This window comes from Pavona decussata, unplaced genomic scaffold, assembly GCF_977016875.1.
Source record: "Pavona decussata unplaced genomic scaffold, jaPavDecu1.1 SCAFFOLD_59, whole genome shotgun sequence".
In the NCBI taxonomy this organism is placed as follows: domain Eukaryota; kingdom Metazoa; phylum Cnidaria; class Anthozoa; order Scleractinia; family Agariciidae; genus Pavona; species Pavona decussata.
The window spans coordinates 1,589,708-1,661,796 of record NW_028145481.1 but is presented as its reverse complement, the minus strand read 5'-3'; the positions used below and the strand labels follow the sequence as shown (position 1 = coordinate 1,661,796).

General features: G+C 38.8%; 2 protein-coding genes across 8 annotated transcripts in view; one reads left to right on the top strand and one right to left on the bottom strand.

Moving 5' to 3' along the window:
- LOC146479358 (uncharacterized) overlaps positions 1-7,186 on the top strand; it is a 12,904-nt gene extending 5,718 nt beyond the window's left edge. For 4 of the 7 annotated variants that reach the window (XM_085110991.1, XM_085110989.1, XM_085110990.1 and 1 more), the window contains 6 exons: positions 80-127; positions 517-564; positions 1,198-1,581; positions 2,033-2,211; positions 3,884-4,080; positions 4,649-7,186. In XM_085110991.1, coding sequence (XP_084967117.1) covers positions 80-127; positions 517-564; positions 1,198-1,581; positions 2,033-2,211; positions 3,884-4,060 — 836 coding nt within the window. In that variant the 3' untranslated portion in view covers positions 4,061-4,080; positions 4,649-7,186. Of the gene's footprint in view, positions 1-79; positions 128-516; positions 565-1,197; positions 1,582-2,032; positions 2,212-3,883; positions 4,085-4,648 lie in introns of all 7 variants that reach the window. The other 3 variants (XM_085110997.1, XM_085110992.1, XM_085110993.1) reach the window with 3 other exon arrangements.
- Positions 7,187-16,851: 9,665 nt separating this feature from the next.
- LOC146479357 (uncharacterized) lies at positions 16,852-61,633 on the bottom strand. Its single transcript, XM_085110873.1, has 20 exons — positions 61,577-61,633; positions 49,397-49,552; positions 45,877-46,047; positions 45,305-45,352; positions 43,821-44,195; positions 43,042-43,416; positions 42,262-42,636; positions 41,483-41,857; positions 40,703-41,077; positions 39,923-40,297; positions 39,143-39,517; positions 38,364-38,738; positions 31,975-33,738; positions 31,731-31,841; positions 26,655-26,768; positions 25,661-26,029; positions 22,243-22,331; positions 21,149-21,280; positions 19,275-19,759; positions 16,852-19,103 (listed from the first exon to the last, which is right to left on the bottom strand). Exons 2-19 carry the CDS (start codon positions 49,461-49,463, stop codon positions 19,694-19,696), a joined length of 5,931 nt encoding a protein of 1,976 aa, XP_084966999.1. The 5' UTR covers positions 49,464-49,552; positions 61,577-61,633; the 3' UTR covers positions 16,852-19,103; positions 19,275-19,693.
- Between the last annotated feature and the right edge of the window lie 10,456 nt (positions 61,634-72,089).

The window sequence follows — 72,089 nt, the reverse complement described above, 5'->3', positions numbered from 1 at the left end:
AACAACAACAACCTTTATTTCCTCATTAGCCGTGTAACTGCGTATAAATAAATTTGTTTTCCTTTACTTTCCTTTTTAGATTCACCTTACACTAGCTACAATACAACTGCAAGTCACTTTGTAACCGGTAAGTTTGTGCTTTTACTTTGTGTTTGTTTTACTCACCTTATCTGCATGCAAAATGTGATGACAATCTCAATAATGACGATGAAGATGAGTGCAATGATGAAAAAAAAATGATCGATCATTGTTCGTTGAGAGTGCGTTCAGATTGTTCCTTACATCCATGTGTCTTGACACGTACGTGAGAGGGGTGGGAAGGGGGGAAGCTAAAGGTGTCAATAGCTCTTCCCATGCATTAGAGGTGTATGCTATGTTTCATGTACTCTGGGGTTTACCTTTCAAAGTGCACAAAATAGAGAAGTTCTTGCCGAATTTTGATGTCTTACTACTCTTAACTTGTTTCATTTTCATCAAACAAAAGACGTCAGGTCGTTATTCGATTTTTTTTCTTAGCTCCAACCACAAGCATTAATGTCACGCCTGCAAGCCCATCACCGACTGGTAAGTTTGAAATTTTTGCTATAACTTCTTTCGCACTTGGTCTCTGTTATAGCTGTGTGTGGTGCAGTAAAAACGCGCGAGTAAGAACCTGTATTTTTCCAAGTTAGCCTCAACAGGTTCTTATATAAATGGTGTTGAACAGGAATATAGGCTATATAGGTTCTTAAACAGGTTCTTATTTTCTTGATAACAAAATATATGTACTCTCCCGACCAATACAATGTGAAAACAACGTACAAGGCGCTTTTACCAGTCCAGACTCAACTGACACAGTATATTGTTATACAGTAGTATTTGTTTCACCTAAATAAGTCAAGTATTTTTGGATTTATTATAAGTAATAAGAAGATATGAAATGTTGGCCTTGTCCTATCCCTGAGAGTCTGAGACCTTACTTTATTTTACTTATAAATTCTAAGTCTTAAAAATAAATGTTATAGGATAAGAACCTGATCTAGATTTAAGGCTTTAAACAGGTTCGTATTTAAAAAAAAGGTGTCTAAATTAGAAATTTTAGCTTAACATTGAAATGTTATCAGACATTATTTTGCTGATTACACCAATAGTAAGCTATCTTTAGTTGTTAATGACTTAAAAAAAACCTTAGATACAATCTATTTTCGTATTATTTAGAAACGCCGGCTGAAAAGAAGTTTGAAGCAACAATCAAAGTGAATGGCACATATTTACCTGATTACAACAACCTTAATTCGAGTGATTCCCTTACCTTTATCGAAGATTTCAAATCGAAATTGAATTCCTTCCTCGGTCCGAGGCTGTCCAACTTTAAAGGTGTCAACGTTCGGGAGCTCTCAGATGGAAGCGTAGTGGTACGTTTTGACATTGTGGTTTACATACCGTCGAATGCGACAGAGGGTACCATAATTCAGGCATTGACAGAAGCAAACGTGACAGGTGCCCTGGGATACATACTGATAGGAGATATCAATGTAACGGTAGTGCAACCTGAGTCATCCTCTGCAGTTGTTCCCACACCTTCTACAGGAACAGGAACAGGTACAAATGTTGTTTAACTCTTTCTCTTTGGGGGAGCAGGAATGAGAGCACTCGCCTCCCACCAATGTGGCCCGGGTTTGATTCCCAGACTCGGCGTCATATGTGGGTTGAGTTTGTTGCTGGTTCTCGTTTGCGCTGAGAGGGTAACAATAAATAACACACATTGTTATTTATTGTTGCTTAATTGTGAAAAAAAAATGCATCGTTACCGCCAATTTTCTTTTTGTATTTCAATAGCCCTCGCTAAGATAATCTTTTCCCGCATGGTTATAAACGACACAACTCCTATATTAGGAGTCAACGTCCTTAATTTGGGCAATCACGTACTAAAACACTTGTTCTACGAGTGGATGAGCAAGTGTCTTAACGCGTGTTAAAGTAACTGACTTTAAACGCATGGCGCAGCTCAACGACATTCTCAGCATTCACTATATACTATGCTTCTTTTCAGTAACTTCAACGTTAACGCCAACAGCTCCCGTAACCACAGCAGCTCCTACCAGCTCAACTAAAGGGACTGAAATCTGGCATAAAGTCATCGCCTATGTGACGCCTCTGGGTACATTTATCATTGTCATAGTGGCCGTGGCCTTGCTCCTTATTCTTCTTGCCGTCCTAATCTGCATTTGTGTAAGTTCCTAAATTGTGTTACTTTTACAGAAAAGACATTGTGTCCGTTAGCCAATAGAGTGTGTGTACGACGGCCATGTTGGAGGACCGAAACAATACAATGATTTTCCTTTGGGAAATACTGTATATTTTATTTTTATGCAAATATCTTCTATTGTTTTAGTCCTCCAACATGGCCGCCGTGCACACACTCTATAGGGTTATAGTATTCGTGATAGAACACTATTAAGCCCGGTTTACACGCTACGATATATGTCAGCCCGACATAATCGGAACGCAAAGCGTATTTACACGCCCCAGATTAGATTTCGAAATTTCACTGAAGTGTCGGTGAGAATAAGAGTGTTGGAGAGTGTCAGCTCGACTTGAAAAAAAATCTCCACGGCAAACAGATTTTCTGAATCGGCCCGATTTTCATCTCACGAATCGATCCTAAACTACGGGGTCAAAATACACGTACGATTCGCCCTCCGATATTGATGGGCCGACGTGCAGAAAGGGCCCACATTTCGCAGCGTGTGAACCGTCTTTTAGATTTATACTAATTTTGCATGTACCTGGAGTTTGCCTTTTTGTTTGTTTTGGTGCAAATTTACTCACATACAAAACATAGCGTACTTGATACGCCATCAAAACCTTCGGATGCTTTAAAAAAAATCCTGACAAATCTTTGAGAGCTTCTTTGCAATTGCTTTGCGTAAACAACTACAGTTCGTACAGGATTTTATTGGTATGTCCATTGACAACATAGTAAGAGGGCCTCTATGTTTGCTATGGTTTTGAGCTTGCTTCTGAAGGTATGTTATGACCGAGGACTTTTACAATCAGTGGCGCCGAGGAAGAAGCTATAGTCAGCGCTTACTCAAACTTGTTAGAGTTCATTCTAAACAGTTTAAACAAGGAGTTCCGCTATAACAGGCAAACCCCTCCTCCACACCTTTGTGGGTTTGAAATGCAAATTTAGACGCCGTCCAGTCGTACCAAGTTGGTGACTCAAGCGTCCTCAGCCTCAAAATTCCATAATACACCACAGTAAAAGAAGACTTCGGATTGCAATGCGGTTAACAGGGTTTATTCCGAGAACTATATCAATTTTCTCGGGAAGGGTCGTGGAAAAAACCACATGTTGTTTGTCAGATGGTTGCGTTCTGATGGTTGATTGACAACTGAAGGTGAGAATGGCCAGACCAGGGGCCCGTTTCTCGAAAGTCCCAGTAACTTACGGGGCCCGGTTAGTGTCTTTGGTGATAAATGTTTCTTCACAGAAGTCAATTTTTGTGAGCTTTGAATACTATATTTTAAAATCCTATAATTCTATGAAAACATTGGCCAAGTAACATGTCCTTATTCACCGTGTAATCGGCAAAAAAAACATTTAAAAATATACTTATCGGGCCCGGTAAGTTACCGGGGCTTTCGAGAAACGGGCCAGGGGCCCCTTTTATACGGGAATTTCCCTCTTAAGAACATTTGACTTATAATACCAGTCACAAACAAAGCAAGAACCCATCGGCACCTACGGTCGTTCTTCCGCTCGTGCCTGAGTCACGTGGTTTACTCTTGCTCTAAGGAGTTTGTCTCGTTATCTTCCTTTGTGGTGATTATTTTCATTTTCCAGCAGAAGATGCTCTTAAAACTTTTATTGTTTTATTGTCTTTTATTGTCATTTTAGTGCAAATACAGGAAGCTGAAGAAAAGAACTCGTTTCCCCAATCGCATGACCATCAACGATGCTGATTGGATTCGAAGCAATGATGATCTTCTTATGTGGGAGCAAAACCTACGCGCTTCAGAGGTCAAAACTAACAATGGCATCACAAACAGACCTTACAACGAGAAACGAACGTGAAGCTTTCGTTAAAGTTCCAGGTCAGTTTTTTATGCTGAATACAAAACTATTCATGCAAGGAGCTCAATCTTGCTTAGGGGAACGGCTAAAAAATCTAAGCGGCGTAGGATGCGGAATAAAATGCCCGTGAGGCCCCTTATTAACCCTTTATGGCTTATATTTCGAGTCCCGAGCCAACCAAACACAATGCAAACAATGTGTTATACATTGACAGTGCTATGACATTTCCTCCCATGGTTTCTTTGTAATAGACAGTGCTATGACATTTCCTCCCATGGTTTCTTCGTAAAAGACAGTGCTATGACATTTCCTCCCATGGTTTCTTTGTAAAAGACAGTGCTATGACATTTCCTCCCATGGTTTCTTCGTAAAAGACAGTGCTATGACATTTCCTCCCATGGTTTCTTCGTAAAAGACAGTGCTATGACATTAGTTAGTTGTTAGTATTATTAGATTAGTTTATTTATTTCATTATCTCTTGTAAATTTAGCTCGTTAATTCAGTTCTTTTCCACTGCCAGAGAGTTTCAATAATTTAAACTTAACTTAAACTTATTGATACGGATATTTTGTTTTTGTTGTTGGTCAGTGCAAATCAAAGACAAGAGAAGCAATCTTTTGGAGGAATTCAAGGAAGCAACTACAACAATGGCTGATTTAGAAGTGTAGCAGACTTGAAATAGCAGTTATGTCTGTTACGACTATTTTCCAACGACTCGATATATTCATTATATTTTAGCTTATAACTTAGTACTGAAATATACTAAAATAGATTTTGATGGGAACGTAAGTTTAAAAGTGACATATTTAAAGAAGCCTTTTTACTTAGCTTTAGGAAGCTTAAGTTTAATAGAAGTGAAGTTCAGAGTAAGCACAGGCTGGTAAACTGTTTTCCACGCCCTATGTAGACACTAACGGGTTAATAATTTAATAATAATAATAATAATAATAATAATAGTAATAATCATAGCAATAATATTAATAATCATGTAGTTATAATGATAGTGATAATGTTAGTTAACAGTAGAAGTAAGAACTTTATTCCGTACGCGTGTCGTGTGCGTTTAGCATGCATTGATAAATCAAGATGAATGCCACATACCGTCTGTATACCAACAAGGTTCTGAACGTACAACCAGCAAAAAAGAAAATTCTAATCTAAATCTAATCTTGGTTTATCCTATTTCTCAAATTTGGGCTTGGGGTTTGTCAACCTAAATGAACGCGTGAAATACACCGTCAAAAGGCCAAAAGCAATGGTTACCGGTAATAATCAGTTGCCTCTCTTGCTATTTGTCAGCGGTGGAAGGAAATTCAAGTACGTTCGGTATTCAGATTAAAAATAAATCGTCTCATCATTTTTGTGTCGACTTTTGCAAACACCTACCAAAGGTAAAAGCCTTTATACTGGCCTGAAGACCAAACTATTAAGTGGTTGTTCGAAAGCCGGTTAACGCTAATCCCCGATTAAAAATTAACCGAGGTTTTCAACTCGCTCATTAAACGTATTTTAAGCTAGTGGTGAAGAAAAATCCAAGTCAAAACTGAGGAGCACAAATCCTTTTAAAGAGTCTTTATTGATAAGTACTTAAACTCAAAAGCCAAGTTCACGTTAACCCAGGATTAGCTAAATCGGGCTTTGAACAACTGGGCCCTGATTGATATTTGGTCTCAGCTTTTAAAAAGAAAAATTGTAGTTCAGTTACAGGTAACGTTGTAGTTTTAATCTCTGTCATTTATTTCCTTTAATATTTAGCCAGTCTTTTACAGAGCTTCACTGTGGACCTTCTTCTTTGCTTGTAGCGATTTTTGTGTAACTAAGAGAAGACGTCAAGCCGATTTAGATATATCCACAAAAAGAAGTTGTAGTGTGAATACTTGAGTAATTTCTTTGCTAGTTTATATATGCAAAAGAGAGATTAATTCCAGCGGCGTGGTCATGCACCACTCAGTAGCGACCTTAAAATCACAACGATGACGTCAAGAAGAACGTCAAAAAACAATAGGATTTAATGAGCATCATAATGATTTGGTATATTTCTTTCCCGTCCTCTACAAAACAGCAACGTGAAGTCACCAAATCTCAAGTTTTATGGAGAGCATGGGCGCACAAAGGTCATAGCTTGAACGCCGTTCCTACTAATTCAGTTTCTAGATGGTTTGGCTACTCCGTACAAGATGCACTAGGTGAAGTAAACGCGAGAAAGTTTAAATAACTTAAATTTTACAATAACTGTCCAAATTCCCCCGCGCTGATTGGCTCGTACCTATTGTCTATGAGAGTACAGACAATAAAAATGACGTCAGATGTAACGCGCGCGCTTTCTCAACGAAAAAAATAGCCAATTCCGCTCGTACTTTTTCCATGTTATTGTAAACAACACATCGATGGCAGTTTTCTATGGTGTATACTCTTATACACCATAACATGACGCCATAAAATGTCCAAAACTTGGCAGTGAAACCACTCGCCTGCGGCTCGTGGTTCCACTTGAGTTTTGAACATTTTTTGACGTCATTTTATGGTCTATAAGAGTATAGACCATAGAAAACTGCCGTCGATTTGTTAACTCGCATTTTCAGTTGACGTTTTTGTTGGCTTTGCCGACGTGGTTCATACGGTCTCTTAATGTTAAATGGCGACGTGGACTGTAGAACAGTCGTGTTTTTTTTTTTTTTTGCGTTGGTCAGTCATTCAAATGCGTGTGATCCTCGAACGGAATGTCTGCAGACAGGTAATGGAGCGAAAGACTAGGGAGCACCTCACACGCCGTCCGGAAAGGTGAGGCTCGCGCGCGTGAATCCACGCTTTCAACGGCTCGCCCTTTCGGCGGTTAGGATCTTCCACCCTGAATTTGAAGAGAAAAAAAAATGACTATTTTACAGTTACCAACAACGCACCCTACATATATCTTACATTATTATATGATAAACGGGCTAAGCGTCATCACACTGCTGGTCTGCGTGTGCAACATTTGTTGTATGGCAGGCAAACATTCGGGGCAGATATGTGTCTAAATGTTTTTGTCAAGTAAAAAGGTTAAAATTTGTAATTAAAGTTTGTATATCTTGTTATCGCAAATACGTGCATAATTAGAAGTAAAGCAGCATGTTGACAAGCGGGTAATGTGTACTACAATTTTATTATTTGAAGCAACAAAAACAACAAGATCCTTTATTTAAACACAATAGTAGTTAAAGCAAAATAATTGCTTTTGGGGTCGTGTTTCTAACAAAAGTTTAAAGACGTGCATTAAAATTAACAACAATTATATACATAATCTTACACATTAAGGCCCGTTTAAACGGTTTCAACATTTAACCAACATTCGTTCAACAAAAGTTGAACGGATGTTGGGCAACTGTTGGACAAATGTTAAACGGGTGTTCAAACGGCTTCAACACCATTCAACATTTTCGAGAACAAAGCAAATGTTGTATGGATGTTGAATGAAATTTTTAAACAATGTTGGACGGCCTGTTCAAATGCCCCCAACTTTTGGTTTAACAAAGTGTTGAATATCTTATATATATATATATTTTTTTTACTAATTACATTATAAAAGAGCTTTATCAGGGTCAATTTGTAGTCGACAAGCAAAAGCAAACCTAATCTTTGGCCTTGGGTTTTGGGCTGTAAATAGTAACTTTTACTTGTAGAAGTTTGTCTTGCGGTTTAACTTTGACAAAAGATTCTTCAGTTGAACTGTTTTAAACACTGTTCAAACTAATGTGCTCCTTTCTTTGTCTTTGTTGGAGTGATTTATGCAATGCCACAGACAAATCCTTTCAATTACATTTTTTAAAGGGTTTCACACTTGCCATTGTACAACAATATGCATGTCCCATGAGGGTGAAAGGGTTCATGTGCCTCTGAATGCCTTGCACTGTAACTGTTGTTTCTTAAAAGTAACCCAGCACCTACCAGATGGGTGTATCAGGAACGTTGAGGGAAAGGAGGTTCTCCATTCATTCTGTTTATTCTGGAAAATGCTGCGGGTTATAGCTGTTACGTAAGGCCCCGGCCAAACATTCTAACATTGTTGCACAACATTTTGTTGGCTCACCACTGAGGACACTTGCCATTTCAGTATCTTTATTTGAGCCCTTAGGAGCTAAGGAATGGAAGGCCAGTGCCTCTCCGTTTTCCGTGTTTATGGTTGCTTCAATGGAGGAATGGACACCAGAATCAAAGGCAAATCAGATAATGCTTAAAATTTATGGCCGGGTTGTTCGAAAGCCGATTAACACTAATCCCTGTTTAAAAGTTAACCGAGGTTTTCATCATGCTCGTTAAAAATGTTTATAGCAGCTGCTTTTAAGCTAAAGGTAAAGAAAAGTCTAAATCAAAACTGAAGGGGAAAAATCTCTTGGAAAAATGCTTATTGATTAGTAACTAAACTCGAATCAAACTTCACGTTAACCCAGAATTTGCTTAATCGGGCTTTGAACAACTGGGCCCATATGGATATCAGTGTATCCCCTGAGTTGCATGAGCTGATGTTGTTTTTTCTTTTTCATGCGTTTCGTTTTCTACGATTAAAATGTTCTGATGTCATTTTTTTTTCTGGTTTAAATGTCATTCCACCTGGAACTCTTGATAATTCTTTAAGTGATTTGCGTGCCATATGTTGGTAGGTGGTTTTCACAGTCGTATTTCATCCTCATAACCTTCATTTTGCTGAGCTGGGTGTTCGTCTTCTGAAACGTTATGCTGGGGGATGAAAAAGAAGCCTTAGACACTGTTCTCATTTGTTACCGCCTTAACCTTATCAAAGTAGTTCAACTTTTATTTGATCTAATTTCATTACCTCCTCAGATGCAACTGATCCTTTCCCTGGTTTGAATGTACTCATTTGAAACTCCGTCCCATCTGCGTTGTAAGCGAGATTTTTCCCACCTTTACTGTGAGCAATGTTGTATCTACTAGGATTCTCATATAGATGTTCGTTCTCAAATTGTCCTCTAGATCCCATACTTCGATTTCTGTATTGAGAATCAATTCTAAAGCTGCTTGGCTGTAACTGCGTTCCTTCTGTTTTGTGTACAAGTTTCTCCTCGCTTTTGCTGTCTGTAATGTCGTATGGCCTGAGATCTTCATATGAATCTTCATTGACGCAGTACCTTCTTTCTTCCATGCTTAATATCACCGGCAGGTGTGACTTCGATCTCGATATGGTGTCAGTGTACTCATTATATAAGTAGTTACTATGTCGACTTGAAAGGTCGTATTTTTGGCTTCTCTTAAAACCACCACTCCGTTTGACTAACTTCACCTAAGTAAAATAATAGAACGTTTATTAGTTAACTCCGGATAAAGTACACTAGCCCCTTTATTAACACCAACCTGCCAGTCAGTCTTGTAGTCTCCCAATCAAACCGTTTTTTCGTATTTTTTTCTCTTTTCCGTTTTGCTTGTTACTGTTTATGAGCGTTTTTTAGCCAATAGTTATGTGCAAAAGTTGTTTTATGAAATAAATTACGAGCCTTTCAGAAAAAGATACGAGGTTGTTGCTTTGGACCCTTTTAAACAAAGGAAGTAAGAAATGAATCTGATAATGACTTACCGCCAAAATGCAGATTATCAGCAACAACAGGAAAACCAGGATACCGGCGACAACGAGAATAATCTGCCAACGTTCAAGGGATTTGCTTTTTGATGTGGGAACCGAAAGAGACGTAGTTGCAACTCTTCTTTCTTTGACTTTAAGGCTTGTCATAGGCAAGTCAAGTACTCCCGTGCTATTGGCTTCAATAAGCGTCTTTTCCACTGTACTCTCGTTGAGTTGCACACTTTGTCTCATAAACACAACAAAGTCAACACCAACACTACCTTTCCAGAGGCGTAGAACTTGCACAGATAGAAAGTTTTCAAGTATTCTTAACACTTTAGTAAGTTCCCTTGTGACTTGAGACGCGAGAGCTTGAAATTCTGGGGTGTATTTGATTTGGTATTGTGGATTCCAAGGTATCTGCAAAACCATGCTCCCCTCAATTTGCCTTGGGTTCTCAGCTGGTGGTCTTGTTTGAACCGTAACAAGGGCTGATGAGGTGGGATTTGGCGAGAAAGAAATAAAGATAGTGGTGCTTGAACTCTTGCCAGTTGATGGCGGTGAATTAGATTCCGTGGAGGTTAGTGATTGTTTGGTGGTTAGTGTGTCCTCGAGATTGGACGAAAACGTCAACTGTTTTGAAGCAGCTGAACTGATGAGTTCAGCATACGCAGTTGTTGCAGTTATATACGAGTTGCTTGAAGATATTGAAACCCCCACAGTACTCTCTTTTTGCATTTGACTACTATGGTAAAAGAAATCGAAATATTATAGCTTGATGACATAATAGACGGCAATGGGGTCGAAGTAACAATAGTTAATGAAGAACGTTTAGGAAAAGCGGACGAAGATGCAACAACATTCTGTTTCTCGGAAACATTTGTGATGCTAGACTTTCCAGAAATATCAGTTGACAAGCTTTTACCGGTTACAGTCGACTGGCCGGTTAATACATCAGTGTTTGATAACAAGTGTTTTGACGACATTAAAGAACTTATGGTTTGATAAGTTGTAAAAGCTCCTCCAGTTAATGTTGGCATTAATGTTTTCCTAGATTCTGAAACTGATGCCTGAAGCGTACTTACAGATGTAGGTAACCTGGAGGTCTTTTGTAAAACAGTTTGAGATATTGGTCTATCTCTCAATGCACTTGTTGCAACTGTTGCCAATGGCGTAGTTGTAATGAGACTTGGGTCTGTTGATGATGGCTGAACTGTAAATGACATGCCAATAGTCTGGATTATTATAATACTAGAGGTCATCCTCGTTGTACCATGTAAAATACCAGTTGTCTTATCTAAAGAATGTCTAGATGCAACTTCAGTTAACAGGTGAGCTGTGAAGGTTGATCCCACGACTGCAGTTTTCTTGGTGTCAGCTTTCACGATGGTGGCTTGAACCAATGGGTAAGACACAGGTGTCATATTTACAGTTCTAGTTAGTTTCGTTGATGTGGTTTCATTGATAAGGCGGTCTCTTGATGGTACAAAGGAAACGTTATCTGGCGCTTTGCTAGACAAAAACAACATCTTTGAAGTTTCGACTTTGAAAATCTCAGAAGAGTCAGTTACTTGTGTTGTGGCTATCTTATTTTGTTCCATAGCTAACGTCGTTCTCGTAATTGTGCTGTAATAGAACGTTACAACACTTGCTCTTGAAGCACTGAGCTCCGAGAAAACTCCCGTAGTTTTCGTAGACTTGGAAGAAGAGAACTTCTGTCTAGAGAATGTCACGCTTTGGATCACCGATAAAGATGGACCCAAAATCGTTCTCTTGTAGGGCACTTCCAGGCTCGTTCTTGGGGTATGGACACTGGAGAATACCTCTGAGTTCTTCGAGGAAGATAACATTCGCAACTGTGATGTCTCGTCTTGTACCATCGGTGATGAAGACCAAGAAATTGTTCCATTGTTGAAAACAGGATCACTCCTAGTTGAGTTGTTGACTCCTAAGGAACTGTCTGTAATTTTGAAAATGTCCGAGGACGAGATGGCGTGTGTGGAGAATGTATTGTTTTGGGCCAGGGGTGAAAATGACGTAATTGTGCTACTTAGGGGCACTACACTACTTTTTCTGTGAACAGTTGGTTCTGAAGAAACGACTGTACGTTTGTAAATCTTAGAGGATGAGATATCGTGCATCAGGGACTGCTCACTTTGAACAAAAGGTGACAAAGATGCAATGACTGCGCTATTGTCGAGGGCTGCAACGCGTGTTACCGTGACATTAGTTGTCTCTGAAAAAATCATCGTCTGGGAAGAGGACGTTTTGTTTTGGACCATAGATAATGTCGGAGTCTTCATCACTGTGCTATTATGGCTGGAAAATGCAACACTCTTTGTTACGGCATCAAGCTCTGAAGAAAAGGCCGAAATTTTGGGAATGACTCGTTGTATCATAGAGGTCTTGTTTTGGATCATTGGTGACGAACATCTCGTAATTGTGCTATTATAGGAGACTGCAATACTTGTTTGTAAAACATCAACTGCTGAGATAGCGCCTGTGGTTTTGGAAATGCTAGAAAAGGCGATTCCTTGTACCACAGATGACTTTGATTGTACACTAGGTGGCGACATTCCCATAACTGTGGTCCTCGAGGGAAAAGAAACACTCGTCCTCATTGTATTGTCAGCTGTGAAAAGGTCTGTAGTTGAGGTGATGTTTGGAAATGGTATCGCACGTGTCGATAATGTCTTTGTTTGCACCTTAAGTATGGACGCACTTATAAATGCGGTAGGCCTTGTAGAGGAACTAATCTTCGTTGAACGATGAGAAAAGCCGTAACTGTCCATTGTTATTCTGTGAAACGGAGAACCGTTTTCATATCCTTTAAATTTACTTAATGTGTGGCTGGCTGTAGCCATAGCTGTTGCAAAAATAGATTCCTTGGTCTCATTTCTTTGTGAAGATGAGACAATCAATTGAAGGCTAGTAAAAGTAGTGGAATGGTTTTCAGGCTTAAGGCTATCAATTGGTCCACCAGTTGTGGAAGATGATGATGTAGCCACTCTTGTAACAAAACGATAACCAAGTGAAGCTTTACTTCCTTGCTGGGGTAATAAACTGTCAGATTTCATACCGGCAAGTGATGTTGTCTTAAAACTTTGAGTTTTAAAGGTAATTATGTTTGCAGTAACCTTCATCGATGTACTATCGGTATTAAAGTGCAACAATGAGTTCTTCGTGACACCAGCGGAACTTAAAACAGGTGTAAATGGTGTACATGTTGCTGTTGATGTTTTTGCTGTATTTGCAAGTGTTGAAGTTTTTCTCTTGGTCTGGACGAATGTGTACTTTAAAGGAGTCATCAGATCACTTAAATTCCTCATTGGTAATGGCGCACGACTTTTAGACGAGTTAACTGCTTCAAGGGAGGAAGTTCCAAACGTTGTGCGTGCAGTATTTCCTATAGAGGCACCCCATGAAGTTACACTCGACACACTCGGCTCTGACGCTTGAAGTGCTGTTGTTGAAGACAAACTGGACCATAATTTAGTTTCTGTTATCTGGTTTAAGCTCGTTGTCTTTGTATCTCCTGCCAGAGTTGTAGAGATAAGCACTTTAGCTTGGATAAATGTCGTTGTTTCTTTTTTAGATTGCCAGTATGAGGCTTGTTTGGAGGTATAAGAAGTCAGGGCTGGTTGCGTGAAGGAATTACGTGAAGAGGTGTTGCTCAGTAGATTTTCGAATACTTGGTGCGAGATGACTGATAAAGTCGGTGTAATTGCATCAAGCGAGGCTGATTTGTTGTTTATGGTAGAAAAATTTGCATTTAAACCTGAAACGTTAACAACAATACAGTTAATAAAACGTTTTTTGGACTTAAGTTCCCTTTGAACAAAGTATAACAAAAAGGATCGGAAACTACTTTATCAAACATGTTAGGTCACGGATATAAGGAAAATACTAAATGTCTTGATTTTCATGCCATTTCTCCCATTTAATTTCTAAAAAATGTATGGAGCACAGTAGGAAGAATATCATTTTTGATAAAGAGCCTTTGAGGGTCAATGCGATCACTTGTGGTCGGTATAATGGCTGTAACGGGCACTATTGTCAAATTATCAATGTTACATATGCAAGGGAAATTTGAAAACGTCAGTTTTTCTTGTCAGGCAACCACATGCAAGAGCCTGTCCACTCCCGCTTTGAACGTAAAGATAACGTAACAACAATGGAGCAGGTCAATTTAAAAACAGAAAAAAAAAGTTTTTATAACTGTTCAAATTTACATAAATCATGAATTTTCGACTGCTTGCAACTGAAACGAAACGAAATGCGTCAGCTATAATGATATATTTCACACTGGCTGCAACAAGAGTCAAAGAAATAAATTACAAAGTGAGAAACATCTTTGTGAACGGTCAGTGTTATTGAACTGCCTGAAATGTTTGAAAACTTAAGCAAACAAATGATATCGTAAGCATTAACATTAACAAACACAATTTAATTAACAAACACATTTTGTCCCCAAATACAACTCTGTAAAGCTTAATATTTTCACAGCCGTTAAAACATTCTCACTAATTTCCTCAAAAAGATTTGTGATAATAATTTTGCTTTCAACGAACTACATTCATTTGCGAGGCCATTGTATCTACTTTGTTCCATAGACGTGAAGGTAACCAGAAGCATTTTGGATTCGATCGATTGAGTAGTTAAAACTCGGCGAATAATAAATCGTTATTAATCGTTAACCGGCTAAATTTCGGTCGATATACGTTAAGAATGAATTGATGCACTCCAAATGTCAAATGTGTTTGGAAACTTGCGATTAGCATTTTAAATGAAAACCATTACAAACAAGAAACTTACCTAGAACTGTGGGAACAATCTCCAATAGAAAAGCAGGCACAATCCTGAAGAATGCCATGTAGCTAGAAGAAAGTGACTCAATCGTGTAACGGCCGTTTTTTTAAATTGAAAAACCAAAGATCAGAGCTGCAAGCTTTTATAGTGCTATAACTTGAATTAAGCATTCGTTTGGCTTAAGAGTTCGTCCAATGAATAATTGAACTTTATCGTTTTCAACGCTGATCGCAGTATTGTATGCCAGCCACCTGCTTCACAAAGTGAGTTGGGGTAATGGACAAATGCCCTTTTAAGGAGTTAAGTTTTCAACTAAGCATAGACATGGATATCATAACACAAGCGTATCTATGACAAAATAAATAAAGAACGTTACGAAAGGAATTAAGCGAAGTTGTAAAGTTGGAACTTTTAAAACATCTGTTGGGAATGATGCAAAAGATATAAGAAAGAAATAAACAAAAATATTCGATACCGCAAACAATCAAACAATCACATGCATGAAACAAAGTATCATCTTGAGATGCAAAAAGACGCTTTCGCAATTGCAAGGTAAAAACTTGCATTTTCAGTCTACTTTATTTACTAACCTTATGTTGGATTTCTGGATGTCGCCAAAACTTCAAGCCAGCACCGACATTAAACGGAGACGAGAGAAAACATGTTCTCTTGAAGAAAAGTAATCAAAACCAGTAAAGGAACTCCTGAGGAACACTAATTTCAAGTAAAAATAGATTTTAGTTTTCATTTCAAAAATTCGTTCTCATGGTAACGTGAACTTCAAAGAACACTAACCGACCATATTAAATTTTTCGTCAGCTAAATTTCTGAAAATGTCCTGACGTTTCAGGGCGTTTACTCAAACATGAAATAAGTAATTCAGGTTCAAAGTGGCCGCGGCTAGAATTCCCCCCCCCCCCCCCCTCCAACGTTCTCGATAGCTATACGCTTCAGAAACTCATTGCAATATACGGCAGAAGAAAGGTAATATACTCAGGCGAAAGGAAGGCAATTGTTAGAAGTTTTAAAACTCATTTAGAACACTTTCACCTGCAGTTGTCTCAACCTCGTTCCCAGGGTCCCTTCTCTCCGTCTCTCGAGGAAAGACCCTGGTTGCGGCTGGATGTGAGTGAAACTGAATTCCATTTCCTTCCATAAGTTACTCTTTGGTTGTATTGTTTAGTAGATGCGAGTTTGCCAGCATAAAACCTCGTAGAGTAGTTCTATTTTTCGTTAACTTGTTTGTATGGTGTTGTTTCATTTACGCTTGTGAACACCGGTGCAAACCTTTAATTTACTGTGTGACATCTGGCACCTTTAAATTTACACCTTCCTGTAGTCATCAGGCAATAAAAACGCAGTTATAAGGGCCTTGTCACCGGAATGTTGTTGTATTTCAGTCGAAACTGCAGAATATTTGACGAAGTGCCTTTGCTTAAAGATGAAAACTTCTCTTACGTGCAGCATTGGGAGGAAAATAATAAGTGTTGTCTTCAAGGGCAACTTCAAAAGAATTGAAAAAATTCGCCAATTGTCTCTGGTTACAATTAATTTCCAACTTCACCGTCCTCATCCAGAGATATAATTACTTAAGTAATACTAGTATCTCTGCACTGGTAGGGTAATCGTTAAAAAAGAACATCACTTCAACGTTTCCGTCGGTACAAATATGTCTTTTGGCTATTCAAAATGACACTAAATTTAGGTGGCATTGCCCCTTAAGAAAACAATTGACAGCCTCAGGATATATTTCTTTCTTTACTGAGACAGAAGAAACAGATCAATGACGTCACAGAAAGCATAACGAAACAGCTAAAACGCTTGGTCTCTTCTCTCTGCAGTCACAGACCTACCTGCGTACGACCCAGGGTTCGGATTCAGTAGGGGGGAAGGGTGGGGGACAAGGGGGCCGCCCCCCCTTTTTTTTCAGTCTTGTATATTTAAAGAAATTGTACCGTCTTTCGAATGGTATTATGCACTAAATCGTTGTAAAGTCTGTATTCTGAAGCCTTAACTTTTGGTCACAGATGCTCCCAAAGCAGAAAATCCATGAATGTGAATTTTTCATTGCGGTGGTGGTGAGGGCCGGATGGGTTGGCCCTTGTGCTCTCCCCACAATTTCTTCAGCCCCCTCTTTCTGGATCCGCCCCTGCAACCAAAGGATGGAGCAAACGGCAAGGTCCTCTTAACATTTACAGATACTTTACAGAAACATACTACCCTAAGGTGTACTCGAAAAGTAGTTCACATTTCTTCTTTTATTAGAATTGTTATTCATTATGAGTTTTGACCAGTTTTCCTCAGGAACAAAAGGGAGTAGTACCCAAACAAGACGAAACTTTTGACTGCAGATCTCTTGTACTAGTAATGCATGTGCCAGCTAGACGTCGCTTTATGCGTAAATAAATCAAACTGATTGCAGGGCTGAAACTACATCAAAAGGCAATTTATTTCTCGCCCTGAAGAAGACTAGTGGCACTAGTTGAAATATTGGCCCAAACAAGCATAGCTTGCATATGGCCGTTTTGGTCTGCAACACTAAGAAAATAGAATAAGCAGCAAGCTTTAGCTCAGTCAGGACGAAGAAGGTATAACGTTCAGGGAACAGTTCTCTATTGAATACAGTGTACTAATAATGATACACTTTAGTACAATATATTGAATTCCATGAATTCCACACTGCTAACTGCTGAATTAGCGCACTGCTAACTACAATAATGTTCCCGATATATACCCTTCTAAACTCCACCCATTTGAGCAGGACATGCATATTTTATTTTTAAGTACAATGGAACCTCGATTTAATAACGAACTTCTATATAACGAGGTCTTCGGTATAACGAACGACATTCTCCAGCTCAGCCTTTTAAAATGTATAGAAAAGAACTTCGATATAACGAACCCATCTCCCTGGTCCCTTGGCACTTCGAAAAATCGAGATTCCACAGTAACTAGTCTTAAGGTAAAGCGGTTTCCAATTCAGTGTCGTAAAACCAAAACCAAAGTAATTACTCTGACCAATCGTAACAGATGCAAACAGCACAATGAACCAATCAGAATTCGAAGCAAATACGTGTAATCGGCGTCAAGCGCTGGAAAACGCGTGCGGCCAAAACACGATTGGTTTTGGTTTGGATTCCCATTGATTGAGAAAGTGGCGCGGGTTGATTTTAGCCAATCACAGAACATAGTAATGCAAAACCAGAGTAATCGCGAAATTTTTTCGACACGCAATTGAAAACCGCCCTAATTTCTTACAACATTAATAGCCTGTAAATAAGGTTGTTTTACAAAATCATCTAGCGTTTAGTTACATAGGAGCACCAGGCTTTTGGTAAAGGAATAAATCCTGTTTCTTACGTGGTATGACAATCTTCTGCCATAACGTTAACATTTGCACTGCTATCAAAGTGTAATATAAATACAATTCACGTATAATTTTTTTCCACTACAATTTAATGGCTAAATTACAAAATCAGGCGATTAGATTGTTAACGCAGGCCAGCCAAGATATCCATAGTGATACAACACGATTCTGCTCTGCAGCGAACCGTACCACCATATTCTATAGATATATCGTTGAACGTTGTCTCTCCTAACAAGATTCTCCTTGAGTCAAAATATGAAGATATCCATATTATAATTAAGCAGTGCACCGCACTTTTCCACACTGCACCAGTGCTGTGTTTTCTCTATAAGACAGACTATTTTAACTATTCCTGTTTTCAACAGGAATCCATTTTGTTGATTCTGCAGATGGTTTAACATCTGGGCCCAGTTGTTCAAAGCCCCATTAAGCAAATCCTGGATTAGCATGAACTTTGATCCCAGTTTATTTACTAATCAATGACGACTCTTCAAAAAGGTTTTGTCCCTCAGTTTGACTGAGACTTTTCTTTACCATTAGCCTTAAATCAGCCTTTAAAAACATGAAAACCTTGATTAACTTTTAATCGTAGATTAGCATTAATCGGCTTTTGAACAACCGGCCCTGAACTCTAACCTTCCACTCGGTCTCCCATCGTGGGTTAGCGTAAGTTACGTTTTTAATTAACTACCGGGCAACAGAATTTATACCGAGTGTCCCGTAAAAGGTGCGGCACGAACTCAATTTTTTCTATTCAATGTTAAACGCATCAATATCCTTTTTAGCAATTTACACGTTCATGTTCGGGTTTAGCTTTGTACTGGCCCTTAATATCGTGCGATATTATATTGAAGACATTAAGTCCAAACGGCAAAAAAGGACTCTCTGAGATTCTAATTTCCAATATGGAAACGCTGAGGGAGTAATCACAGAGAGAAATTTCAGACTTAATTAATTTGAAATTACGAGCATGATCACCCCAGAATTGAAACACATCTAACCAAATTATAATACCTGTTAATTCAAGATTCAAACTGGTTAGAAAATATGTGGTAACAAACTTGCCGTACATATATATACAATCAGTTTTACAAACAGTGTAGAAATATCACTAGTGAACGCACACTAACCTATACAGTCAAACATCATTAATCCCAAACCTTACGTAGATCATTACTCGCGATCATGCAACAAACAAGTACGCGCAGATTCAACTAATTGAGGAGTTGTGATTGGTGCGATTATGATCAAGGGTGCTTACCACTTACACAGAAAACCTGAAATTACGGTTGGAAAATAAAATGGCACGCGACGTTCTATTTAAAGGGAAAGGTAAAATATAATTCTCGAAGACGAGTGTTCAGTGCCAATATGTAGAAATTAAATAATTTCTACATATTGGCACTGAACACTCGTCTTCGAGAATTATATTTTACCTTTCCCTTTTTATAAGTACAAGTGCCACGCAGCTAACGGAAATTTTCGACGTTCTATTTATAACGTTTCTGAAACTTTGGGCCTCCAGTTAAAGTGATTATTTTTAATGTTCCGTATTGGTGCTGTTTACTTCTTATCCATCTACCGTTAGGGAAAGTTAGATCAACTGATAATTACGTCTAAGGTTTCCATCTTAGTGGTTTGTGTAAATGGTAAGTGCCCCGACTTGCTTCTGCAAAAGAGCCTGCAACTGAAATCTCTGTAGAGAAAACCTTATGTATAATTTGGTATAAACTATGAACATACTCCTTAGTGGGAAGAGAAAAGAAAGGAAATGCGGCAAGCGGAGGAAAGCGGCTTTTCTAGCCCCCTGGTCTAGCTCCACATGTCGATTATTTTTAGTTATTCTCATTTCCACTAAGGAGGCTTAGTTTGGTGAGTTTGCAAGTTAAGGTTAAAATGAATTACTTTACAGGCGAGATTCATCTGCAAATCGGACCTCGTAGATGTTCTCGTCCAACTTCTGCATTCCAGTCTGTAAAGAGCAAAGATGAATAGTTACGATGATTGTCGATAATACACCAAACAGGAAGAGGCTTTTAAACAGAAGGAAGGAAGCTTGTATCACTTAGAACCGAAAGCCCAGCACAGAGCAGACATGAGATATTTTCACGCCCTGAGACCTATGTAGCGACTGAATAGTTAGGATTAAAGAAGGAGATCATTCAGGTCTTGAACTTTAGCCCGTGTAGAAACTGATCTCATCCATTTTGCTATATATATGCTTCGTTGACAACGTTGTCCTCACTGTCGTTTATCTATAAAGAACAAGAGGAACATGAACGACTTAGCCACCTTTGTCCCCAAGGGAGGGAAAATTTTTTCAGCCTTTAATTAACAAAATAATAAGACTACACTCAGCCTCATAGTGTGAAGGTTGAAGCTGAAAATGAAACAAATAGACATAGACGTCTATGTCGTACAGAACTCACGCCTTAGGTGAGGAAACATTCTCAGAGAGAATCATTATTTTTATTCCATTTAAATTTCACCTTTAAAACTTTTAATATTATCTGTAATCTCCCCAAATATTCCGTCTGATCTTATCACGTGGTCGGTAATATCTTATCCAAGCAAAGTCAAGCATTGTTGGGTGGTCGGAGCCACTACCTCCGCACTCTTTTTAAAAGGCAGATGCTCTCTGAAAGTGTTCATCTAATGACAAATTTTCAAGAAACGGGTTGCATGCCATTAGAATAGGGGAAAACAGAAGCCTAGTTTTCTGTTCAACCGTAACGTGTCGAGCTCCTCTATGCGGTATCAGACGGCTACCCCCTTCAAAAATGTGAGCGTTTTAGTAAACAATTTTCAGGAAACGGGTTACATGTCATTAAAATAGGGTATACTGAGGCCTAATTTTCTGTTCAACTGTAACGTTTCGAGCAGTTCAATGCTTTAGAAGACACAATCCCCTCCAAAACTATGACCGTCACAAACACACTAAAGCATATTCAGTGTTCGCTATTAGAGCAGAAAAGCAGTCAGAGGATATACAAAGGCACACTCAGGAGGGCCACCTGGTTCTGAAACTTATCCCTAGCCTGCTCATGTGGCACGACGAAAATAGGAGAATTACAAAAACTACATTCCCTGAATAAGATACCAGTGCATCTCTGGATTGCCCTCAAAATTATACTAGGGCTGCCTGAAGGTTTAGGAAAACGACACGACTGCTGAGAACAGATGGAGACATTCAGTCTTCCCTTTTTTCCAGGGAAAAATGAGATTTGGACGCACTGGAAATGGGATCTGGGGAAAACGTTGCACTGGCTACTGAAGTGGGCGTAAAAAGAAATTGCCCGTTCAGGACCCTCCTAACAGGATAAGCACCGACCCACACAATAATGAAATCTAGAGTCCTCACCGGTGCACCATTTGCTGTTGTATATATACCGTTGGTGTATTGAGCCCGTGGCTTGCTCATTTGGCCCGCTTTCACTTCCCAGTAACCATCAAGTGCTATCATCTCCTGGCCTGTTTTACTTCTGTATTTAACCTTTTATAAGTAAAGAAAACGAGCAAATATTACATTCTCGAGTAAGCTTCTGGGTAAAGTTAATGGTTAGCTTTCAAATTTCATGGATTATTTGAGGAAAAGGCACTTCTTCTTGACGTGTTTCCATAAAATTCGTGAAAGTATTGTCAGAAGTTTATTGGAATAGAGAAAGCAGTTTCTTTCTCTTTTAATTTACAAACCAACTCAATATAACCTTTAAACTTCCAGTAAGCGAAAATGGCTTTCAAGCAACAAAGTATCCCGTCAGTATTACACTAAATTTTCTCTAGGTACGATTGGTTTAAATTGATCACTTGCATTGAAGGAAATTCTTTGATGAAAAGAACTCGCGCGCTAAAATAAAGCTCACATTTGGTTGTCTAATTCACAAACCGGGATTATACGTTATATAGGTTTTCAAATCAGTTCTATGAGCAACAATCACTCCGGATGGTCTTGACACAGAAAGACCACGAGGCCAAGCAATTACAAATAGTTAACAAGGCACACTGTACTAACAGTCACATAGAAAACCCATGCGTAAATAACGAAAGCAAGGAGCGCGCGCAGTTGCAGTGAGGTTTTCGCAGATACTAACGCCTCCTTTTTATCTTAGCTATTTTCAGTGTTTTCTCGGATAAGATCCTTACAATATTCACTGCGTAATGAGAATCACAAAATGAAAAGACGCGTCGAATTTATTACGTCATAACTTTAAACGAACAATTCCCAACCCCAGAAACTATATGGAGACTGGTACGAATTGTGGGATCGTTTGAGTAGACGGATGGACATGGCGCCGTTGAATGGTTTCCATCACCGTTGTAAAAGTTATATGTCAACACCCCTCACCTCAACCCCCCTCCCCCTCCCCCACCCGCCCGTCAAACGAACCCTCAGTCCCTCTCTCGTGCCAGATGTCATCGTTTCTTGAGTTGGGAATAGCGCATGTATGTACTCACTGCTAGGACAATTATAATCACAACAAGTATGAAGACAATTATGATGGCGACAATCAGCACAATGATCCACTTCTCGAGTGTTGAAGACTCTGTTGATGAGATAGTACAATCGCAAAGCTTTAATTCTGCTTGTAAAATAAACGTCCTACAATATTTCACTATTATTTTTTAACCATTTGATATGATTATCACATTAACAGTATTGAGCAAACAGTGCTATATAAAAATCTGCTTTGAAATTACATAAAATTGCCTTATTTAATTATAATAACAAAACATTTTGATAAGCATTTTAAGATAAAGATTAGCGACAAAAGAACATGACATTTCGACAACTCGATGTCGTCATTATCAAATGTAAAAATTCAGCATTTGAAGTAATATTTATCTTCCCGAATTTTTGAAAAGGTGGTTGACGACAACTTGAGCGCTTTTCGTAAAACTACACCTAGTCAAGGGGTTTTATGGCCTCGAGAAGGTTGAGAATGATGCAAAAGTGAGAAGAAAGGAAAGAGAAGAGAGAGAAGAGGGAAAACGACTATGCAACCGTTTTTTGTTATTATATTGTCCACTTTGGAGTTTTTTAAGGACAGAAAACCATTCGAACCACAGTCTCAAAGAAGCATGACTTGAGCAGGCCCGTTTTCAAAAATCCAGGTAGATATACAAGTATTGAGTTGTAAAAATGTAGTCCTCATATATTCGTGTAACGGCGTTTTTACAGACCTGTTTATTTTTCGATAAAGTTCCGACAAAGTCAGTCTCCCGAGGAAGTCTTGCCAACCAGTCTCAAACTTTACATAATTCTCATGTCAACCAGAATTAAAATTTTCGCGGCCGAAATAGTATTCCAATGCGTATCTAAAAATAGACCGATCTGTGAAAATGCCTAGCTGAAAGTCAGTATGGGAACTGTACGCTCTTAATAATGGTTTACTTATTTTAATTTATTAGATTTATTATATTAATCTATAACGCTGAACCTGGCATATTTACATTTCATAGTGATGGTCTGGAGCCTTCGAAATGTTCTTTTGTCGCTAATCTTTATTTTGAAATACAGTAGAACCCCGGTAATTAACTCGACCTCGGATAACTCGAACTCCCCCGCTAACTCAAACTAAGTCTAAATTCCCTTGGATTTGACCTAACATTTCAGTCATTTATACTCGGTTAACTCGAACTCGGATAACTCGAAAACCCCGCTAACTCGCACTAAATTTCGTTTCCCTTGGTCAAAATTTACCCCGATAACTAGAATCAGTCTTGTTCTTAAAACTCGCCACGGATGTCCATAGAGATATCCCATTAGCTTTTCTTATCGTGTGTGCCTAAGCAATAAAAACTTTACGGATAATAGAACGACACCGACGCAAAAGGGAACATAAATTGAGTGTATTAAATGCATTGTCGTAAGAATGCATAAACGACACAGTTGTTAAAAAATAAATTAGTTTCTCGTGAAATAAGTTTAATTTGCACTGTATTGTATACAGAAGTGCTGAAAATCAATAGACTATTAATCATTAACCTGGAAAATTGACTATTTTAATCGACCCCGATAACTCGAAACCCCGCTAACTCGAACATTTTTTCGTTTCCTTTCAGCGTTCGAGTTACCGGAGTTCTACTGTATATAATTATAATCTTGAGCAGTCTTAAAAGTATTTCAAACTACCTTACGTAATTCTGCTTTCCGAAAGTCCCTTTCCATTTTTATCTTAAGACTTCACACAGTAAGAGCTCCTTAAAATTAATGCACACTTAAGGAATTCTAAAAGTTCGAACTTTGACACTCCCTACAGTGCGTACTGCATGAAAGACTCCATAAAGTTTCAAGACTCTTAACAGTTCGTGCTGTAAGACCTTTAAAAGTTCGCCCTATAACTCTCCTGAAGCTCACACTTCGAGATTCCTTATTTAAAAGTGGTCACCCTAAAGGCCCAAACCATTTCAACATCGTCCAACACTGTTGAATCCAACATTGTTGGACGATGTTGCACAGTGTTAAACGAGGTGGCTAAACGAAATGAAATATGTTTGATGCAACACTTGGACGGAAGGGTCTGGGAACAAAATCTACCCAGCCTCCTTAGAAAACAAACCCGTGCGTGAGCGATCGACCTGTGCTTTGGACCGTCTTCTCGCTTTTCCTGGTCATAAAGTTTCACTTACTCCTTTGCCCTTTCTCTTTCTATTTGAAGAGAGATAGCTTGTGTTTAAGCTTTTGTCGTTGAGAGATTCAAAATTTTGATCTTTCGCCATACTGTAGCTTCAACACACACGCAGCAACGCGGGAAGCAAATATAAACAATAAATCATCGCCATGGATACCACTTCCCCCGAAGTTAGCTTAAGGGGCATGCACAATGCAACACTGTTGTTCACACCTGAGAACAAAAGAAATGTTGGACGATGTTGAAGACGATGCTTGATGGAATTCCAGCTTCGTTCAACATCATCCAACATCATGCAACATCGAGCAACATGGTGGCCAAACGAATGCAACATGTTGGATTCAACAATATTGGACGATGTTGCATCCCTTTGACTTGGCCTTAAGACTCTTAAAAGTGTGAGCTTTAAGACTCATTGAAGCTCCTTACAGTTGGAACTTTAAGACTACTTAAAATTCTACTTAAAGAATAGGAGAACCCTTAAGGTGCGCATGTATGTCTCCTTACAATGGGCACCTAAGGAATCCTTAAAGTTGGCACTGAAAGGCTCCTTGAAGCTGGAATTTTAAGGAGTAGGGGCTCGTAAAAATTCACACCTATCTCCTTAAAATGCAAACTTTAAGAATCCGCAATGCTCCTTAAATTGTACACTTTATAAATCCTTGAGGACAAAAATAGGATTTCTCAATTCTCTTTCCGGTCGTGCGTTTTTTTTGCCAGCTATAGCGCGCTAGCCAAGAATGGTAATTTCGAGAAGCCCACCCTTTAAAATCCAAGGTTTCACGCATTCTACTTAGTACATACTACGTCGTCTCCCTATTTTTACTTTAAACTAAAATAGAAATGATAGTGGAAGGAACAAGCTCTCTCCCTGGCTCTCTTTAGTAACAAAAGGAAATCCATGTTATTTTGACACTGTTAAAAAAAGCGGTATATCACCTTAAATGAGTACTGCAGCAAATGGCTAGATGGTTGTTTACATAAATTAAAAAGAACACCTTTAAGCAGGAAATGGTCGTTTCCTCTCATAATTCCTTTCACGGGTGTCAGCCTTACTTTCTTTGGACAGTTGTACTTTACACTTTTTAGTAAGGCAAACTGGATATTTAAAAACATTTCAATGCTCAATCCTTTCAGACAGTTACTTACAAACACCAGTACAAAAGAGCTTCTTCCAATTGGGTCTGAATGCTAAAATGGATCATCATGAAAACGCAACAACAACCATGACAACAGCATACCTGTTGGGGTGGGTGTTGGTGGTGTCGTTGTCGGCGTAACGTCTTCTGCTGTTATCTTGCCCAAAGTGATAAAATTTAGTTCGTCCGTTCCATTGGCTTTTTGAAATCCTTGGAGAATATTTGTGCTGGTCACGTTTGTGGTTGGCTCAAATATCATGTCAAAATCCAGCCCTACGCTTCCTTCGAAAATCCTATTATATTTGTTGCCCTTAAAGCCCGGAAATGTTTTCTTGCCGTATTCCACCAAGGTGGGGTCGACATCCTGAATGAGGGCGCGTGATCGAGGAGACTCAAGGTTCCCGTAGTCAGAGACGTATTCCCTGTCTCTGAGAGTCACTGTAATTGCAAACTCTTTACTTGGATTCTTACCTACAAGAAAAAACAATTGGTCGATTATTTCACCCTCTAACTCCTAACATCAAAGAACAAATTCTCCTATCTTGTCCCCATACTTAGCTTATAAAAGTACTGGGGAGAAGTTATTAAAATATCACGAAAATTCACCTTCACTTGGGTGATCATATCCTTATATTCTCATGACCTCAGGGGTTGAATAAGCATTGATATTTCAAGGAGAAATTTGATGCTCATCACTGTAAGGGCTTAAAGGGTTAAAGGACGCTCTGATACTTGATTTAATAAGATCGTGGACTAAGCCGAATGGTCCATCCACATGATCGGCCAAACAATTTTTCTGCAAATAAATTACAACCAATTGTTTGCATTAAACGTCATTTCTTTCAAAAGTAAACATTACTTCGTTTTGTTGACAATGGCCGTTTTTATACTACAGAACGAATAATGCGATGTTTGTTTTATGAATCTTTAGACAGATCTGATCAAACTCATTAATTGATATAAAGGAATGGGTAAGTGTGTGAGCTCTCTATCAATTTATCTTTAGGTTATATACAATTGCATTCTCCTTGCCTCTTTAATTTTTCTTAACCAACCGCAAAAAATTAAAAGCGCAATTAAGTTTACTTTATCTTACTTTCTCCACACTTTGTTCCTTGAAATTCTTGGGAGCACTCGCATTCAAATGTACTACCTGTCTTTGAACAGGTTCCACTATTAAAACAAGGATTCGGAGAACACGCATCGACATCTGAAATTAAAGAACAGGAGACATTATACACACTTGTACCTTGTGCCTTAAGTTGGTGCAGCTAAGTTCAAGTTCAAGTTAATTTATTCACCCTTATTCAAATAACAATAAAAAAAAACAATAATAGTAAGTAAGAATAGAATAGAAACAGAGGTGTATCTTTATACCGTGTTGAATTATGTATTTAAGTCAAAATCTTTATCAGCGAGCGACATGTCCCGGAAATTCGTCACAAACGGTCGTTTTATTTGTACTGACACTGATACACACCATTTGGTTTTGTTATCTTTTAAGGACGGTGCCTACTTTAACTAATTAAAGAAAATTATTCAACAATATTTGCAAAAAGCGCTAAAATACATAATGAATGGCTTTTTCTCCAATTTTTAACTTAAATAATCTATGATAAATGAGTGAATAAAACTTGTTAAGATCTTTTCCCCACATTCATAAACCGCGCAAAAATACCTTGGAATAAGAAGTCACCGTTCTTGATCGAAAACGCATCAAAGTCTGCCGAACCACAGCACAAGAAAAAAGCCTGGATGAGACTAGCTTGAACGGCAATGATCGAGCAATGTAAAAACATTATCCATCAAGTATCATGGAATGAAGTACGTGCATAGCGTATTCTATTGTGCATATTTTAGGTCTTATTTTCAGGACGTCGTCAATATAAAAGTGAAGAACAGTTGTAAAAGAAGATGTGACCTAATTTTACTGCACAATCGGATAGTTGCAGCCCAACGTATAGTAAAATATAAGACGAAAAATCTGTTTCAACTCCTCAAAGAATTCTCTACTTTTATATCTATACAAATCTTAACCACTTGCAATTGTTAGGGGGGGGGGGGGCTAAATTAACTACAGAATAAGGGCTGTTGCTTGGCGATTTTCAGCGCTGGCATTTTGTTATACTCTGTTTTGCAGCGTTTCATGGCGCGTTATTGGTAAAATGTATAAGGGTGAACAGATAGATTTTATCACACGCTTGTAATTAGCGCCAGTCCCTAACAATGTGGCAGAGAAAAAAAATCCCTAAAACTCGAAGAAAACGGGGAAGTTCCAGATTTTTCCACATAACGTCATAACTTCTATAAAAATTTAAATATCGAAAAAAACTAATACGTCACGTTTCGCACCTTGCAAATAAAAAAAAATTGTTCAAATAACTTATCTGTGAAAGATAGGGTGTCCAAGATGTGACAATTAGGAACTTTCCATAGCAACAATAGTCCATTTAAGTTAGTCTCCCCTTAAGGAGATAATATTAATATAATATAATATAATATAATATAATATAATATAATATAATATAATATAATATGATATAATATAATATAATATAATATAATATAATATGATATGATATGATATGATATGATATGATATGATATGATATGATATGATATGATATGATATGATATGATATGATATGATATGATATGATATGATATGATATACTATATTATTAAAAACTGCATCATTGTATAATGCAATTCGAGGGATTTGATTGGCTTAGCGGCCATGGTATATGAGCAATTATACCATGGCCGAGAAATGGCGACCATTAAATTACCTTCTGGTCGTTCTTGCACTGCGAAATCAGTAAGATCTAGCAATATTTCTCGGTTGTTTTTAATAAAACAATTATTCCACTTGCGCTTGTTGGATATGAGATGATTATAGCCAACTCGGCGCTACGCGCCTCGTTGGCTATCTATCATCTCATATCCAACGCGCGCTCGTGGAATAATTGTTAAATATACTATGATATAATATAATGTAATATAATATATTAATATATACCACACAAGTGAATAGTACTTTTCGCGCGCGCTGATTGGCTAGCTCTGAGGTCATTATCCAAGTACTATTCACCTCCGAGCAGCCGAAGAGAAACAAGATGGCTTCCCCTTTCGCCACGGTTACTTAAGAGGAAATTATTTCGAAAAACGAGGCGGCTGTTAAAAAAATACATAAATGGTAACAAAGTTTGGTTTGACGGCATTAAATGGTAACTCATTTAATTTTTTCAACCACATATTCTAAGGCGAAAAATGAAAATACAATCCCTTGTTTACGAAAACTACCGAGTACTAAAATTACAATGAAAACAATGAATCATCTAATATTTTTAATTATAATAAAATTTCGATATAACGCGCGCGCTGATTGGTTGAAACAGCGTGCTTTATCAGAGTACAGATGCACGGAGCAACGGTGTCACGCCATCAACCCGTTTGTGAAATTCCTGGACTTCTCTCTCGGTTTTATTTATTTATTACCATTATAGTTTTTTGATCCAGACGTCTTTTATAACCTAGAAAAAGGAAACGAGCTGGACATAAACCATCCTGTGCGCATACAAGGTGGAAAAAAAAACAGTACAAATAACACGGTGATTGAAAGTGAAGTTTCCGAAGAAGTTAGCGACTAAAACACAGAGCCAAGTAGAAATATACACAAACAGAGATTTGCAAACATGTCAACCGACGAGATGGTCGAAATTACATCGAAGGCAGAGACGATAAACACCAAAGATAGCATAAATTGGACAGCTCAAGTTTTAGAACGAAAGATGTAAAAATGACACAAGCTTAAACAAGTGTTAAAAGGTCCCGTAAACGCTCGTTAGCTACATTCTCGTACAAAAAGATCAAACAAAAACTTGAGAGAACTGAAAATTTAATTAGCTAACGAATACAAAAATATATAAGCTTACAAGATCCTTACATTTTTGGTGCAAGTTCTATTACGCCGCATCATGGCCACCTCCGCTCACCGCAGTGAAGCAACCCTCGGAAATTACAACGCTCGCCCTTCGAGTGAACAACTTACAGCTTGTTCAGATATCCTCTCTGGAGCATTGAGTGGGAAGCCACAGCAGTCACAGCAGCCCTTTTCCTAACGGTGTCAACAGTTCGAGCACTCCTCTTGCTCTCGTGAATTCGACTGTTATTCATTTACAAAACACAGCGCAGCAGTTGGTTTATTACCGGCCGCAAGCTTTAAAGCAGTTTGTTTTCGAATTGCCATGTTGATGACGTCCAGATTTTCACGAGCCACAAATCCACCTGATGTCAATGAACATTTAACTTTTCCATCCTGATTTTTAAAAGGGAAAAATGAAGAAGCGCTGACGCTACTGGTGTTACATTCGAAGTGAGCAAAGATTGTAAACTTTGATGCCTTGTTTTGACATGTCTGTCAGCTTTCGTGTTGTTCAACCAATCAAATCATTTGAAACAATCTACAAGGATTGTGATTGGCTTATTTTAGCGTGCTTTATCAGAGTACAGATGCACGCTGACGCCAGATCTGTTCGTTCGGAAAACGAAGTTGGTTTTGAAAATGAGGGTGAATGCGTGGGGAAATAACACAATTCTTTATCATAAAACAAATAAAGAAGCCTCGGCTGTGCTCTGTTCTGTTGTAAAGCACTTAGGAAGCGGCTAAAGCACTCAAGAAGTAGGGAGAAACACTCGACTACGTCTCGTGTTTCCCCCTACACTTCTTTCGTGCTTTAGCCGCTTCCTGCGTGCTTTACAACAGAACAGAGCACAGTCGAGGCTTCTTTATTTGTTAAGCATGGTTTCAACAACAAGACAAATTTCACAGAAAAATTGAAGAAGTGACACCGCAGGGACTAAACAACTGTCTCCAAAAATTTTATTTGTCTGCAAGAAAGCGAGACGGAACTTTCTACAATAAGAAATCGCTTAACGCGTGCCGCGCGACATTTTTCAAAAATTTTAAAACACCATTTGTCGGTATATTGTCAGAAGTAAAATAATCGTTTGGTCCACTAGTTATTGAGCTAATGTGGTATATACTAAAACAATTATTCACTTCAGTGTCGATGAAAGTGATGGATATTTACCTCCACTTAGGTGAATAATTGTTAAATATGATATGATATGATATGATATGATATGATATGATATGATATGATATGATATGATATGATATGATATGATATGATATAAAAGCAATAGAGTGTTTTCACATGACGTCAGGGCGGCCATGTTGGTGTCCCAAAACAAAGAATCATCACTTCGGAGGTTAATGCCAACCCCAAATAAAAGTTGTAAAACGCAGGAAAGTTATGTTCAGGTAGCTATTGCTGTCAATTAACGTTTGCCATTAAGGTGATTCCATTGAATTGCATTGCGCATCCTTGCTGCGCATAATTTTTCGCGTCATTTAGCGCGCGCACGAGCGCGCGCACGCACAACATTACGGGATTTCCTTGAGGTTAAGCTTGGCAGGAAAATAAATGGTCCTTTTTTTTCTAAACGAGCTCGGTGACCCCCATTTTTTAATGCATCAATTAAAATGTCATACGGTTGACCACTATATATTACGATTTAAAGAAAAGTTTAATACTCTACTTTGAGATATTTTTATTTGAATGCTTTAAAAAGCACGTAGTTAGGTAGTGCTGCTTACGTGCACACGCAGCAAAATCTTTAATTTCTTTCATAATCTTAATTCCAGTTCAATGAAAATAGTTTGTTGTGTAAGATTAAAGGAAATTTTGTTGAACTGCTTCGATATTTTAATGCAAGAAATTATTTTTTCTAGAAATGATAGTTTCCTTTTCTGATTACTAGCTTTCCTAATATAAACCTCGTGGGTCATCTATTTAATATAATAGTCATCCAGGTTGCACAAAAACGAGCACGGCGACCCCCATTTTTTTATTGCATTTTTGTAATGCTCATAACATAGTCATGAACTGGACCAAGTCTTAGACAATTTTAAATACTCCTTCTTTTTCAGCGGAATCACCTTAAGGTGATGTTAATCCTTCCGAAAGTAGCTTTACGTCAAAGGCTAAAATTCCAATTGCGGTATTCTTCACGCTAAACATATTCAGTCCGACGCTTAATCTAGTAGAGCCCTTACATTAACCAGGCAAAATTTATATTTAAACACATTAAAGTCAAAGTGACTCACCTTGTTCACACAGCTTTCCAGTGAAGTCCTCATTACACCAACAAAAGAAATCATTTCTTCGGTCTGTACAATTTCCTCTTCCAGAACAATTGACATTTTCGCATTCATTTACTAAAGAAATGATAAACATATGAATAGACTCACTATACTTCATTATAAGTTAAAAATGGGCAAGGCACAACAAGGAAATAACAAAGAAAATATCTAGAGGTGTAAGTAATTCCCCCAAAAACAAAAGGCTTACTTTCTAGACAGACCAATCCCTTCAGAGAAAATCCAGGCGGACAGCTCGGTAAACTAGAAGAGAATACCGTTTGGGTTGAGGATGAAGGATTGATCGAAGCTGACAGTGATTGACTAGGAGATGAGGATAAAGACTGAATTGACGACAGGCTAGAGGATGTCGAAGTAGAAGAAAAGGTTGAGAAACTGGACGACGCCGAAGAGGACACACTTGGCAAAACACTAACAGAGCTTGACGCCGATTTGCTAATTGAGACTCTTGGGGAAACGCTATTGGATGTGGAAGCCGAGACAGTTGTTGAGATGCTGGTGGATGGAGAGTCTGAGACACTTGGCGAGACGCTCGCAGAGGTTGACGCCGACACACTTGCACTTGTAGACACAGGTGGAGGTGGAGGCGGAGTGGACGAGGAAACACTAGCACTGGAACTAGCACTGGCACTGGTAGAGGTTGATGTAGACACAGGTGGAGGTGGAGGTGGAGGCGGAGTGGACGAGGAAACACTAGCACTGGAACTAGCACTGGCACTGGTAGAGGTTGATGCCGACACACTTGTAGACACAGGTGGGAGTGGAGGCGGAGTGGAGGAGGAAACACTAACACTGGAACTAGCACTGGCACTGGTAGAGGTTGATGCCGACACAGTTGTAGACACAGGTGCAGAAGGACTGGAGGAGGAAACACTAGCACTGGCACTGGTAGAGGTTGATGCTGACACACTTGTAGTCACAGGTGGAGGAGGAGTGGAGGAGGAAACACTAGCACTGGTACTGGTAGAGGTTGATGCTGACACACTTGTAGTCACAGGTGGAGGAGGACTGGAGGAAGAAACACTAGCACTGGAACTGGTAGAGGTTGATGCCGACACACTTGTAGTCACAGGTGGAGGAGGAGTGGAGGAGGAAACATTAGCACTGGAACTGGTAGAGGTTGATGCCGACACACTTGTAGTCACAGGTGGAGGAGGAGTGGAGGAAGAAACACTAGCACTGGCACTGGTAGAGGTTGATGTCGACACACTTGTAGTCACAGGTGGAGGAGGAGCGGAGGAGGAAACACTAGCACTGGCACTGGTAGAGGATGATGCCGACACACTTGTAGTCACAGGTGGAGAAGGAGTGAAGGAGGAAACACTAACACTGGAACTGGTAGAGGTTGATGCTGACACACTTGTAGTCACAGGTGGAGGAGGAGTAAAGGAGGAAACACTAGCACTGGCACTGGTAGAGGTTGATGCCGACACACTTGTAGTCACAGGTGGAGGAGGAGTGGAGGAGGAAACACTAGCACTGGCACTGGTAGAGGTTGATGCCGACACACTTGTAGTCACAGGTGGAGGAGGAGCGGAGGAGGAAACACTAGCACTGGTACTGGTAGAGGTTGATGCTGACACACTTGTAGTCACAGGTGGAGGAGGAGCGGAGGAGGAAACACTAGCACTGGAACTGGTAGAGGTTGATGCCGACACACTTGTAGTCACAGGTGGAGGAGGAGTGGAGGACAAAACACTAGCACTGGCACTGGTAGAGGTTGATGCCGACACACTTGTAGTCACAGGTGGAGGAGGAGCGAAGGAGGAAACACTAGCACTGGAACTGGTAGAGGTTGATGCCGACACTCTTGTAGCCCCAAGTGGTGGAGGAGCGGAGGAGGAAACACTAGCACTGGAACTGGTAGAGGTTGATGCCGACACACGTGTAGACAGAGGTGGAGAAGGCGGGGTGGAGACGAAAACACTAGTGGACACACTTGGAGATATGGATGCTGGGTTATAAATAAAAAGTAATGAAAAATGTAACTAACTTGTCGTCATCACATTTCCTAAATGTTTCATTTGTCCAGTCTTAGGCATTTTAATGTGTGGTTGTGAAATTTTTATGGATCGTAATGTTTGGATTGAGACTAATGACGGTTATTATAGTGATGATATGGTCCATTTTAGCCTGCGTAGCTGGCGGTATTGTAGGCGCGCGCGAATTAAAAAGTTTTGGCGGCGGAGCCGTTAGAAGCGAACAGCGAAGCCGCGAGGAGAATGGGGAGCCAAAACTTTCTTTCGCGCGCGCCTACAATACCGCCAGCTACGCAGGCTAGGTCCATCTAAACTAAAACGAATTATCGAATTCGGATAAAAACGTTTTGAAGAAGCGTGATTCCAAAATCGACCAAACGGTTTAAAGAAGTGCATTGCGAGAATACTGGTAAAAAAAAAAACAATTTTTTTGGCTTGTCCTCTTTGTCATGTTATCTTATTAAAATCTGAACGGCAACCGCTGAAAGTTGTACCTGGATAGATAACACTAACCCTTGGCTTGTCTATACTAAACTCACAACTCAAACGTAACTCGAATTCGAATAGATATCTTTAACTGCCTTTAAGAGCCACCAAACAATTTAACTTCGGGTAAAATTTATTATCGATTATTTTTGTGTGATATTACACTGTTCAAGGAACTAGGATCATCAATTTCCCGATTCGGCACGCTCACATAACTGTTTTAGATTTTCCTACTTCTGTGTCCACTACAGACATTCTTCTACAGCACCGTATACTAGGTTACGTTTACATTTTTAACACATTCTAGTTTCCTTTTGTGTCTGTTAATCACTTAGCTTTTGGATGAATTTTAGCGGTTTTCTGGCATCATTGACAAAAATGAAGAAATTCCTGACGACAACTGATTGGACTGATGATGTCATTCGCTCATCATATCATGTAACGTCATCATAGATATCGTCATCATGGTATCGAACTTCAATTAACAGAATCAGTGGGCGTACTATATATCCTCCAGGTTAGTGATAGATCTAATACAGTCGAAGCTCTCCTTCCGGACACTTTTTTAATACCGGCAACGTGTCTGTTGTGGCAAAATTCCCGTATATTATCTTTTCAAAAAAGCTCTATAATACGAACCCTCCATAATTAATGCGGACAACGAACACTAAATCTCGACCAAAAAGGATCTAACCTCTCAATAAGGCCGCTACAGCGATGACAGAGCCAGAGCTGTTCAGAGAGTCGTATAACAAAGCATGAACGAAGAAGGTTGCATTGCTTGATTTAAATCTATAAGAGTTTAATTGAAATTATCGACTGAATTCTTACTTTAAAGACGTCAATCCGTATGATCGCTTTCCCTAATCCTGGGGCTAAAAACGTTTCATGTTTCAAAAAATTTCCCAATGAAATAGCCTGTCGGGTAATATGAAGAACATTTTGGTTATTTAATAGTTTACAGTATTAAAAATTATATTCGCAAAACGGAGAACATTTTTGAACCAACTGATTGTAAACCCTAGTTAGAAATTATCCTTTGTAACTTAAAAAAAAAAGGTTACCAGGTAATTTCTAATTTATTAGCTTATTTTTTTATATAAATTTTTCACTTTTCCCGTCAACCTTTTTGTAATTTTTATATTCGTTATTTACTATAATTTTGTTCTTATTTATTATCTGCGGGGTTCCACTGAAAACACCCTCTATGACGTGGCTCCTCTCTGTCTTCCAGCATTTTTGCAGGGTAGGGGCGGAATTCCAGTTGGCTGACGAGTTATTTTAAGGAGAATGAAAAGTTGTCCTTCTATGTTAAAAAGAGATTAGAGAGAAAAATGTCCACAAACCGTTACTTACTTATAATATGCGAAACGTTATTGCATTCACTGTTGGCTACAGGGGAAAATATGGCAAGACGTTTTTGAAATTTTCCTGTACGGCCCTTTTAATGCAACATCGTTTTATGCCTGTTAAAGATTTGTAAGAATAATAAGCATGGATGACCTAAATAAACTTATTGATCGCCTTAAATACGATTGTTATTTTTTTAGGCCTTAAAGAACTTCCTGCAATAACATTACCTTTTTCAACAATAAACTCAGCGGTTTATTTAGCCTCTAGGCTCTAACGTATGATAAGTAAACACGATATTGTATTTATTTTTAATTATTACCCTAGTTAGTTATAGTCATTGTTTATGTATCTACATGTATCTGTGTATTGAGAAAAATAAATTGCATACACCGTATTCACAAATGGCGGACACGCGCGGAAAAGACTGGCACTACGCATCAAAACGAGGCGTTTTAGGATAAACAAAAACAATTTCCAGCGAATGTAAGCTTCTAGAGGGTCCATAAGTGCTGAGCTTCTAAAAATTGAGTTTTTCTGATCACTAAGTCCGAACGAGTTCAAGTTCTAGTGTTTATTATTTATTGGTTGGCTTCTTGTAGCAATCTCAAATGCAAACTAGACACTCAGGGGAAAAAAGGAGATAGATTCTTTGTTTCAAACCTTCGAGTGTAATGTCTACAGAAAATATGAAAAGTTGTTAAAAAGATCTTCACTCTAGCAGGAGCCACGAAGGTTTATTCAATGTATTTTTTGGAAAGGGAATCAAAACAGGTTTCGAAAGAAAGAAAACGAATCTACACACGGACGCAGTTCCAAAGAGGGTTGCGTGGTGATTACTACTCGGAAGTTCCAATCAAAAAAGCTACAAAAACCGACTCCTACTATTGTGAACAGCTCTAATGCCTAAAGAACGAAAACAAAAGGAGGTGGAGGGAAGCCACTGAAAGAAAAGTTTAACTAAGGAAGCAATATGTGAGCCAAGACTTAAATATTTCGGTACATTTTAGGCGCTTTTTCCCCGAAATAAAAAAGATATCATGCATCGCAAGATTGGCCAAGATTCATGCAAGTCTTAGTCATTGAAAATGTAGCAGTTACCAAAGTCAAGAGGAACTACTGGAAGTAAGGTATCAATTTTAAGAAAACGATCCTGCAAGGAAATTCAGGAATGTCACTCTCTAATGCATTATATTGTAACTGCATTACGTGAAATGGCAAGTTTAGGAACCCAGTGTAAAGCGAAATACGATAAGCTAATTCTGACAAATTACCTAATTAAGTATGCAAATCTTTAATGATTTTAACCGAAATGCCGGTTAAAAAGCCACAATGCTGTGTTCTCTAGTCCCTGTTTCACGGAATACAATTTTCTCATTCAGGGAAGAAATGTTCCTTCTGAGCTTGTTCCATTATTAAACAGTTGGATTTTGATGACTTGATTGATTTAACAAATTATGAATTTTGAGGGGACTGCATTCTCTGCTTGTTGTTTACACTGCGGCTACAATATAAATTAATCGAAACAGACAAGTCTTGGTTCACCTGTTGGCTTCTTTTTAAATTATTCGTCGAGCCGTTTCTCTCCAGTCCTTCACGTCTTTTCGTTGTCGTCTTCGTATTTTTTTTTTCTTGATATTATAGCGGTTTTAGACAAATGGTTGTAGTCTCTCTTGCGCTCGGAACGTCCGATACGAAGTTGATCACGCAACTCTCGTTAGAAATGCATCCTTTTGTATGTTTATTTTGTTTCCTTCAAGACCTGTCTTACTTTCGGATCCCGAAAGACATACCAAACAAACTTCTGTAGTATCTCTATCCATCTGCGCTCGAAAGTTGAATACTTCGGAAACAAAAACTCTAACCGATTTGTTTCCGTGATTGTCTATTTTGCATTTGCGATTGCTACAAGAAACGAACCAAGAAACACTAGACCTCTCTCGTTCGGAATAAACCCAGCGATCTCAAAAACTTACTGTTTAAGAGCTTATCAGCTAAATAGTCTCTCTTTGAGCTTGTACTCGCAGGCAAATTATTTTTTGTTTATCCTAAAACGCCTCGTTTTGATGCCTAGTGCCAGTTTTTTCCCGCGCATCAACCATTTGTGAATAGGGTGTATTGTATTGTTTTGCTGAACATTAAAGACTTAAGTTAAACATAAAAAAAAGATTTTATTCAATTAAAAATAATATCAGGGTTTTTGATCTTCTGGAAATTGAGGGATCTGCCTTCGCAATTGCGAGAGTACAGTTGAACCTTTCTATTAAGTAATGTTTAAAACACGAGCAGCAGTGTTTTATCGGGATTTAAAACCACCAGACGCAGCCCATGGCTTTTAGACCCGATAAAACACGTGCTGCGAGTTTTTTGAACGGCTTCAAAACATTCCTGACCCTTTTGAGAACGTTGGAAATTAGCATAGGAGAAAAACATTAAACACCGCATACCAATAATAAGTAGGTTTTATCGGATTTTAAAACCAGTACTGCACGTGATGTCTTATCGACCATTTCATAGCCCAATGGACTTTTGAATTATTAATGAGTTTTTGAAACTTTGTTTAACGAGGGTCACACTTACAGTCTAGATCTTTTACGACTGTTGATTTTCGAGGAGAGAGGGCAACGTGAAGAACCCGGAGAAAAAACAAGGATCAGCACCAAACTCATCCTACATATGACGCCGAGTCTCGGGCCACATTGGTGGGAGGCGAGTGCTCTCATACATGCTCTCCTAACGAGAAAGAGTTAAACAACATTTGTACCTGTTCCTGTAGATGGTGTGGGAACTACAGTGGATGACTCAGATTGCACTGCCGTAACATTGATATCTCCTATCAGCACGAATCCCAGGGCACTTGTCCCATTTCCTTCTGTCAATGCCTGGATTATGTTACCAACTGTCGCATTCGACGGTATGTAAACCACAATCTCAAAACGTACCAATACGCTTCCATTTGCGAGCGCCAGAACGTTGACACCTTTAAAGTTGGACAGCCTCGGACGTAAGAAGGAATTCAATTTGAATTGAAATTCCCCGATAAAGATAAGGGAATCATTTGAATTAAGGTTGCTGTAACCAGGTAAATATGTGCCATTCACTCTGATTGTTGCTTCAAACTTCTTTTCAGCCGGTGTTTCTAAATATTACGAGAATAGATTGTATCTTAGTTTTTTTCTTTTTAAAAGTCACTAACAACTAAAGATAGCTTACTATTCGTGTACCCAGCAAAATAATGTCTGATAATACTTCATAAAACATTCATTTTAAGGACCTGTTAGGCTAAAATTTCTAATTTAGACACCCTTAAAACAATAACCGGTTAGTAAAGCCTACAATCTAAATTAGGTTCTTATCCTTTAAAGTTTATTTTTAAGACTAAGAATTTATACGTAAAATAAAATAAGGTCTCAGGGATAGTACAAGGCCAACATTTGAAATCTTCTTATTACTTATAGTAAATAAAAAAATTGACTTATTTAGATGAAATACATGCTCTCATACATGCTCTCCTAAAGAGAAAGAGTTAAACAACATTTGTACCTGTTCCTGTAGATGGTGTGGGAACTACAGTGGATGACTCAGATTGCACTGCCGTAACATTGATATCTCCTATCAGCACGAATCCCAGGGCACTTGTCCCATTTCCTTCTGTCAATGCCTGGATTATGTTACCAACTGTCGCATTCGACGGTATGTAAACCACAATCTCAAAACGTACCAATACGCTTCCATTTGCGAGCGCCAGAACGTTGACACCTTTAAAGTTGGACAGCCTCGGACGTAAGAAGGAATTCAATTTGAATTGAAATTCCCCGATAAAGATAAGGGAATCATTTGAATTAAGGTTGCTGTAACCAGGTAAATATGTGCCATTCACTCTGATTGTTGCTTCAAACTTCTTTTCAGCCGGTGTTTCTAAATATTACGAGAATAGATTGTATCTTAGTTTTTTTCTTTTTAAAAGTCATTAACAACTAAAGATAGCTTACTATTCGTGTACCCAGCAAAATAATGTCTGATAATACTTCATAAAACATTCATTTTAAGGACCTGTTAGGCTAAAATTTCTAATTTAGACACCCTTAAAACAATAACCGGTTAGTAAAGCCTACAATCTAAATTAGGTTCTTATCCTTTAAAATTTATTTTTAAGACTAAGAATTTATACGTAAAATAAAATAAGGTCTCAGGGATAGTACAAGACCAACATTTGAAATCTTCTTATTACTTATAGTAAATAAAAAAAATTGACTTATTTAGATGAAATACATGCTCTCATACATGCTCTCCTAAAGAGAAAGAGTTAAACAACATTTGTACCTGTTCCTGTAGATGGTGTGGGAACTACAGTGGATGACTCAGATTGCACTGCCGTAACATTGATATCTCCTATCAGCACGAATCCCAGGGCACTTGTCCCATTTCCTTCTGTCAATGCCTGGATTATGTTACCAACTGTCGCATTCGACGGTATGTAAACCACAATCTCAAAACGTACCAATACGCTTCCATTTGCGAGCGCCAGAACGTTGACACCTTTAAAGTTGGACAGCCTCGGACGTAAGAAGGAATTCAATTTGAATTGAAATTCCCCGATAAAGATAAGGGAATCATTTGAATTAAGGTTGCTGTAACCAGGTAAATATGTGCCATTCACTCTGATTGTTGCTTCAAACTTCTTTTCAGCCGGTGTTTCTAAATATTACGAGAATAGATTGTATCTTAGTTTTTTTCTTTTTAAAAGTCACTAACAACTAAAGATAGCTTACTATTCGTGTACCCAGCAAAATAATGTCTGATAATACTTCATAAAACATTCATTTTAAGGACCTGTTAGGCTAAAATTTCTAATTTAGACACCCTTAAAACAATAACCGGTTAGTAAAGCCTACAATCTAAATTAGGTTCTTATCCTTTAAAATTTATTTTTAAGACTAAGAATTTATACGTAAAATAAAATAAGGTCTCAGGGATAGTACAAGGCCAACATTTGAAATCTTCTTATTACTTATAGTAAATAAAAAAAATTGACTTATTTAGATGAAATACATGCTCTCATACATGCTCTCCTAAAGAGAAAGAGTTAAACAACATTTGTACCTGTTCCTGTAGATGGTGTGGGAACTACAGTGGATGACTCAGATTGCACTGCCGTAACATTGATATCTCCTATCAGCACGAATCCCAGGGCACTTGTCCCATTTCCTTCTGTCAATGCCTGGATTATGTTACCAACTGTCGCATTCGACGGTATGTAAACCACAATCTCAAAACGTACCAATACGCTTCCATTTGCGAGCGCCAGAACGTTGACACCTTTAAAGTTGGACAGCCTCGGACGTAAGAAGGAATTCAATTTGAATTGAAATTCCCCGATAAAGATAAGGGAATCATTTGAATTAAGGTTGCTGTAACCAGGTAAATATGTGCCATTCACTCTGATTGTTGCTTCAAACTTCTTTTCAGCCGGTGTTTCTAAATATTACGAGAATAGATTGTATCTTAGTTTTTTTCTTTTTAAAAGTCATTAACAACTAAAGATAGCTTACTATTCGTGTACCCAGCAAAATAATGTCTGATAATACTTCATAAAACATTCATTTTAAGGACCTGTTAGGCTAAAATTTCTAATTTAGACACCCTTAAAACAATAACCGGTTAGTAAAGCCTACAATCTAAATTAGGTTCTTATCCTTTAAAATTTATTTTTAAGACTAAGAATTTATACGTAAAATAAAATAAGGTCTCAGGGATAGTACAAGGCCAACATTTGAAATCTTCTTATTACTTATAGTAAATAAAAAAAATTGACTTATTTAGATGAAATACATGCTCTCATACATGCTCTCCTAAAGAGAAAGAGTTAAACAACATTTGTACCTGTTCCTGTAGATGGTGTGGGAACTACAGTGGATGACTCAGATTGCACTGCCGTAACATTGATATCTCCTATCAGCACGAATCCCAGGGCACTTGTCCCATTTCCTTCTGTCAATGCCTGGATTATGTTACCAACTGTCGCATTCGACGGTATGTAAACCACAATCTCAAAACGTACCAATACGCTTCCATTTGCGAGCGCCAGAACGTTGACACCTTTAAAGTTGGACAGCCTCGGACGTAAGAAGGAATTCAATTTGAATTGAAATTCCCCGATAAAGGTAAGGGAATCATTTGAATTAAGGTTGCTGTAACCAGGTAAATATGTGCCATTCACTCTGATTGTTGCTTCAAACTTCTTTTCAGCCGGTGTTTCTAAATATTACGAGAATAGATTGTATCTTAGTTTTTTTCTTTTTAAAAGTCATTAACAACTAAAGATAGCTTACTATTCGTGTACCCAGCAAAATAATGTCTGATAATACTTCATAAAACATTCATTTTAAGGACCTGTTAGGCTAAAATTTCTAATTTAGACACCCTTAAAACAATAACCGGTTAGTAAAGCCTACAATCTAAATTAGGTTCTTATCCTTTAAAATTTATTTTTAAGACTAAGAATTTATACGTAAAATAAAATAAGGTCTCAGGGATAGTACAAGGCCAACATTTGAAATCTTCTTATTACTTATAGTAAATAAAAAAATTGACTTATTTAGATGAAATACATGCTCTCATACATGCTCTCCTAAAGAGAAAGAGTTAAACAACATTTGTACCTGTTCCTGTAGATGGTGTGGGAACTACAGTGGATGACTCAGATTGCACTGCCGTAACATTGATATCTCCTATCAGCACGAATCCCAGGGCACTTGTCCCATTTCCTTCTGTCAATGCCTGGATTATGTTACCAACTGTCGCATTCGACGGTATGTAAACCACAATCTCAAAACGTACCAATACGCTTCCATTTGCGAGCGCCAGAACGTTGACACCTTTAAAGTTGGACAGCCTCGGACGTAAGAAGGAATTCAATTTGAATTGAAATTCCCCGATAAAGATAAGGGAATCATTTGAATTAAGGTTGCTGTAACCAGGTAAATATGTGCCATTCACTCTGATTGTTGCTTCAAACTTCTTTTCAGCCGGTGTTTCTAAATATTACGAGAATAGATTGTATCTTAGTTTTTTTCTTTTTAAAAGTCATTAACAACTAAAGATAGCTTACTATTCGTGTACCCAGCAAAATAATGTCTGATAATACTTCATAAAACATTCATTTTAAGGACCTGTTAGGCTAAAATTTCTAATTTAGACACCCTTAAAACAATAACCGGTTAGTAAAGCCTACAATCTAAATTAGGTTCTTATCCTTTAAAATTTATTTTTAAGACTAAGAATTTATACGTAAAATAAAATAAGGTCTCAGGGATAGTACAAGACCAACATTTGAAATCTTCTTATTACTTATAGTAAATAAAAAAAATTGACTTATTTAGATGAAATACATGCTCTCATACATGCTCTCCTAAAGAGAAAGAGTTAAACAACATTTGTACCTGTTCCTGTAGATGGTGTGGGAACTACAGTGGATGACTCAGATTGCACTGCCGTAACATTGATATCTCCTATCAGCACGAATCCCAGGGCACTTGTCCCATTTCCTTCTGTCAATGCCTGGATTATGTTACCAACTGTCGCATTCGACGGTATGTAAACCACAATCTCAAAACGTACCAATACGCTTCCATTTGCGAGCGCCAGAACGTTGACACCTTTAAAGTTGGACAGCCTCGGACGTAAGAAGGAATTCAATTTGAATTGAAATTCCCCGATAAAGATAAGGGAATCATTTGAATTAAGGTTGCTGTAACCAGGTAAATATGTGCCATTCACTCTGATTGTTGCTTCAAACTTCTTTTCAGCCGGTGTTTCTAAATATTACGAGAATAGATTGTATCTTAGTTTTTTTCTTTTTAAAAGTCATTAACAACTAAAGATAGCTTACTATTCGTGTACCCAGCAAAATAATGTCTGATAATACTTCATAAAACATTCATTTTAAGGACCTGTTAGGCTAAAATTTCTAATTTAGACACCCTTAAAACAATAACCGGTTAGTAAAGCCTACAATCTAAATTAGGTTCGTATCCTTTAAAATTTATTTTTAAGACTAAGAATTTATACGTAAAATAAAATAAGGTCTCAGGGATAGTACAAGGCCAACATTTGAAATCTTCTTATTACTTATAGTAAATAAAAAAATTGACTTATTTAGATGAAATACATGCTCTCATACATGCTCTCCTAAAGAGAAAGAGTTAAACAACATTTGTACCTGTTCCTGTAGATGGTGTGGGAACTACAGTGGATGACTCAGATTGCACTGCCGTAACATTGATATCTCCTATCAGCACGAATCCCAGGGCACTTGTCCCATTTCCTTCTGTCAATGCCTGGATTATGTTACCAACTGTCGCATTCGACGGTATGTAAACCACAATCTCAAAACGTACCAATACGCTTCCATTTGCGAGCGCCAGAACGTTGACACCTTTAAAGTTGGACAGCCTCGGACGTAAGAAGGAATTCAATTTGAATTGAAATTCCCCGATAAAGATAAGGGAATCATTTGAATTAAGGTTGCTGTAACCAGGTAAATATGTGCCATTCACTCTGATTGTTGCTTCAAACTTCTTTTCAGCCGGTGTTTCTAAATATTACGAGAATAGATTGTATCTTAGTTTTTTTCTTTTTAAAAGTCATTAACAACTAAAGATAGCTTACTATTCGTGTACCCAGCAAAATAATGTCTGATAATAACTCATGAAATTAAGGCGTTGTTCACACTTGGTGCCAGGGCACTGTACCGGGGCATGGTGCCCGACGGGCACCAATGTGAACACAACGTTTTGTAAGTTCCCGTGCCAATAATTTGGGCACGGTGCTCGGGCACGGCTACAAGGTGGACTTGTACTCGGGCACTAAATCGGGCACGGGCACAAGTCTGCACACGATTTTAGCGCGTGCCCAAGAACTTTACCTACAAATCCGTGCTCGTAGCAGTTATTTTACCCACAAATTCCTGCCCTTCAGTTTCAAAATGGCGGAAGATGAAAGGTAGACGAATGAGCAAGTTGATGTTTGAATCGACGCGACATTTACATCGTGAAATACGCGAAAATTTAAATGTCTTGACAAGGTACCGGGCACCGAAGGCTGAACAAGTCACAGTTTCGTACCGGTGCCTGGGTACAGTGCCCGGGCACCAAGTGTGAATGACCCCTTAGTAAAACCTGAATTCTAAGGACCTGTTAGGCTAAAATTTCTAATTTAGACACCCTTTAAATAATAACCTGTCAGTAAAGCCTTCAATCTAAATTAGGTTCTTATCCTTTAAAATTTATTTTTAAGACTAAGAATTTATACGTAAAATAAAATAAGGTCTCAGGGATAGAACAAGGCCAACTTTTTATATCTCCTTATTACGTATAGTAAATCCCAGAAAAATGGACTTAATTAGGTGAAACCGTTTAATAATACCGTATAACAATACAATGTGTCAGTTGAGACTAGACTAGTGCCATGTTGATTTCACATTGTACTGGGCACTACATATACTGTATTTTGTGATCAAGAAAATAGGAACCTGTTTAAGAACCTTTTATAGGCTATATTCCTGTTCAGCACTTTTTATATAAGAACCTGTTGAGGCTAACTTGGAAAAATATTGGTTCATACTGGGGGGTTTTTTACTGTACCACACACAGCGGTAACAGAGACCAAGTACGAAAGATGTTATAGCAAAAATTTCAAACTTACCAGTGTGTGATGGGCTTGCAGGCGTGACATAACTGCTTGTGGCTGGAACTAAGAAAGAAAATCGAAAAACGACCTGACTTCTTTTGTTTGATAAAAATTAAAATTCGGCAAGAACTTCTCTATTTTCTCCACTTTCAAAGGTAAACCCCAGAGCACATGAAACATAGCAGACACCTCTAATTCATGTGAGGAGCTATCACTACCTTTAGCATACCCTCCCCCCCCCTCTCACGCACGTGTCAACACACGTGCATGAAAGGTACAATCTGAAGGCACTCTTAACAAACAATGATCGATCAGTATGTTTTATTATCATTATACTCATCGTCATCGTATGTGAAGTGAATCTAAAAGGAAAGTAAAGGAGAGCAAATATATTTATCCGCGGTAACACGGCTAATGAGGAACTAAAGGTTGTTGTTGTTTTTGGCTACAGCAGGAATGGTGGAGCTGTGTACTTTAAACAGTAAAAAAGAGCCATGAGTTCATATGTCAGGTTTTGGTCAAAAATCCATTGTAACTACAATTACTTTTTGTTGATAAACTCGTACAATGGAGTAATTCAAACTTACCAGAAGATGAGGATGGAGTTACACTAGGTGGAGGCGGAGTGGAGGCGGAAACACTAGCACTCTCAGCGGTAGATGTCGACACGCTTGGTGAGGTGGAGGCCGAAACACTTGCTGAGACACTGGTGGATGTGGAGGCCGACGCACTGTTTGTGACGCTCGTTGAGGCCAATGCTGAGTTATAAATAAAAAGTAATGAAAAATGTGACTAACTTGTCGTCATCATATTTCCTAAATGTTTCATTGGTTGCAGTCTTTGGCCTTTTAATGTGTGGTTGTCAAATTTTTATGGATCATAATTTTTGGCTGGAGAATAATGACGGTCTGAGAGATTATTATTATTATTATTATTATTATTATTATTATTATTATTATTATTATTATTATTTTATACTTAGGGCTTTTTATGGACACTGGTTTAGCCGTCATTAGTGTTTCGATTATATGATCTTAAAATCTCTGCATAATGGAATTCTTTATTTTATAGAATTTTGAACTTTTATTATTAATTATATCTATTTCCTCTTCTTTTATGTAAGATTAAGTTACTTCTTTTTTTAGAATTTGTGAATGAATAGTGTTTCGATGAATTGATTGGATTTTTTGTAACAGCAAGTTGATTGTAAATAGGATTTTAATTAAGGTTTTGTAATAAAGATTTTATTACTATTAATGATTTAATTTAGATATAATTATTATTATTATTATTATTATTACTATTATTGTTATTATTATTATTATTATTACTTGGAATATTTTAATAAAGAGATTATCATTATTATTATTAATATTTAATATTTTATTATTATTATTATTATTATTATTATAATTATTATTATTATTATTATTATTATTATTATTATTATTATTATTATTATTATTATTATTATATAAAATCACAACTCAAACGTAACTCGAATTTTTAGTAGCCACCAGACGTTGTAACTTCGGGTCAAATTTATTCTGTATTATTTTTTTGTGATATGCTGCTGTTCATGGAACTTGGATCACCAATAATATTCAATTTTCCGATTCAGCACGCTCACATTTGTAGATTTCCCTACTTCGATGTCCACTACAGACATTCTTCTACAACACCGTATAGGTAACTTTTACATTTTTAGCACATTCTAGTTTCCTTTTGTTTCTGTTAATCACTTAGCTTTTGGATGAATTTTACCGGTTTTCTGGCACGCAAGAAGAAACCGAGTCTAAACGCCCATGCAGTCAGACTCCACTCGCGCGAAACTATTTGTGTAACGGACATAACTCTCACTTTATAACACCTCTCTGAATGAACACCGGACAGTTACTTTTAGTCTTAATTTAATTTATTCTATTTCACACCTTTACTTTCTGTATAAATTATCGTTTCTGTTGCATTCAATTCCTTACTTGATAATGGTGCCAAGATGACACCAAAACGTCGTTCCGTTTTTTCGCTAATTTCGACAGTCAACTGTATTTCTGGCATCATTCACAAAAATTAAGAAACTCCTGACGACATGCAACTGATTGGAGTGATGATGTCATTCGCTCATCATATCATGTGACTTCATCATAGACATTGCCTTCATGGTATCGAACTTTAATTAAATAGAATCAGCGGGCGTGCTATATATCTTCCAGGTTAGTGATAGATGTAGGACAGTCGAAGCTCTCCTTCCGGACACCTGTCTAATACCGGTAACGTGTTTATTGCGGCAAAATCCCCGTATATTATCTTTCAAAAAAAGCTCTATAATAGGAACCTTCCATAATGCAGACAACGAACACTATTTCTCGACCAAAAAGTATCTAACCTCTCAATAAAGCCCTAGCCAGAGTTGTTCAGAGAGTCATATAACGAAGCAGGAACGAAGAAGGTTGCATTGTTTGATTTAAATTGATAAAAGTTTAATTAAGATTATCGACCAAAATTATAACTTTAAAGACATCAACTCGTATGATCGCTTCCACTTATCCTGGGACTTAAGACTAATAGCCTGCCAGATAATATTAAGAACATTTTGGTTATTTAATAGTTCACCCTTTTAAAATTTATATTCGGGAAACGGAGAACATTTTTTAACCAACTGATTGTAAAACCTAGTAAGAAATTATCCTTTGTAACTTTGCAAAAATAATTTTTTTACCATGTAATTTTTAAATTCTTAGCTTATTTATTTTTTATATAGATTTTTCACTTTTCCCTTGAACCTTTTTGTAATTTTTATATTCGTTATTTACTATAATTTTGTTCTTATTTATTTTATGCAGGGTTCCTCTGAAAACCACCTTCTACATTCTTCTCTAAATTTTCACCCCAAAAGAGCACAGTGGAAATTTTAAATAAGAGATACTAAAACACTGGGCAATCTAAAATCTAAAATATTATATTTCACTTACTTATGTTTAGCCTAAAGAGTTAGCAAATTATTAAATCAAGGACTCTAGTGGCCTTAATTTCTGAGCCCTTTGAGCATTGGATACAAATTGTTAGTATTTTTGCGAATAGGTGGTTTGCATTGCCGCCATGTTGGTTTATACAATGAATAGTGTAAAACTCGCGTTTTGATTGGACAGAGGAGTGCGTGATTACAGTATAGACGCCCGATTGACGTCACCGAGTGGTGTGACCGGCGCACGTGATCAGAGTCTTGAGTCCAGCCAGAGGGACTGGTCAACAAAGTTTTGCAAACTGTTTTTGCGAGTAGCGGACAAATTCAGGCAAATTTTCGCAGGAAAGTAAAACTATCCAATGAAAAATTGGACAAAGACCTTTGAGAGTGACCTCAACCAGGAACTTTGTTGTGACGTGACAAGAAAGGAAATAATTGTCCAAATAAGCTTATGTCTCCGATAGAAATCCGGTAAATGGCCAGCAATCGATCATAAATCACATTGCAGCGACTGACATACTGTTGCATTTTGGGGTCAGAAATTCCATCTGGAATAAAGGTTAGTTTTGAAAATATTGTTACAGAAATTCTTTCGGATTATACTCTTAGAGGAACACAACTTTCAAGTTTGCTTGAAAGTTTTTGACTCGGCTCAGTCAACGTGATGTTCGTTCACGAAATATGGTCAAAAACTTGTTTATTGTCTAAAACAAATAGATTTCATCTTGCCGTGTGTTTGTACTCTGATAACCCACAGAGGACGTCAAAACGGGGAGGTGACACCAGTCACACTACTTGCCTGCGGCTCGTAACGTACTTCTTTGTTCTCACCACGTTTTGACGTCATCTGTGCGTTATCAGAGTAAAGACACAAGGCAAAATGAAATCTATTTGTTAAATAGACCATAGAAAACTGCCATCGATTTGTTTTTTACAATAACATGGAAAAAGTACGAGCGGAGTTGGCTTTATTTTCCGTTAAGAAAGCGCGCGCATTACATCTGACGTCATTTTTATTGTCTGTATACAAAGACATGGCCCCCATGACGTCACATGCAAACAACCAATAGGCTGCCCTCTTCGGTTTTGAATTAGCAATAGGCTGATCTCTTGGGAAAACGTCCGCATGCAAATTGACTTACCGCTCTTTATCGTAAGCAGACTGAATGCAGCGGTCAGAAATACCAGCAATGCTATCTTGCAAGCCATAACTGTTGGATATGTACTTCAATGACAGTCAGTGAAATGTCCTCTTCTGAATCTTGTACCTTTGTCTGCTTAGGCTAATAATAAGTTGCCTGTAAGAAGAAATCCAGGAGCGAAAAACCATTAAGTGGCCTGTAATAAGCTGTTTGATATCCACAATTAAAAACATTTTGATAACAAGTGGCTAAAAATCACTTTAGTTTAATGGCTGTCACATCATCTATTTGACCCCATCCAAAGCACAACTAACAATGTTGTCAGCATACATTCCAATACTTTTGCGACATGGAATAAAAATGACACTGCCTTTTTTTCCTACTTGAAACGGCATTCGCTCATTCACTCATGTTTAATTCCCATCATGCAAAATATTTTAGAGGTATGTACTTGTCAATTCATCTCCCTAGCTGCAGGAAAACATAATGCTTGTTTACATCGATATTAACTTTTGTTGTTCATGCGCATTAATCTATGGGTGCCTTTCTCTGAGAAAATCCGAATCCGGATTTTTGATCCAAGATCACTCGGATCATGGTGTATCAAAGGAACTGACGAATCCTTACCCAGAGTGGATTCGTCAGTTCCTTTGATACACCATGATCCCAGTGATCTTGGATCAAAATTCCGGATTCGGATTTTCCCAAAGAAACGCACCCTATCTTTCATCATTCACTACTTCAGTTGATTTAAACTCTACAGACAACCAGGTGCCTCTTTTATGAATAACCAAATTCCCAAATCGTATACAACTCAAGTGTAAGCAAGCACATGCAATTTCTATCGACCGCTATCCACAGATATTAAAATTCTCTAAATTTAAGGGTCCATTTACCTATATCGTTGCTTAGTTACACAGTTGCTACTAACACAAGTACAATTTGACTTCCGGTTTCCTTGACCGACGAGTACACACGCGTTTTCCCTACAAAAAGTCATTTAAAGTCTTGTTTGCTCATTTGCTGATCTACTCACACCTTTTAAGTTGATATTCTTAGCGTATTCTTATTTTTAGCTGCAACACATTGCTTTGGTGTGAATGTGTGTTCGGAATTTCAAGCTAAAGGAAGAAAGTGGAGTATAAAAAGACAAAATCGGCTAACCATGTATGAAAGCAGCGACAAGAACTTTGTGAAATATTCGTCCCTTCTCAAGTTGAAAACGTCGCTGTTTTCCTGCCAGTTCCAGTTCAGCATTCAAAATGTTCTACGTACACTGGTGACGTAGAGCTTCTTTGGCTTCAAATCGTAAGAACTAAAGTAATTAATATCTTTGGAAAGTGTTTAATTTTCAACTGCCTTCATAGCTAATTCTCGTGTTTGTGTAGCTGGCTAGTTTCTACGGAATTCTCATAAGCTAATTTTCAAATTTCAGGAAGATGCCGAACTCACTTGTTCGAATTTCAGAGCTAATGAATAAAACAGACCTTTGTTGATAAAAAATACGGGAGACTGAAATTTGCTCGGAAAGAAATTTATAGGAAGAGCCTTTAAGATAACACGCACAACGCCAAGTTTGGCTCGCGAGTTTTGTTCGTCTCAAAGATGTGCGTTTACTCGCGAAGCAACTTGTTGCAATAACTTCGTGACCACATGTTTTTTGAAAAATATAAGAAAGAAATGCATATATTTTTGATTTGCTTTTTCAAATAGCTTTTTAGGCAACTTTATTTATTATATTATGCCTAGTAAATGAACAAGTGAAGTTCAAAAAATAAAGATAATGGCAAAATTGAGAATGATGTATTATTAAGTGAGTGACACAGGCATACTCGGAAAAAGGAAATCCGAGTGCTCCTATCGGGAGTCGAACCTAAGACCTTCTGATTACTAGTTCGGATGCTCTACCACTGAGCTACAGGAGACTTGTCTCAAATTCATCTGATGAAAGCTGCACAGTCAGTGTTGTTGCTGGTGAAAAGTCCCCGAGCCAGAATCTGCGGTAGGTAGTATTGTACAGCGAAGAAGGCGAATCACAGATTGGAGAAATTGTCGGGGAAATTTTCTCCCGGCAAATAACATACTGCTCTTTCAACCCCAGTGGAAACGATCTCGTACCCAGAGTCCTCAGGCTCTTTGGCCAGCGGTTGGTCACCAGGAGAGACTCTAGGGAACTAGAATGTTATTACCGCAGGATTTCTGCGGGAAAAAAAGCAAGCCGTTGCGGGGAAGCCAATCTAAAAATCTAAATTTCTTCGAATTCTCCAGAGTCTTTCCTGACGACCAACCACTGGCCAAAGAGCCTGAGGACTTTGGGTACAAGATGGCAGTGGAAACTGATACGCACGGTAGGTACAGTTTTAATGCTCCGGAAGCCGTCACGTGTCTAATTGATTTCATCTTCCTAAAGAGCGCAGGTCTTACGGCAGATACACAAAAGCCTCGTTCATCTGGAAGTGCTAAAGGTTTTGGAACAAGAGCCACCTCTTCGGATAAAAGGACTTAAGCTAAAAGTAATTCAGAAACGACAACCACACTCCTGACTTTTCGTAAGGCATTGGCATTCATAAAATTTTACCAACATTACGGCAACGTCCCGCAAAACAAAATAACGTGATTCCGAAGCGTCCATGAGTTCGATTAGGTTCATTTATCGAACGCAAAATCGAACAACGAAATTTCCGGAAGTTCGATTGCCGAGTCAACCGAACGCAATCAGAACTCGCTCGGACACAACCGGAGTCAGCCCGATGGATTGAGTTGACTAAATTTGGAAATGGTAATCAATCGGACTCAATCTGGTGACTGAGTTCGATGGAGTGTTCAACTGAACCGTCGACACAGCTTTAATACCAATAAACTTAGTATCAAGTGTTCGGCAATCGAGCGTTCGATTGCGTTCTGTTGCATTGGCAACGGGATGAGTTGATTGCGTTTCGACTACAGAGCTCAATCGCACTCAATCTATGGATTGAGCTAGCCTTAACTGAGTAACAGTTCGATTGAAATTCCGTTCAATTCTGTCGGATTGGATACGCCGGGTAACCCGATACTGAATTAGCAGGACATGATTAAGAAAAAAGATATTTAAATATCACAAGCATTGAAATACGTAAGGTGCTATGTTTTGTTATACCGCATTTTCTCGAAAAAAAAACGCCCCAGGTTTTATTTAAAATTCGGCAGTTTTGACCTTGTTTTTTTTTAGGCCAGCGTTTAATCGGGGTCCGGCGTTTATTAAAGAAATGCGATTTTTAGCCATTTTTCCAGGTTGATTTATTATTACCGATCCTCGGAAACCTAGGGACAGTTTGGAGGGCTCCTTCTAATTCAAACGACAGTAAGCACTACAACACAAGAAAGAACGTGCGTCAATAATACAACACGAACACGGATACATTGCTATATATTTTATTTCGCTGTGCAGTGCAACTCGGTTTTCTGTACCTTGACCCCATTTCTGACCAAAATATGTAATTTGACGGTACCCTTTATCAGAACTAGCGTACCAAAATTTATAACCATTTTCAGACCTGGTTTCTAGGATCTGTAAATTAATTTGTAAAATCAATTCCCTCGTTCAGACCAAAATAGTTAAAATCTATACTCCATTGCTCGAGAACCATACCCTTTGGGGCCACACATACCTATACAGCTGATATATACGAGTACCCCACCCACTCCCGATATAAATTAAAAAAAAAAAAAAGAACAATCTTGTTTGTGTTTGTTATTGTTTGGTTGTAGTTATGGAGACCAATTGTTAACGTTTCTATTCATTGTTAAATTTTCTACATTCTCATCAGTAGCTAGAATGTTCTTATGTCTCAATAGGTCGCATCATCATTAATAATAACGTCTCACCCGTGGCTTTACGGGTAGCGTTTTCCGTACCTACGGCACTTTAAAACCGAAAACAGATGACAATCGTTTAAAGACGTCATTTGCAGTCAGGAACTGTCATACATACAGACCGGCAAAGCGAAATGACCACAATCATCGTTGAAGTTAAGTGGTTTGAAAGTAATCCTGGGGAAGAGGGAAAAAGCGCGTGCATCGGCGTAGCGAGTTTTATTTAGCACGTGGACTCATGCTAACTAACAGAATTAGTTAGCATGATGTTTATGATCTAATTTTTATGCTTTTACAGTTTACTTTTTAACACTATATATATTGTTTAATTAATACCATTTGTAAAGCGCATTTGAAAACTTCAGTTGAATTTGCGCTTAAGAAATGATTATTATTATTATTTATCTTCGTCGCCATTTTGGAGGGAGCGCAACACCTGTCAGAAATTGAATGTAAATCCGATCTCAATTAATTTTGTAAAACTTAACCTAAAAAATGAAGCACACTGTAACGAGTATGGTTACATGAAGTACAAGTCTAGTTCCCGCCTTGCGTGTCACGTGACCGAGCTTGTAGGAAGCCATCTTGAAGTTTTGTTGTCGCTGTTCAACCGGAATAAATAAGTTGTGTTTTGCGGACTCTGTGTCTTTCCGCCTGTCGTTACATGGTGTCAGAAGTTTCCCGGATCCACACGTCACGAAAAGGAATGATTTGTGGCAGAAGCTACCGAATTTATGCCTGAAACCAGTGTTCAAAATAGCGAAAGTCCGGCTTCAAGTTTGATAACCATGGCGAATTTCCAAATACCTCCTCCTGACATACTCGAGCTAAACGAAGGTTCGACAGCGTCCAATTGGCGAACTTGGGTTTCTGCTTGGAATAATTACAGGCTGGCTACGAAGCTAGATAAAGAGGAAGAAGCACGCCAAGTAGCAACACTTTTGGCCGTAATTGGAAAAGAAGCGAACAAGGTGTTTCGTACTTTCACGTGGGCCTCGCCAGACGACGCGAAGAAAATCGCTGCGGTTGTAAGCAAGTTCGAAGAGTATTGCATTCCCAGGGAAAACACTATTTACGAACGTTTTCTTTTCTTTACGCGGGATCAGCGGGAATCTGAAACTGTTGATCAATATTTGACGGAGCTTCGCCAAATTGCAGCAAATTGTGATTTCGAGTCAATCACACCCGATCAGCTTCTCCGGGATCGACTGGTGACAGGTACCAAAACTGCCAAGGTACGTGAAAATTTGCTCAAAGAGAAGAAATTGACTCTTGAGAAAGCTATAGATATCGCTCGTGCCGCCGAGAGTACGGCTGTTCAAATGAAAGTTATGTCTGCTGAGTCTGGATTGAGTGCTGTGAAAGAGAAAGAGCAGTCAGAAAATGTCCCATCTGTCAGCAGTGGCTGGATCAAGGACTGCAGATTCTGTGGTAGGAACCACGAAAGACGTAGCTGCCCTGCCTTTGGCCAGATTTGTGCATATTGTAAAAAAAGGAATCATTTTGTTGTCAAGTGCCCAGCAAAAAGCAAGGTGTCTTCTGTCCAAGAGCGATTTTATTTAAGTGCCGCAGGTGTTGGAAACGGAGGTCGTGAGATGGTTACCCTCACTGTATCAAAAGCGTCTAACCCCCTTTCAGGTCACGATGTAAGCTTCTTGATGGACACGGGGGCTGAATGCAATCTTTTGCCCTTGGATGTGTACAAGAAGGTGACTGGCGATCTGCACTTGAATTTCCTCAATGCACGCGGCAAGTCAATCCTGGTTTTAGCTAATGGAGATGAGCAACCCATCGAGGGCAAAGCCACAGTGTATGTCTCCCGCAAAGGAAACGCACACAAAATTGAAGTCAATGTAGTCAGGGGCCATGGGTATGAGCCCATACTGTCTAAGCAGACAATGCTGGAAATGAACTTGATAAAGATCCTAGACAGTGACCGAGATCCACGCGTCAATGTACTGAAGTCCGACACAGAGCCACTGCTGGAAGAGTATGACGATGTATTTGAAGGCCTTGGAAAGTTGGACGGACAGTACCACATTGTAACAGACGAGTCCATCAGACCTGTAGTGCATCCTCCGCGGCGTTTACCTGTTGCAATGACTGAGCGAGTTCAGCGGAAACTCGAAGAAATGGTAGCTGCTAACATAATCGAACAAGTCGACCATCCTACTGACTGGGTATCCAGTATGCTAGTGGTGACCAAGCCATCCACCGAAGCTGAGGGGGAAACCAAGTTACGCATCTGTTTGGATCCCAGGGATCTGAATCTTGCCATAAAGCGTGAACACTTCCCGATGCCGACAATTGAAGAGATTGCAACTAGGCTGAATGGGGCAAAATTGTTCAGTGTTTTTGATGCCAGTAATGGTTTCTGGCAAGTGGAACTTGACGATGAGTCTAGTAGTTTAACAACGTTTAACACCCCGTTCGGGCGCTACCGTTGGAAGCGAATGCCATTCGGCATCAATAGTGCACCGGAAGTTTGGCAGCGCAAAATGCGAGAGCACATTGAGGGGCTTAAAGGAGTAGAAGTAATTGCAGATGATTTTGTGATCGTTGGATTTGGCAACACACCTGCTGAGTGGCAGACAGACCATGACCGGAATGTGCGTGCCTTCCTAGACCGTTGCCGTGAGAGAAACCTGAAGTTGAACAAGAAGAAAGCCCGACTGAGACAGCAAGAAGTTCCCTTCATCGGACACATTCTAACCCGTGAGGGACTGAAACCAGATCCACACAAGGTTGAGGCAATTGTGGGGATGCCAGACCCGACTGATGTCCAGTCCTTACGTAGGTTCCTGGGCATGGTGAACTACTTGGCAAAGTTCCTCCCACGTCTATCCGAAGAAACAGAAGTCTTGAGAAAACTCACTGAAAAGGATGCTGAGTGGTGTTGGCTGCAAAGTCATACTGATGCTGTGGCCCATGTCAAGGGAATGATTGTATCTGCACCTGTACTTGCCTACTATGACGTGAATAAGCCAGTGGTCATTCAATGCGATGCTTCCCAAAGTGGACTTGGTGCAGCTCTGCTACAGGAGGAGCGCCCAGTGGCTTACAGCTCTCGTGTGATGACTCAAACGGAACAAAACTATGCGCAGATTGAAAAAGAGCTACTCGCCATAGTTTATGCTTGTGAGAAATTTGATCAGTACATTTTTGGAAGGAGCAATGTAATTGTGCAGTCAGACCACAAGCCGTTGGAAACCATATTTAAGAAGCCAATCCGCAGTTCGCCAAAACGCCTCCAACGCATGCGTCTCCGCTTACAGAACTATGACATCCAAGTGGTATACAAGAAAGGAGAAACCATGTTCTTGGCTGACACATTAAGTCGCGCTTACTTGGAAAAGGAACCAGTGAGTCAGACCCAGGACAGTGACGTCCGTTCTGTCAGAGAACGACTGTTCGCTTTTGAGTTAGAGCAGATTAAAAATGGTGAAGATCTAAGTGTCTCCCCCACTCGCCTGGAAGAGCTGCGCAAGGAGACTGCTCAGGATGAAGAATTACAGACCCTGTCTGATGTTATTCATGAGGTTTGGCCAGAGACCCTGTCAGAAGCTCACAAATATGACCGGCGTCGGAGGCAAGTAATTGAGCTGTATTGGAACAGCCGTGATGAGCTGACCATAGAAGATGGATTGGTATACAAGGGTCATCGCCTTGTGATACCATTTAAAGAGCGTTCTGGTGTTGTAAAGAGCCTGCATGAATCACATATTGGAATAGAAGGAACATTGCGTCGTGCCCGCGACATTGTTTACTGGCCTGGAATCACAGCCCAGCTCAAAGATCACTTGTCAAGGTGTGGAATCTGTAACCGTTATCAGCCCGAACAATGTAAAGAGCCTTTAAAGCCTCATGATGTGCCTAATTTGCCATGGCAGAAAGTTGGTGTTGATCTTTTCGTGCTGGACGGGCAATCATTTTTGATAGCCGTTGATTACTACTCTGGCTATTTTGAAGTGCAAGATATGAGTAGCACCACCAGCAACCGTGTTATCACCATTCTAAAGGCGTGGTTTTCCAGGCATGGTATTCCTGTGACTCTCATCAGTGACAATGGGCCCCCCTTCAACAGTGAAGATTTCCAGACCTTCAGTAAGGAATGGGATTTTCACCACGTCACATCAAGCCCTTATCACGCACAAAGTAATGGTCGTGTGGAAAATGCAGTTAAGACTTGCAAGTCATTGCTGACCAAAGCCCGAGCTGATAAGCGTGATCCTCTGCTGGCGTTACTTGAGTGGCGCAACACACCAACTGAGGGTATGAATGCTTCTCCTGTTCAGCTACTATATGGTAGGCGAACACGCACCCGTCTCCCAGTAGCCAAGCAATTGTTAACTCCACAGGTGATAACTGATGTCCCCGAAAAGATCAAGATTAGAAAGCAGAAGCAGAAATACTACTATGATCGTCACTCACATGAACTGCCAAAATTGCGTGACGGTAATGCCATTAGAATGCGATTGCCACGCGAGAAGGAATGGTCACTGGGGCGCGTCATTGGAGAGGAGGGGACCCGTTCCTACTTGGTTGAAGTGAACGGAAAGCATTATCGTCGGAACCGCAAATGGCTCAGAGCAACACCCGAGGAGTTACCGGAGTCAGTGGAGACAAACCTCGACATGACCGATCCAGTGGAACTGGTAGAGTCAAGTCCTGCTGAGCCGCCACAGGCAATGATACCATCATCACCAGTGGTTTCTGGGCCTCATACTGAAGGTCGTCCAGTGCGGGACCGCCGCCCCCCAGTGTGGTTAAAAGATTATGAGTGCTGAAATAAGACACTGACTCTGCCTTGTTGCCCCTTTTTTCAATTTGGCTTTATTATGTACTTTTGCAGGGGCGTTTTAATATAGGAGACTTTCTAAGGCAGATTTGAACATTATGTTATTGCTTTTTTATTATCATTAACGTTCTGTATGCATAAACTAAACTATTAGACTTAGGAAGGGAGATGTAACGAGTATGGTTACATGAAGTACAAGTCTAGTTCCCGCCTTGCGTGTCACGTGACCGAGCTTGTAGGAAGCCATCTTGAAGTTTTGTTGTCGCTGTTCAACCGTAATAAATAAGTTGTGTTTTGCGGACTCTGTGTCTTTCCGCCTGTCGTTACACACACCGTCTTTTTCGAGACACCTTTCTTTCAATTGTGAGCTGCTGCTCAAGTTTGAGAATTAAGTTTATAGACCAATCTTCACTCAGGCAAGAAACATGGACAGCGTGCCTCGTATTTTTATTTTTACTTACTCGTTTTCTTAGCTTTCATTCCATGTTTAAAATTGATAGTATTTCAGAGCTTAAATTTGTCAAAAATCATTTGATGTTTTGGTTATTATACAAGCACTAAATTTCTGATGCGTGAAAACCGCGGCTTGATTTGTTGTGTACCGCATTGAGAACACAACAAAATATCTGCATGTTTAAGGCATTGGAATGCGGTTACCACAACCTTACCTTACCACAACCTTGCAGATGTTTCGATAGAAGCTGTATTCATCTGCATTAATCTGTTCAGTCGATGACTTGACCAGAGGCGACCAAACCGTTTCTTGCAGTAAGAACCAAACCCCTGTTACGAACACCCGCAGTTTCTAAGTCACGGATGAATCGCTAAATAACGGACACTAATTTAATCCAGACACTCAAGGCTATTTGAACTGCTCTCTCCAACAACCAGTTATGCTTGATGTAGTAACAATAAGTAGCCCACGGCTAATGCTAAAGAGAAGTGAAGCAACATGTAATGAATACGTATTACAGAATTATTCTCTTGTTTGTTTGTTTGTTTGTTTGTTTTTCTTCTCTAAATTGATTCTCCTCTTGTTTTAAACTGGGCCACTATGAGCATGAGATGCTCAAAGAGCTTCATTTTCTGTAGAATCGCCTTAAACAGCATAAGTAAGGCTTAAACAACATAGAGCTCGGCGGGCAAAATCACCAAATAGGTGATATTGTTTTATGGTATGTAAACAAATTTTAAGATATTTTGTTTATCAACACAAAAATATTGCAGTGAAGTTTATTTTGTTTTACCGCAGTTGGAGACTCACTTGTATATCAGTTAAGAGCATTATTTAGGATATACAGTCGACTCCCGATTACTCGAACCCTCGCTAACTCGAACCTCGCGCTAACTCGAACCAATCTTCCTTTCCTTTCAGGTCATTTTCTATCATGATAATTTACCCTCGGTAACTCGAACTCCCGATAACTCGAACCTTTTTCAATTTCCCTTGAAGGTTCGAGTTATCGGGAGTCGACTGTAGTTTGAGTCAGTATCTATCATATTAGTATCATATTATATTATATTGCTCGAGCATGTCCAATCAATATCAAAGGCTAATAATATGTTTTTTTACTACATACCGGTACATGCTAACAGCACGCCATCAGGTCAGATGGAGAGATATTAAAATAAATACAAATTGTTTTACCTCTTTGTGAATGTATACAAGGATTTGTTGGACATTTTTGGCATAAGCGTTAATTAAAAAATAATTTAAGGGATGTAAGGCATAAGAATCACAAAAAGTGTAAGCCTAGCGACTAATTTAATTTGGTTTTAGGCATGAAGTAATCCCAAATGCGCAGATAACAGACGTGGCAATTCTAGGAATAAAGGATATGGTTTTAAAATTTTAGGGAAAAAGAATATCCCAGCCTCCCCAAAAGAACCTCCAAAATGACCATTTTCCTTCCCTGTTATTAACAAATGTTTTTATTTATTGTTTGGCATCATTTTATCTGATATGCGGGGTGAACACAAAATCGCAGAAAAATGCAGAACAATACCGGCTGTTGAATAACAATCCAAGCAACAAGGAAAATATAAAGTACCTCTAGTTTTCTTGGGCAAAATTCATTGCTAAGGAACTTGCGTTTATGATGTGATCAACGCATTTACCTCGTGCTCTGATATGAATAAAAATAATACAATATTGCAAATGAAACACGCTGAAGCTTTCGATTAACAAATCCCAACCAGCAGGAGGGAGAAAATTTGGCTCCTTGCCAATATATTGACTGCCTCAAGTGAGTCGAACGTACCGAACATGAGATCGAAACTTTAGCAAGCTGGCTCACTGCACTAATCGGCCAGCCTAACCACATCATAGAACTATGTTTAAAAATCGAGATGTAGGCGGCATTGTGCGGGCAACTTGACAGAATCTTAAACATTTCCTCAGTGCCTACAAAGTTCATTTTCCCAACGATCGAGTAACCGCTTAAATCCTACGAAAAAATAACCAGATATTTTACTTATACAGTAGAACCCCGGTAACTCGAACTCCCCCGCTAACTCGAGCTGAGTCTCAATTCCCTTAGATTTGACCCAACTTTTCAGTCATTTTTACTCGGTTAACTCGAACTCGGATAACTCGAAAACCCCGCTAACTCGAACTAAGTTCGTTTCCGCTTCATCAAAATTTACCCCGATAACTCGAATTTCTGGTTCTTATAACTCGCCACGGATGCCCATTGAGATATCCCATTAGCTTTTCTTATCGTGTATTCAAATTCTAACACTAGATCAAAGACTGGAGCAATTTGATTTTAATTAGTGCAACGAACAGATACAAAATGTATTAGTTTCTCGTGAAATAAGTTTAATTTGCTCTGTATTGTATACCGAAGTGCTGAAAATCAATAAACTATTTATTATTAACCTGGAAAATTGAATATTTTAATCGACCCCGATAACTCGAAACCCTGCTAACTCGAACAGTTTTTTGTTTCCCTTCAGAGTTCGAGTTACCGGCCGGCGGGGTTCTACTGTATAACCTTAAAACCGGAAAACTAGCTAGCGGTACTTTCATGTGGTACTTCAGTTTTATTTTTACGATGTGCGACTCGCACATCGTAATGTACCGTGACAGTATGTGTATTCCGAGCCTGTGTGATCGTGGTAGTGAACCAGTGGATACAGAGACATCTGAAGTGAGGCGCTCTTCAAGACGCCATGCAAGACGTTCACCCGCTATCCGAAATATTCGCCGCCCAGGATAAGTTATCATATAAAACTAAGTAGAATTAATATTATGCAGTGTGTATGATTTGTTGTTTAGTAGCCGGAGTCAATTAAATAGATTCCGATCCATATGTGACGTTTCAACTTATAAGGTGCGTGAAAAACAGGCAATGTGGGAACATACAACGCTGTATTCTCGAATCAAAACACATTAATTATAATTATTACCTCTATGCTGCAGGTAAATTAATCTGCGCTACATTTTTTCAAGAGTGTGTCCACTTCTAAATCTTTTCCGTACTTGCTCAAGAAAATAAGATGGTTAATTATGAAAAAATGGACCATACCTTACGATTTATCGTTCATCGGTGACTTGCAATCTTAATCAACCTACATCATTTGAATTTCTTAGAAACATCGAGCTGCATTCTTATGGGCTCGTATGTAAAATACTGAATTTATAATACATTCCAATATGGCTACTCATCGTTTATCGTAATGTCTGTGCTTCATTAAATGGTAGCATGGCAACTTAAAACTTAAACAGTTATTTCCTTTTAAAATCAGCGATAAAGGTTACCTTTCTGAAGCATTGTCGTATTTGCCAACCTCATATGTTAACACCTGAAGTGTTGCAATTCCATATCACCTGTTTCTAACGGATGATCACTGGTGCATATCATTAAAATCGGGTGAATACTTGTTCCCATATCTCATTAAAAATCGCCGCATCCATGAATATTTAACCATCTTTGACGGAAAACGTCTCTGATACGACTCTTGTAAAGGAAGAGCTTCTTGTATATTATTTATCGGTCAATTTTCCAGACTTAAATGGGAAAATTAGACGGAAAACTCGACTTCGGACACCGTCTTAACAACTTGTATGCCGTCTTGCTATATCAGTCCATTCGACCCAGTGAAAGCCTCCATCAAATAAGAGGGAGTGTTCTTCACCATAAAACCAACAATAGCATTACCAAAATCTAGGGAAAAGCCGACGGCTGAGTATAAACTATAGAAACCTCTTTTTAGTAAAAAGAACGAAATCCACGAAATGTTTTAACCATATCTATCACAGTCTTGAATTTCTTTATATCATTTATTTTGTATATATTTTTTTTTGTTCAGTGTTATTTTGCCGCACAAAGAAATTACAAACAAGACACAGCAAAGTAATTTACATTAAGCTACAAAGAAAAAGTGTCAAGGAGACCGAAAAGAAACTAGAAAGCTTATAGGTGATTCGGCCTCCCCGATTAAACTAAGCTGACTACAAATTATTCAGTTAGTTACATGACGTAAGGATGTTCAATAGATAAAAGTAATAAGCTAGAAAATACGTGTCATTCATAGTTAAGGGGTCTTTGGAAAAACACAGAAAATTTGTTAAAGGAGAAGGTCTTTCCAAAATGGCACTTTTTCCCTTTCGCCAATAGAAAGGTAAGGTAAACATTAAGTACTCACTGAAGTTTCAGCTTCCAAAGAGCTTTCTATCCTTATGAAATCCTTGTTCAAAGTAGCCCAAAAATCGTGCACGGTCGCCGCCATCTTGGAATATACTCAGCAGCCTGGCGATGATTGCGTGACGTCATTGAGTTCACCCAAAATGGCTGACCCGTATCGTTTCGAGCCCGAGCGTGTAGGCTGTGCGTACGCTATATTGCCTGGCACGGCCGTCACAAATCTGATGCAACGCTAAACAATGTCTTTAAACATGGGGATTATAGAAAAACGTCAAAGACACAAAATAAAAACTAAATTTTATGTGCATTAACCTTTGTACACTCAAATCTGAAGAAAAACTATTGTTTCACGTTGAATGTAAAAGAAGGAAAATGCGATCGCGCAAAGATGTGCAAATTCGGAAATAACACCGTGGAAAAAATTACACTCAAAATTGCGATTAACTAAAACTGATATCGCCCTTATTTTTACCTTTCTGAAATGCACATTAGTTGTACTCTCATATCCACTGGCTTTCACTTTGCAGTCTTCGATAATTGAACGATAACAATAACAAATTCAGCATTACATGTCTTAGTTCTACGGCGTGAGGTCGTATACATGAAAATTTTGGTTTACATATCGTTTGCTTCGTGCGTTTGTAACGTCTGAAAGAAGCGTTTCAATTAACGTTCCAAATGTTTGACTGTCTTGGCGCGTTTCGATCGTTTCATGTTTGTTTACGTACCTTGCGTTTCCTCTGCATAATTTTACTGAAGTTATTAATTCTGACCTTATCGAGTTAAACTGTCAACCAACCGCAGTTGTTTCCAATGAGACCCGTATCCCTTTCTGAATCAAGCAGAGGAAACGCACAGTGAAGCACAAATAACGATAAATTTGCAGTTCCCGAGAGTATTATTTTAAAATTTTCTTATCTTGATCAGATAATTAAATTGGTCGATACGCTTCAGGAATCTATTGTTGACATTATTATAGTCATTTTAAACTCAGTCGATATTACGTCTTTTTAAACTGTTGAAAAACTAAAAACTTTGCATCCTGTGCTATTAAAATGTAATATTTCATTCGCAAAATTTTGCTTTTACGGAAAATAAGCGCTGAAATATCTTGTGAGTATGCCATAATTCACCAAGCGGCGCTGCTTCTTGTTGGCTTTCGGAGCTGTTGGGCGTGAGAAAAACTGATTGATCAAAATAAGTAAATTTCTATTTTTTTGTTTTACTTTTGTTGCATGTTATGTAGCTTTTGTTTTTCGAATATCCAGTAGTAATAAGTGATATCTACTTAATTTGTCCTTAAAGTTTTTTGAGTTATGCACAGATCTATTAAAAAGTCTTAATTCCTTCAGTAGGTTTATATCTGATAACAGATGAAGGCTTAACCGAAAAGAGTTTGCCGTGACAGGCGAAAAATAAGCACGATGTAGTATATCAACATTCTGAAACGCCTGAAACGATCGAAACTAAAAATGCCAGACGCTTCGAACGATCTAAACGATGTCAAACGCTTTGATCCATCGAAACGCACGTTTTTTGAACGATCCAAACGCTTGCAAACGAAACAAACGTTATCCTCAAGTGTGACGGAAGTGACCAAAATTTGACACAAATCGCAAAGCTAATTTCCATGTTTTCTCAAAATCGCTGTTTCAAAGGTCCAATTGGAACGGGAACTTGAGTACTTTATATTATGTGAAACATTAAAACTGTGTAATGACATTCCAAGAAGCTGGCAAAATTTAAAAATTAAGCTCGTTTGCGTGTACCAGGCAATAGCGTGCGCTCAGCCTGTAGGCAACGTTGACCAAGGAAACAGTGGCTCTGATAGTGCAGAAAGACTGTTCAACTTAAATTGGTGCTTGTGTGGAAGATGCGAAGTGCGGAACACCGCAAGGAGAGTGCGTTTGTTGTGTTGAAGAACCAGAGTCAGAAAACAAGCTTGAAGGTACTTTGTCAACCAGTATCGGGATACGACGAGTACTTGCTCTGTTTTTTTTTTTTTTTTTGTAATCTTCGCTGAATATGAAATCTTACATAGTAGTTGCAACTGCGTCTGGTTTTTTCTTTCTTTTGTGAGTTTTAACACCGAGGAGATTATGTCGGTGGTCCACTTCAAAACAGTCATCAATGCAGTGGTCGGAACAAACATACAAGTGTTCTTCTTTTGGCAAGAACTTTTTGTCCCGGCCATTGCTTGGCCAAGTTTTTTTCTCTTTACTGGTAAACAATGGAAGGAAATACCCTTTTTGCCATCTATTTGAGACCTATTTGAGCAATACCGACGGCGCTGAACAAAAAGGCATGACTGCAAAAGGATGAGTCGACTGTTTAAGCTTCCCGCCAAACTTCAGGTTGAACTCAATGACGTCAAACAAGCATCGCCAGGCTGCTAAGTATATTCCAAGATGGCGGCGACCGTGCTCGATTTTTGGCCTACTTTGAACAAGAATTTCATAAGGATAGAAAGCTCCTTGGAAGCTGAAACTTCGGTGACTACCTAATGTTTACATAACCTTTCTATTGATAAAAGGAGAAAAGGTGCCATTTTGAAATGACCTTCTCCTTTAATATTTGTACGACAGTACGGTAGACGTTAGCCTGCGAAAAGGCGGGAATACGTCTGCGTTTACAGGCTAGTTAGATGTAAGGCATGAAAGTTTCTGTCTTTCGTTCTTTTAAAAATGCCTTTGAAAATCAAGACGGTGTTTAGACACTTGCTCTCGCCACAATTTCTCCTTCCCCCTCTTTCTGGATCCGCCCCTGCAACCAAAGGATCGAGCAAACGGCAAGGTCCTCTTAACATTAACGGATACTTTACAGAAACATACTACCGTCTAAGGTGGACTCGAAAAGTAGTTCACATTTCTTCTTTTATTAAAATTGTTAATCATGGGTTTTCCTCAGGGAAGAGAGGGAGTGATACCCAAACATGCAAGACGATCGTAACTTTTGAATGCAGGAGATCACACAACATACAAATAAACTGTTTCGTTGCCGGATCTCTTCAATCTCGTACCCAGAGTCCTCAAGCTCTTTGGCCAGCGATTGGTCGCCCTGAGAGGCCGTGGGGCCTGGAATTTTATTACCGCAGGATTTCTATGGTAAAACAATGCAAGCCCTTAGGAGGCACCCAATCAAAACATTTAAATTTTTTTTCGAATTCCCAGAGTCTCTCCTGGCGACCAACCGCTGGCCAAAGAACCTGAGGACTCTGGATACGAGATTGAATCTCTTGTCCTAGAAATGCACGTGCCAGACGTCGCTTTATGTGTAAATAAACGATCGATTGCAGGGCTGAAACTACGACAAAAGGCAATTGATTTCTCGCCCTGAAGAAGACTAGTGATACTAGTTGAAATATTGGCCCAACAAGCACAGCTTGCATATGGCCGTTTTGGTCTGCAACATTGAGAAAATAGCAATAAGCAGCAAGCTTTAGCTTAGTCAGAGCGAAGAAGGTGTACATGTAAAGTTCAGGTAACAGTTCTCTAATGAATACAGTGTACTAATAATGATACACTTTAGTACAATATATTGAATTCCGCACTGCTAACTGCTGAATTAGCGCACTGCTAACTACAATAATGTTTCCGATATATACCCTTCCAAACTCCACCCATTTGAGCAGGACATATTTTATTTTTTAAGTACAGTGGAACCTCGATTTAATAACGAACTTCTATATAATGAAGTCCTCGGTATAACGAACGATATTCTTCAGACGGGGTTTTAAAAGTATGGAACAGAGCCTCCATATAGCAAACCCATTTCCCTGGTCCCTTGGCACTTCCAAAAAATCGAGGTTCCACGGTAAGTAGTCTTACGGTAGAGCGGTTTCCAATTCAGTGTCGTAAAACCAAAACCAAAGTAATTACTCTGACCAATCGTAACAGATGTAAACAGCACAATGAACCAATCGGAATTCGAAGCAAATACGTGTAATCGGCGTCAAGCGCTGGAAAACGCCTGCGGCCAAAACACGATTGGTTTTGGTTTGGATTCCCATTGGTTGAGAAAGTGGCGCACGTAGTAATGCAAAACCAAAGCAATCGCGAAATTATTTCGACACGCAATTGAAAACCGCCCTAATTTCTTAAAACATTAATAGTCTGTAAATAAGGTTGTTTTAAAAAATCCTCTAGCGTTTAGTTACATAGGAGCACAAGGCTTTTCTTAAAGGAATAAATCTTGTTTCTAACGTGGTATGACAATCTTCTGTCAGAACATTTGCACTGCTATCAAAGTGTAATATAAAAATATAATTCACGTATGATTTCCACTACAATTTAATGGCTAAATTACAAAATCAGGTGATTAGATCTTAACGCAGTCCAGCCAAGATATCCATAGTAATACAATACGATTCCGATTCGTCTCTGCAGCGCACCGTACCACCATATTCTATGGATATATCGTTGAACGTTGTCTCTCCTAACATGAATTACTTTACAGGCGAGATTCATCCGCAAATCGGGCCTCGTAGATGTTCTCATCCAACTTCCGCATTCCAGTCTGTAAAGAGCAAAGATGAATAGTTACGATGATTGTCGATTATACACCAAACAGGAAGAAGCCTTTGAACAGAAGGAAGGAAGCTCGCATCACGTAGAACCGAAAGCCCAGCACAGAGCAGACATGAGAGATTTTCACGCTCTGAGACCTATGTAGCAACTGAAGAGTTAGGGTTAAAGAAGGAGATCATTTACGTCTTGAACTTTAGCTCGTGTAGAAACTGATCTCATCCATTTTGCTATATATAGGCTTCGTTGACAATGTTGTCCTCGCTGTCGTTAATCTATAAAGAACAAGACGAACATGAACGATTTAGCCACATTTGCCCCCAAAAGAGAGAAAATGTTTTCAGCCTTTAATAAACAAAATAATAAGACTTCACACAGCCTCAAAGTGTGAAGGTTGAAGCTGAAAATGAAACAAATAGACATAGACGTCTATGTCACGCAGAGCTCACGCCTTGGCTGAGGAACCATTCTTTTCTTCAGAGAGAATCATAATTTTTATTCCATTTAAATTTCACCTTTAAAACTTTTAATATTATCTGTAATCTCCCCAAATATTCCTTCTGATCTTATCACGTGGTCAGTAATATCTTATTCAAGCGAAGTCAAGCATTGTTGGGTGGTCGGTGGCACTACCTCCACACTCTTTCTTTAACTGGGCAGATGCTCTCTGAAAGTGTTCTAATTCCATTTTTAAAGAACGGGTTATGTGCCATTAAAAAAGGGCCATGCAGAAGCCAAGTTTTCTGTTCAACCGTAACGTATCGAGCTCCTCTATGCGTTAGCGGACACTACCCCCTTCAAAAATATGAGCGTTCTAGTAACCAATTTTCAGGATTGAAACGGGTTACATGTCATTAAAATAGGGGCATACAGCAGCCTAATTTTCTGTTCAACTGTAACGCGTCGAGCTGTTCTATGCTTTAGAAGACACTATCCCCTCCAAAACCGTGACCACCACAAACACACTAAAGCATATTCAGTGTTTGCTATCAGAGCAGAAAAGCAGTCAGAGGATATACAAAGGCACAGGAGGGCCAGGAGGTTCTGAAACTTAACCCAGGCCTGCTCATGTGGCACGAAGAAAATAGGAGAATTACAAAAGCTACATTCACTGAATAAGATGCCATTCCATCTCTGGATTGCCCTCAAAATTATACTAGGGCTGCCTAAAGGTTCGCTATTACCCATTACCGAAAACAGAGTAAACTCAGCAAAGTGCTTTTTAAGGAAAACGAGACGACTGCTGAGAACAGATGGAGACAATCAGTCTTCCATTTGGACGCACTGGAAATGGGATCTGGGGTAAAATTTCTGCTGGGTGCTGTAGTGGGCGCAAAAAGAAATTGCCCGTTCAGGACCCTTCTAACAGGTTGAGCACCGACCCTCACACTAATAAAATCTAGAATCCTTACCGGTGTACCATTTGCTGTTGCATATATACCGTTGGTGTATTGAGCCCGTGGCTGGCTCATTTGGTCCGCTTTCACCTCCCAGTAACCATCAAGGGCTATCATCTCCTTGCCCGTTATTGTTTCACGTCTGTATTTAACCTGTTATAAGTAAAGAAAACGAGCCAATATTACATTCTCGAGTAAGTTTCTGGGTAAAGTTAATGGTTAGCTCTCAAATTTCATTAATATATATATTTGAGGAAAAGGCAATTCTTCTTGACTCGTTTCCATAAAATTTGTGAAAGTATTGTCGGAAGTTTATTGGAATAGAGAAAGCAGTTTCTTTCTCTCAATACCGACTCAATATAACCTTTAAACTTCCAGTAAGCGAAAATGGCTTTCAAGCAACAAAGTATCCCGTCAGTATTACACTAAATTTTCTCTAGGTACGATTGGTTTAAATTGATTACTTGCATTGAAGGAAATTCTTTGATGGAAAGAACTCGTGCGCTAAAAAAAAGCTCGCATTTGGTTGTCTAATTCACAAACCGGGATTATACGTTATTTAGGTTTTCAAATCAGTTCTATGAGCAACAGTCAGCCGATGGTCTTGAAACAGAAAGACTACGAGGCCAAGCAATTGCAAATAGTTGACAAGGCACCCTATACTAACAGTCACATAGAAAACGCATGCGTAAATAACGAAAGCAAGGAGCCCGTGTAGTTGCGGTGAGGTTTTTGCAGATGCTTACAACGCCTTTTTCTCTTAGCTATTTTCAGTGTTTTCTCAGATATGATCCTTATAATATCCACTGCGTAATGAGAATCACACCATGAAAAGACGCATCGAATTTATTACGTCATCACTTTAAAAGAACAATTCCCAACTCCGAAAAGTTATAATTAATGGAGACTGGTACGAGTAATGAATTGTGGGATCGTTTGAGTAGACGGATGGACATGGCGCCGTTAAAAGGTTTCCATCACCGTCGTAAAAGTTATATGTCAACACCCCTCACCTCAACCCCCCTCCCCCCCCCCCCCCCGCCCGTCAAACGAATCCTCAGCCCCTCTCTTGTGCCAGATCTCATAGCTTTTGGAGTTGGGAATAGCGCATGTATATACTCACTGCTAAGACAATTATAATCACAACAAGTATGAAGACAATTATGATGGCGACAATCAGCACAATGATCCACGTCTCGAGTGTTGAAGACTCTGACTCTGTTGATGAGATAGTACAATGGCAAAGCTTTTGCTTGTAAAATAAACGTCCTGCAATCTTTTATGACATTGACAGTGTTAAGCAAAGAGTACTATATAAAAATCTGCTTTGAAATTACATAAAATTGCCTTATTTAATTATAATAACACAACGTTTTGATAAGCATTTTAAGATAAAGACTAGCGACAAAAGAACATGACATTTCGACAACTCGATGTCGTCATTATCAAATGTAAAAATTCAGCGTTTAAGGTAATATATATCTTCCCAAATTTTTGAAAAGGTGATGACATGCAACTTGAGCGCTTTTCATGAAACTACACCGAGTCAAGGGTTTTATGGCCTCGAGAAGCTTGAGAATGATGCAAAAGTGAAAAGAAAGGAAAAAAGAAGAGAGAGAAGAGGTAAAAGACTATGCAACCTTTTTTGTTATTATATTGTCAACTTTGAAGTTTTTAAAGGACAAAAAAACTATTCGCACCACAGTCTCAAAGAAGCATGACTTGAGCAGGCCCGTTTTCAAAAATCCAGGTAGATATACAAGTACTGAGTTGTGAAAATGTAGTCCTCATATATTCGTGTAACGGCGTTTTTACAAACTACCTTACGTAATTCTGCTTTCCGAAAGTCCCTTTTCATTTTTATCTATAGAGTTCAAACAATAAGAGTTCCTTAAGATTAACGCACACTTAAGGAATTCTAAAAGTTCGAACTTTGACACCCCTAACAGTGCGTACTGCATGTAAGACTCATTAACGTTTAAGTTCAAGACTCTTAACAGTTCGCACTATAAGACCTTTGAAAGTGCGCACTTTAACACTACTTAAAGTTCGCCCTTCATCACTCCCTTAAGCTCACACTTTGAGATTCCTTAAAGTGGTCACCATAAAGGCCCGGCCAAACCATTTCAACATCGTCCAACACTGTTGAATCCAACCTTGTTGGACGATGTTGCACAGTGTTGAACGAGGTGGCCAAACGGATGCGACATGTTTGATGCAACATTTGGACTCAGGGATGTGGGATCAAAATCTACCCAGAATGCTTAGAAAACAAACCCGCGCGTGATCGATCGACCTCTGCTTTGGACCATCTTCTCGCTTTTCCTGGTCATAAAGTTTCACTTACTCCTTTACCCTTTCTCTTTCTATTTGAAGGGAGATCGCTTGTTTAAGCTTTCGTCGTTGAGAGATTCAAATTTTGATCTTTCGCCATACTGTAGCTTTAACACACACGCAGCAACGCGATAAGCAAATATAAACAATAAATCATCGCCATGGATACCACTTCCCCCAAAGTTAGCTTAAGGGGCATGCGCGCGTTCAACGATGTTGAAGACGGTGGTCAAACGAATGCAACATTGTTGTTCACACCTGAGAACAAAAGAAATGTTGGACGATGTTGAAGACGATGCTTGATGGAAATCCAGCTTCGTTCAACATCATCCAACATCATGCAACATCGTACAACATGGTGGCCAAACTAATTCAACATGTTGGATTCAACAATATTGGACGATGTTGCATCCGTTTGGCCTGGCCTTAAGACTCTTAAAAGTGTGAGCTTTAAGACTCATTGAAGTTCCTTACAGTTGGAACTTTAAGACTACTTAAAATTCCACTTAAAGAATAAGAGAACCCTTAAGGTGCGCATGTATGTCTCCTTACAATGGGCACCTGAGGAATCCTTAAAGTTGGCACTAAAAGGCTCCTTGAAGCTGGAATTTTAAGGAGTAGGGGCTCGTAAAAATTCACACCTATCTCCTTAAAATGCAAACTTTAAGAATCCGCAATGCTCCTTAAAGCGTACACTTTTTTCCTTGAGGACAAAAATAGGATTTCTCAATCCTCTTTCCGCTCGTGCGTTTTTTTGCCAGCTATACCGCGATAGGCAAGAATGGTATTTTCGAGTAGCCCACCCTTAAAATCCAAGGTTTCACGCATTCTACTTAGTACATACTACGTCGTTTCCCTATCTTTACTTTAAACTAAAATAGAAATGATAGTGGAAGGAACAAGCTCTCTCCCTGGATCTCTTTAGTAACAAAAGGAAATTCATGCTATTTTGACACTGTTAAAAAAAAGCGGTATATCACCTTAAATGAGTACTGCAGCAAATGGCTAGATGGTTGGTTACATAAATTAAAAAGAACATCTTTAAGCAGGAAATGGTCGTGTCCTCTCATAATTCCTTTCACGGGTGTCAGCCTTACTTTCTTTGGACAGTTGTACTTTACATTTTTTAGTAAGGCAAAC

Bases quoted from the DNA above. Each gene is read 5' to 3' on its own strand.
- LOC146479357 (XM_085110873.1), bottom strand. From the start codon at position 49,463: ATGGCTTGCAAGATAGCATTGCTGGTATTTCTGACCGCTGCATTCAGT. The intron at 38,739-39,142 runs GTACAAATGTTG...CGTAATATTTAG, and splicing joins CACACCATCTACAGGAACAG to AAACACCGGCTGAAAAGAAG. The intron at 26,769-31,730 runs GTGAGTCACTTT...CTTTAATTTCAG, and splicing joins TGGAAAGCTGTGTGAACAAG to ATGTCGATGCGTGTTCTCCG.